We start from the raw sequence: 69,395 nt of genomic DNA, 5'->3' as shown, positions 1-69,395 counted from the left end.
TAAAACTCTCCTCATCTCTTCCTTCCCCTCTCTCTCTCACCCCCACTCTCTCTTTTACTCCCTCTCTCTTTCTCTCTCTCTCTCTCTCTCCCTCTTTCTTTCTTTGCTCCTCTCTCTCTCTCTCCCCCACTCTCTCTTTTTCTCCCTCTCTCTTTCTCTCCCTCTCTCTTTCTTTGCTCCTCTCTCGCTCTCTCTCTCTCTCTCTCTCTCTCTCTCTCTCTTTCCCTCTCTCTTTCTTTGCTCCTCTCTCTCTCTCTCTCTCTCCCTTCCCCTCTCCCCCCCAGACCTACACCTCAAACAAAGGGTGAGCGTTAGAAAGCTGGTCCATCGCCACTGGCTGTGAATTATTTAGCTTGCTGTGTTCTGAGCCGAGGAGTGGTGCCCAATAAGATCTGCTGGTTGACTGGGTGTGTCTGTCTTGAAGAGCTCTCTCTCAGCCTCCCTCTCCATACATCACGAGCGGCGCCAAGCGCTCCTCATGACACTCCCTCACGCCGGGGCTAGAGTAATGGTTATGCTGATGGGAGGGTGGTGCTATTGGGAGAGACATCTGTTGGGTCTCATTGAGGAAAGTTGATTGGACGCTCCTTCTGAAAGTTGATTGGACGCGCTGTGTGTGTGTGTGTTTGTGCGAGCGCTTGCGTGTGTGTGCGTGCATGTATGTGAGTGTGCTGGTGTTAGTCTACAGTAGGGACACACAGCCTGTATGCTTGTTGTTTGAAATATTACTGGTAGGTCAGCTGCCTGAACCCTCATCTAGGGTTGCCAGGTAGAAAATGTAAAGAGCTGACTTACTTCCGGCCTTCTAAAACAAGGAAACGTTAGGCTTACTGTAGGCTATTCACATTCTAAGGTAAAGTCTCATTGTGCTGTGCTGTCTGTGTGTGTGTGTGTGTGTGTGTGTGTGTGTGTGTGTGTGTGTGTGTGTGTGTGTGTGTGTGTGTGTGTGTGTGTGCACATCAGATGTCTTATTGTGCTGTGCTGTCTGTGTGTGTGGGGGGGGGGGGGGGGTGCGTGCGTGCGTGCGTGTGTGTGTGTGTGTCACAGCCAGAGTTGGATCTGTATTCACTCAGACGTCCTCCTCCACAATCATGCAGATACAAATCACCCTCCCGCTCTCCCTGGTTTACCCCAAGAGGGGCGGAGGGGGGCGGCGGCGTGTAGGTGGAGGGAAGGAGGGAGGGAGGAGAGGAAACAGAGGGAGGGCGCACGGGAAAGTGATTGTGTTTGTGTCGCGCTTCGCCGCATCCAATTACCATAATTCATGCGTTCAAGCCGGCGTTGAGAACAGTGCAGATCATCCAGAGGGTCAAGCCTCGTCACACTACTCCATCAGCATCCTCTTAGCACCTCTTGACCGATCGATGGCTCCGACAGCAGAACACAATGATTGATTGTTTTGAAGCATGGCGCATGTGTTGATCGGAGGGGGCAATGTGAGGACTGGAGGTGGGAAGTTTTGATTAACAAAGTTGTGGAACAGGAGTCTTGTGGAATGTCGTGCAGAGTGCTTGGCGATTAAACGGTTAGAAAAGGCTAAATTATTTCCTACACAGGCTCTTGTTTCTTATAGTTATATATATACAGAGCTGTATACATTTCTGCTATAGAGCATTTGGTTTGCTCTCAAATGCCTGCTACCAGAGTGGATTGCAAGGTAACAGCAGAAAACGATTTATTTTGCTTTGGAGGCGGGTAGCCTACTGCGGTCGCCGTGGTACCTATTATATCTCCCTGCTCATCTTCCGTGCGTCCCTGTGGCTGTTTGCATAAATGATGTCATCTCACCACATGCAAACACACCGGTCTCGGTACAAATCGTGTAGTGTGTGCTGCCCCCCGCTGTCTACAAAAGAGAGATTTGACTACTACCTGTATGAGCTAAGCACATGCTTACGTAACGTATGCCTTCTAAGTTGGAAGAGGTGCAGGTGGCTCCAACACTCAACCTCAGACACACAACCCCACCCATAACTTCTTCATACTCATAAATTCACCTATATTGCTCAGACAGATGGATGGCCAGCTGCAGCTCCTCCAATGGAGGATTGTTATATTGAAAAAGACAAAATGATTTTATTCCAGTCATTAACCTCCTGCCTTGCAACAACTAGGCCTACTGGCTCGGCGAAATTCCAGCAGGTCTGATGTTTCGCTCATCAGGAGGAATGCAAGCCGTGTTCTCGGTCTGTGCAGAGACATAAAAACGTCAAACCCAGCAGGGATCTATCATGTAAGAGATCAATGACAGGCCTCACTGGGCCGTATGAAGAGCAGGTCTGCACCCTGCTGGAATACCCATAGCACTGCACTAAAACTGGACCCCTCACTGTTCATTGAATTCAATGGTTAAAGAAGCGCCACAGGTAAATTCTTTGCAAGAATCCTTTTTCTCTCTCGCTCAATTTTTGTCTTCATGTAGATGGCATCTCCAGCCCCTCCCTCCTCCCCTCCCTCTCCGCTTTGCTGCTCCTGGTGCCTCTGGTTGCCGCGGTGGCTGGCGTGTTGCTATGGAGACAGGGCCACATCGCTCGCCGGCGCGGTGAGTCTTCTGGCATTTTCTTTCTGACATCCCTTCATGTTCTCTCCATCTTTGGACCTGTCAACTAGTATGAGCTGTTTGGGGGCGTGACATACTCTGAAGTCAGTGCAATTAATCTGGCCTCTCACTGTGTGCGTGTGTGTGCGTATGCGCGTGTGTGTGTGCGCATGTGTGTGTGTGCGTGTGCGTGTGTGCGTGTGTGTCTGCACAGGTATCGAGCAGTCTCTCTCTCACTACTCTGGGGAAGTGGAGAACATCTATGAGAATCCAGAGGATATTAGACAGGTGATGGATTTATGTGTTTTCAACATCTCAATATTCTCTGATGAATCTCCCCACCCTCCCCCTCCCCCTCCCCCCATCCACACCTTGTCTCATATCCTCCCACCAGAAAATATTTCTCTCTCTCTTTCGCTTAGAATGTGTCTATTAAGCCTGTTTACTCTCCCTCTCTCCCTCTCTCGTTCCCTTTCTCGTTCCCTCTCTATCTCTCTCTCTCTCTCTCTCTCTCTCTCTCACACACATACACTCTTGTGGTCTCCCTGCAGGCGGCTCCCCAGGGTTCAGTCTACATGGTGAGTTATTGTATTGTCCCCATCGCAGACACAGGGGCGTTCCTCTGGGTGTGTGTGTGTGTGGTACTCTATCTTCCCTGTGTGTGTGTGTGTGTGTGTGTGTGTGTGTGTGTGTGTGTGTGTGTGTGTGTGTGGTACTCTATGTTCCCTGTGTGTGTGTGTGTGTGTGTGTGTGTGTGTGTGTGTGTGTGTGTGTGTGTGTGTGTGTGTGTGTGTGTGTGTGTGTGTGTGTGTGTGTGTGTGTGTGTGTGTGTGTGTGGTACTCCCTTGGCTGTCAGCAGATCAGTCTTCCCACACACCCGCCTGCCCGTCCCATCAGTCAGCCCTTCCTCAGATCAACCCGCCGGCTCTCAACTGTCAGCCTTACATTAGTGATATTAACAAATCAATCGCATCATACCCAGGACGGATATAAATCTGGGCTCACCGTCATGGATCTTTGTCCTCCTCCTTCCTCCTCCTTCCTTCCTCTCTCTCTCTCTCTCTCTTCTCCTCTCTCCCCCTCCCATCCTCTCTCTCTCCCCATGCTCCGTCAATGTCGTATAACCCCATCCACCTCCTTTCTCTCTCTCTCTCTCTCTCTCTCTCTCTCTCTCTCTCCCCTCTCCTCCTCCTCCTCTCCTCCCCTTCCCAGGATCTGAAGCCCAGAGGGGAAGATGATGTCTATAAGGAATTGGATTGGTTAGTAAACAGCCCTGTTGCATGTGTGCATGTGTGTGTAGCCTGTGTGTGTGTGTGTGTGTGTGTGTGTGTGTGTGTGTGTGTGTGTGTGTGTGTGTGTGTGTGCGTGCGTGCGTGTGTGCTTGTGTGTAGCCTGTGTGTGCGTTTGTGCGTGTGTGTGTCTGAGAGAGAGAGAAAGAGAGTGCGCTCGTGAATGCATGTGGGTGTGGGTTAGTCTTGTGAGACCATCCTGATCTAGCGAGCTCATATTCTGATGTGGGTGGACTTCCCATCTGCCCTTCACAGGCCTTCTTGTTCCCACCAATCACACGTCTTCAAAACATCTCTCTGACATCGTCGCTAAGGCACCGTCATGCAGTGCTCTGACAGCAATGTTTGAATGATGTTGTGTATGATTAGAATGTTTATATTTTGTGAGGGTGTTTGTGTGCAGAGATAGAAACTAAAAGGGCAAGGTGTTTTATGTGGTTTGACAGAATTCTTCTCATTCTAGATGAACAGTGCCCTTGTCGATGACCTCCCCACATAGCAACCACAATCAGCTGTCAAATTCCCCCAGACCTCTACAGCAACCGTTTGAAGCTAGACTCGCCTCTTCACCTCAGTGGATCAATAGCCACGTTTGTCAGATCATATAAGGATCTTCTTCAGGCTCTTCTGGAGACTTCAGTGTCTCATACTGTTGCAGCTGAAATGACCCATCATAAAATGTTTGGTCTTATGTTAAACTTGTTTCATCATCTGCATGTTCTTTAATAAAATGCATTGAATGCCATGGTGTCAAGGAAAATGTCTTATGTAATTTCATCTATCTTTCTAATTGAAACATATTGTCACAAAATAAAAGCTTTTGAAAAAAAAAAAGTACATTGTCTAACATGAATTCAGACATTATAGTCTGCAGTACAATGAGATGACTGATTATCCTGTGGATGTTGAATGTGTTGTGGTTGATTTGTGCAGCCCGCAGGAGGGGGGCAATATTAGGGTGGTCAATTTCTACAATCCGTGTAAGTCGCTTACAGTGGACATGTTCCAGGACGTAGCTGGGGCGGTGTCTAGGAAGGAATTGTGGGTTGGGGATTGGGGAACAGTTTATGGGACAGTCTTCATACAGACAGTAATGGTCAGGTGGTGGAAGACGTGTTGGATGGAAGGTCGCTGGTCTGCCTTAATGATGGGCAGGGCACGAGGCTTGATGTGAATAGGGGTACAATGTCCTGCCTGGATCTTACGCTGGTGTCAAGTAGTCTGGTGACGGCCTGTGAGTGGCGCGTTAAGACCGAGTCGTCTATTGGGAGTGACCACTTTCCAGTTCTCACCGTTGTTCGTGCGAGTGTGTATGTGCAAGACGGGTGTGCACTTACTGGGTGGTGTTTCGGGAAGGCTGACTGGGAGGTCTTTAGGTTGTCTTGTGAGGGCACGGCTCATTTGGTTGCTCTTGAAGGTAGCATAGAGGACTGCGCAGCTGAGATGGCTGGTCATATTTTGAATGCTGCCACTGTGAGTATACCGAGACGGTTGACCCAGCGTAGGAAGAAGGTGGTGCCGTGGTGGAATGAGGAATGCAGTAGTGCGGTTCGAGCGCGGAACACGGCTCTTAGAGTTTTGAGAAGGGACCTGTCGCCCGAGAATTTGGTTGCCTACAAAAGGAGTAGGGCTGTTGCTCGTAGGGTGGTGAAAGGCACAAAAAAAGAGGACGTGGACGGAATTTTGTTCCTCTATTGGCAGGAATGTGCAGCTGGGTGAAGTCTGGTCCATGTTTAAGAGAATGAGTGGGTCGAGGGCATCAGTCCGTATTCCAGCACTGAATGTTGGGGAGAGGCTGGCAGTGTCTGATAAAGAGAAGGTGGATATGTTGGGTCGTGCTTTTGCTGCAGTGCATAGTGGGGAGCACCTGGATGAAGTGCATAGGCAGCAGAAGATCTGCACTCTTAGTAGACATGGGAATGTGTGGGATCGGAGAGGTGAGTTTGGGTCAACTCTAGATGTGGACTTCACAATGAAAGAGCTCAAATTAGCTTTGCAGGGTACCGGGTATTCAGCCCCAGGGCAGGACCAGTTATGCTATGCCATGTTCCGACAGCTACCCGTGGCATCTTTGCAGCTAGTTCTGAGATTTTTTAATAGAATCTGGAGTGAGGGCCTCTTGCCATGTGGGTGGAAGAGTGCAGTGATTTTGCCTTTCATAAGCCTGGGAAGGACCCTGCTGTGCCTGATGGCTACAGGCCCATCGCATTGACTTCTCATTTGTGCAAATGGATGGAGAAGATGATAGTTCGCAGGCTGTGTCATGTGCTGGAACGGAGAGGGCTACTGAGTCACTGTCAGAGTGGATTTAGGAAAGGGCGTTCCACGCTGGATGCTCTGGTTGGTGTCTGCTCTGATGTTGAAAAGTCAATGAAAATGAAGGAGGGGATGGTGATAGTTTATTTTGACATTGAAAAGGCGTACGACTCTATGTGGAGGGATGGGCTACTTATCAAGTTGAGCTGTTTGGGTATTGTGGGGAGGTTGTACAATTGGGTTTTGGACTTTTTAACGGGTAGGACACTTAGAGTCAAGGTGGGTGCGGACGTCTCAGAGCTGTTCAGCATAGTGAATGGTATCCCTCAAGGGAGTGTGATCAGCCCGGTGTTGTTTAATGTGATGATTAATGATATTTTTGCGAACCTTGAGGGATGCATCAAGTCGGCTCTTTCTGCAGACGATGGGGCCATTTGGATGAGGGGAAGGAATGTGCCGTACGTGTTCGGGAAGCTGAGGCAGGCAATTGAGAAGGTGGAAAGGTGGTCTTATGAGTGGGGGTTCAAACTGTCAGCGAGCAAGTCCTGCTACATGGTGTTCACTAATAAGCGCAAGCTCGAGGCTGGGGGGCTCATGCTATATGGTCGGCCTCTGGAGTTGGTTACAGAGTTTAAATACCTGGGCCTGTGGCTCGACAGCAGGTTTACATGGGCAGTACACATTCGCCACTTGGAAACCAAGTGCAAAAAGGTTATCAATCTGCTGCGTGCTGTGGCTGGGTGTGACTGGGGGGCAGGAACGCAGTCAATGCTGGACATTTATAGGGCACTGATGAGGTCAGCTCTGGACTATGGGGGTGTGGTGTATGCAGCGGCAGCTAAGTCTACATTGCTTAAAGTGGATCGGTTGCAATACAGGGCTCTGCGGATCTGTTTGGGGGCTATTAGATCTACCCCCAATAATGCGGTGCTCATTGAAGGTGGAGAAATGCCACTGGAGCTCAGGCGGGAGAAACTGGCGCTGGCCTACTGGGTTAGGCTGCAAGGGTGTGGGGACGACCACCTTGCTAAGCTCACGTTGCAGGATTGCTGGGAACTCAATAGGTTCCAGGGGACTGGGTTTGGGTGGACTATTGAAGCCACAGTGAGGGTCTATGGGCTGGAGGGGATGGAGTTCACTAGGTCCGCCCCAGTTAGTTGGGTGCCCCCTTGGCTCTTCCCTGAAGTGACCGTGGACAGGCGCGTTCTGGAGAGAAAGCATGGATGGCAGCCGGGTGAAGTGGGTATGAACACGGGCATGTATCTGCGTGCGAGTTACTACGGGTGTGTGGAGATCTACACTGACGGGTCAAAGGATGAACTGGATAGAGTGGGGGTTGGTGTGTATGTCCCGGGGTTCGAAGTGGGTCTTTCCAAGCGGCTGTCTGATATGTTATCTGTGTACACGGCTGAATTGGTGGCGGTCATCCTTGGGTTGCAGTGGGTGGAGGAGGTCAGACCTGATAGAGTGGTGGTGTGCACGGACTCCAAATCAGTGCTGGACAGTATACAGTCCACCCAGTCCATCAGGGAGGATCTACTTATTGAATTGTATCACAGTTTGTTTAGGCTTCACAGGGGGGGGATAGACGTACAGTTTTGTTGGGTTCCGGCACATGAGGGGGTGACAGGGAATGAGACTGCAGACCGACTGGCGAAAGGTGCGCTGACTAAGGTCATCTCGGTGCCTGTTCCGCTCGGGAAGGGAGAGGGGAAAGCGGTGATTAGAAGGAAGGGATTTGAGTTCTGGCAGAAGAGGTGGGATGAAGACCAGAAGGGGAGGGGGTATCACAGGGTGCAGAAGTCAGTTATGGTGAAGAACTACGCTGCACAGAACAGGAGGGAGGAAATCGTCATGGCGAGACTCAGGTTTGATCACACGGGACTGAACGGCACCTTGTTTGTACTGGGGAAAAGGGGGAGTGGTACATGTGGGCACTGTGGAGCTGCAGAAAACACTGAACATGTTCTGTTGCACTGTCCCACCTATGAAGTAGAGAGAGAGAGACTCCGGGATAAGGTCAGAGAAGCAGGACGGGAATGGACTTTGAGGGGTTTACTGGGCACGGAGGGGGAGAGGGTAGGAATCTGCAGGAAGGCTCTATTTACTTTCTTGGGTGACACACGGTTGTGGGGCAGACTGTAGTCTGTGAGCACTAGGATGATGACATGATGATAGGGCTGCTCGATTATGGCAAAAATCATAATCACGATTATTTTGATTGAGATTGAGATCACGATTATTAAACACGATTATTCATAGAATTTTTTTTTTTAATCAAAAGTTAACATTTTCTTAACAAATCAAATTATTGACTTTGATAACAATTAATTTATTAAATGTTGACAGTGGCTTTTCTTTTTAACAATGTTCTTTGGGAGACAAATAGTGAACCTTGACCTTGAAAATAAATTAATAAAAGTGCCAAAACTGATAAATAAAGAAGCTTCAAAGCACCGCCACCACCACAGAAGAAGACTACCTCGGAAAAATAATTTCACTAGGACAGAACGCGTCTAAATAAGTTATTTAATGGTAGCGCCGAGGCTTCAAAACCCAGCATTTGGTAAATAGATCCTTTTGCTTAGCTAAGTGACGTTTCATGTTTATCTGACACTTGTAAATATGAGCGCCTCTCCTAAATAGTCCAACACCGATTTATTTTGACTGCTTAGTGAATGGACCGGCAACTGTTGTCTGGCATGAGCGAGCGGAATGCACTGAGAAGGGCTGCTTTGAGGGTCAGCTACGACTGTGTAGCAAATTTTACACACCGTGTCAACTTGGTCCAAATCTGTCTCCGCGAACCCATAGTGTTTCCACACCACTGACGTTGTTTTAGCTCTCTTGTCCACCTCTCTTTCTGCTGCCATAATCTTCTTCTTGTCGTGTTTTGTTCGAGAGGAGCATGCGTGCGCCTCGATTGACAACTCGTCTCGCTTTGAAGTGTTTGTTTTGGGGCTTTGGGGGGTGGGGGAGGGGCCAAGCACAGTATAGCTCTGCAGTGTAGGGTGCGCTTGATTTGTGCAAAATCGTTTTATGGCGATTATTTAGTTTTAATGATCGTTGACAGCCCAAATCGTAATCTAGATTAAAATCCGATTAATCGAGCAGCCCTACATGATGATGCACACTCTTGTACAGTAGGTGGCGGTATGCACCTTTAAGCTGTTTGCGATCCGCCATAAAACCCAAGGAAGAAGAAGAAGAAGATGACTGATTATGCTGGATAACCAAAACGCTTTTCCTTTCGGATTTACGGCTACTCCGGGGTTCCGTAGTTATCCAATGGTGGAAGAATGGCCGGTTGGATGTGGCTTCGTTGTCTTTTTGGGCCTCATTTGCAGCGAATTCACCGTTCACCGGAGCAATCCCAGACCGAGGGCAGAGCGGGGAGACGGGTACGACCATGTCTGATATCATGCATGTGTTTGTCACCAACAGATAGCAACGTAGAGTCAGATATTGATCATTTTGTTGCGCCGTGTTAGCTAGCGGTCTCACTCAGGGTCCGGAAGTGTCAATGCTTGTTATTGAAATGCTGCTGATTGTCTTGAATGACAGCGGTGACAGTTTGCAAAATTAGTGTGAGTGTTAATTATATTGTTTTAAATGAAGCTAAGTATTGTATTGGCCAGTCCTTATCAACAACAGGCAACGAACCAGCTAGCTGCCAGATAACAGATGAGCTAGCAAGCTAAATATGTAGCTGCAGTTGTCTAATCTAGGAACAGTTGCATGGCTGACCACGTGAAGCTCATTCAGATTTATAGTCCTAACACTCTTTCTCAGAGGTGTGGGTTTCTGATCTGTGTAACTAAGCATGCATGTATTCTGTAATGTTGATACGAAGGTGGTTAGAAACCTGAGATCTAAAATGGCCTATAACCCGCCGTTCCGTCCATTCCCAGGGATGGACCTACCAGCCCAAGAGTCTGGAGAAACACACTGACAGCATACTCGGTTGGGTCAGTAACGGTGCTTCTGGCTCTTCACTATCACTGAGTCAAGCAGTATTCTACTTGCCTTACTCCCACCACTGACCGAGTTGACATATTGGTTGTGTGTACTCTGTCCCTCCAGGCGTCAGCTCTGTGGTCTCTGTCCTACTACAGCTCCCCACTCCTTCTCTGCTATCTCTACAGGAAAGGTAGTGTGTGTGTGTGTGTGTGTGTGTGTGTGTGTGTGTGTGTGTGTGTGTGTGTGTGTGTGTGTGTGTGCGTGTGTGTGTGCGTGTGTGTGTAAACGTGTACGTGTGTACCTGAGAGTATTTGATGAACATGGTTAACCACTCTGTCAGGTGGACATGATTCAGTAATTAGCCCCATGATAATAATATAAAAGATGAACACAGTATTATGCTATTACTGTCTATGGAAAGTATGAGGCTGTAGCGCCTTACTGTAGGTAGTCTGCTGTGTGTTGTGTCATTGATTTGCTTCGATGTAGTTTGGACAGTGTGAGTGTGTGAAGGGATGTTGGCCTACATTGGTACAGCTGTAAGCGTGTGCGTTTAATGGTTTGTTTGTTTGTGTGTGTGTGTGTGTGTGTGTGAGAGAGAGAGAGAGAGAGAGAGAGAGATTGTAACACCTGCTCTGTGTGTTTGTCAGGGTACATCTGCAGCAGTAAGCTGGTGCCAGTCAGCCAGTATGTTGGAACCATGCTGGTGTGTCTACTGGGAGTGGCTTGTCTGAGAGGTGAGACTATTAACTGAGTCTGTGCATAGGAATCTGGGTCGGTATTCACAAGCATTTTATCTTACCACTAGGAGTACTCCTAATTTAAGTCACACTAAAAGTTCCTAGCTAAGAGTTCCCTCTTAAAACCTATTCACAAAGCTGCTAAGGTGCTGTGGATGACGTTGTGTCTCATGAACGAGCTTACTCAGTATGCCCACAGCGATTGGAAGGAGGTAAGCCTATTATATGTATTGGCAATTCCTGCCATATTCAAATAAAGATTCCAAAATAAATAATGTAGGCTGTCACTGATTAAACATTAAACCAAGAATAGGCCTACTGACTAGTCAATTATGTTCAGCTGATTACATGTATGCATCTCATACAATTAGCAGATATGCATATAAACCATCTTTCAGTTATCAGACTAGAATAATAATATTATTCTAGTCTGATAACTGAAAGATGGCTTATATGCATATTGACCATATTATGGTTGATAATAAAACTTATGATGCTACACCGAAACGAAAATCAAGCTGGATGCAAGGACAGCTGTTACTTGCCCAACGTGTGAATGAAAGGATATTAAGGGACATTTGGAGTTGGGGATCAATTCCAAAATCAAACAAGAAGTGTGGGAAAATATGCATGCAAATGTGGCTTTCCCAATTGTGACAAGAACCACCAAGGGCATGATTGCAGAATTCAGGTGGCAAAACAGCTGCCACAGGTACGATATGAGGCCATCTATAGCCTGCCAGACCACAATGTTTTATTCTCTAACATTCAGTGTATTTAGCTTATACACAAATGAACATGAATGTCTTTGTACAGTATATAAATAAGCCTCGCTAAACATGTCATCACAGATTAATAACACGTAATCTATAGTTCAAAATATTTAATGCATTGCCTCTGGAGGGGAGCGTTTATGTGGTGTAATATTCTACTAACAGATGACTGACATATTTGGTCTGCGCTGCATAGCGTTATTTTCCCTGTGGCCAAGTAGCGTTGTCAGAATCTTCACGGTTTGTTTCTGTTTGTTTGACTGCGTCCCGTTATTCAATGTCTCTAACATGTTTGATTACGAAGCGGATTGCCGGGAGCAGGCATGTTCGGTTCGCTTGTTGTGACTAGGTCTTAGCAAGAACGGGATGGTCGCACCAGGCTAGAGTGCCCCTACTTAGGAGCTGATTTTAGCTCTAAACCATTTGTGAAATACTCTTATCCCAAAAATGTAGGAGTCCTAAAATTATGAGTGGCACACCCATTATTTTTGAGAAGTTGCACCTAAATCGGTGAGTAAGGAGCTACGTTTACCCTTAAAATGTTTTGTGAATACCGGCCTTGTACTTCCAACAGATGTCAAAGCTTTGCATACTCCCTCTGTTGGGCTATACAGTCGGACATTTTAGGATAAATACTGTAGAGAAACTGAGCTGTATGTTTTGCTTTTGTACACTGTGTGTCTATCTCATACATCTGTGAGGCCTGTGGGGTTTCTGTCTCACAAGCTGTAGGCTCTCCTAGTACACTAAAAACACTAACGAGTGTTCTCTCTCCCTACTCGTCCTCTCTCTTTCTCTCTCTCTCCCCCATCCCTCCTCACCTCTCTAAGGCTGGGGCCGATGGAGGAGCTCTGAGTATCTCCAGTTCCTGAGTATTGTGGAGGAAACCCGGAAGAACAACACACCTAGCAACAAGGTGACCGCAACAGCTCGGTTTTATGTTAGAAAATCTGTTTCATAGCTATTCCAAAAAGTCTGTCTTAGTGTTAAGAATATGGATCGGATGTCTCTAAATTCAAGATACAATCTCCTACAGTAGCTACCAGGCCTCCACTGATTCCTGGTTGTGATTGTGTCTGTAGAAGAAACTGAGATCGTACGACTTTGACTTCTCTCACTGGCCAGCGGACTTCACCTGGAAAGAAGTCAGCAATCCGTGAGTTGTGTGTGTGTGTGTCCCCGTGTGTGTGCTTGTCATGTTTGAGTGCATATGGCATGCACGTGTCTCTTATTCTAATGTAGTAACTAAGTGTTTGTGTGAACATGGTGTGTGTGTGTGTGTGTGTGTGCGCGCGCGCGTGTGCGTGCGTGTGTGCGTGTGCTTGTGTGAGACAGGAAGCTGTCTAAGGCAGGAGTGTCTCTGCTGAAGCCAGATGCCAGACTGAGAGGAGCTACAGACAACATCCTCAACTCAGTTCGCACTCTGCCATGTCACATCATCAGGTAAGAAGTCACTCTGCCATGTCACATCATCAGGTAAGAAGGCACTCTGCCATGTCACATCATCAGGTAAGAAGTCACTCTGCCATGTCACATCATCAGGTAAGAAGTCACTCTGCCATGTCACATCATCAGGTAAGAAGTCACTCTGCCATGTCACATCACCAGGTAAGAAGTCACTCTGCCATGTCACATCATCAGGTAAGAAGTCACTCTGCCATGTCACATCATCAGGTAAGAAGTCACTCTGCCATGTCACATCACCAGGTAAGAAGGCACTCTGCCATGTCCAATGATCGTAAGGCCGGCGGTCCCGCCTCCTCCTGTCCACACGTCCAAGTGTCCTTGGGCAAGACGCAGATCCCCAAATTGCCTCCAATGAGCAGGCTAGCACCTTGCATGGCAGCTGCTGCCATTGGTGTGTGAATGTGTGTGTGAATGGCCGAATGAGAGGCCATTTGTAAAGCTCTTTGGATAAAAGCGCTATATAAGTGCAGCCCATTTACCATAACATCATCAGGTAAGGATGCTCAACGCCAGTTACCGTTAGAAACAGAGAACAGAGGATCAGAACCTTCTAGAGCAGAAAGACTAAAGTGTTTAATTACGACCAGAGCTTATGTACTAGAATTAAGAACTAAATTATGTAAATGGTCAGTATTGTATACATGAACTGCAAGCCATTTTAACATTTAATCTCTCTCTCTCTCTCTCTCTAGTTTTCTAATCACCCACTCGTTTGGGAGGAGGATGCTGTACCCAGGCTCTGTGGGTCTGCTACAGAAGGCCATGAGGCCCATGCTACAGCAGGGCCAGGCTAGGCTCATAGAGGAGGTGAGGAGCACACACACACACACACACACACACACACACACACACACACACACACACACACACACAGATACCACACTGATACTTCAGGGTGAAACCCTTATTCCAATCAGACATGACTGTACACAGTAACCCTCCTAGATCTTCCTCCCGATGCTCTGCTCTCAGACGCGTGTCTGACTCTGTCCCTGTCCCTCCTGTCTGCGTGTGTCTGACTCTGTCCCTGTGCCTCCTGTCTGCGTGTGTCTGACTCTGTCCCTGTCCCTCCTGTCTGCGTGTGTCTGACTCTGTCCCTGTCCCTCCTGTCTGCGTGTGTCTGACTCTGTCCCTGTCCCTCCTGTCTGCGTGTGTCTGACTCTGTCCCTGTCCCTCCTGTCTGCGTGTGTCTGACTCTGTCCCTGTGCCTCCTGTCTGCGTGTGTCTGACTCTGTCCCTGTGACTCCTGTCTGCGTGTCTGACTCTGTCCCTGTCCCTCCTGTCTGCGCTCAGTTTGACGGTCAGAGGAACAAGCTGGAGGCGTGTGACGGGAATGAGATCGACACCATGTTTGTGGACTGCAGGAGTGACGGGGGGCCGAACGGCCAGACGCTGGTAAGGAGATGGACTGCAGGGCCAGGGAGGGAGAGAGAGAGAGAGAGAGAGAGGGAGGGAGAGGGAGGGAGGGAGGGAGGGAGAGTGGGAGAGGAAGGGAGAGAGAGAGGGAGGGAGGGAGAGAGGGGGAGAGGGAGGGAGGGAGAGAGGGGGAGAGAGAGAGAGGGAGGGAGGGAGGGAGGGAGGGAGGGAGGGAGGGAGATGGACGGACGGACGGACGGGAAAGAGAAATGGTGCTAAAGAACCAGGATGAGGAAACACGCCGTCTCTAGGACCTTCACCCCAAGACCAATGTAATGAGAAGAATGGGCAAAAGGAAAGTGAAATGTCCTCATTGAACACTGGTTTTCTGTCAGCTGAACTACATTACCCACGGGTCTGTGTGCTGCAGGTCATCTGCTGCGAGGGGAATGCAGGCTTCTACGAGGTGGGCTGTATGAACACGCCACTGGAAGGTAACTGCTTTATATTCTGAACCGGAAGTAGCCTTGTCTGAAAATCATACCGAGCCGTGAAAAGGGGCTCGCTTGACTTGACCCACTACTCAGCGCAGTCTGTGTTGCCCGCTGCTGCAGGTGGATACTCCGTACTGGGATGGAACCACCCCGGCTTTGCGGGGAGTACGGTAAGAGCTCCCCCGATGTTTCACACCCTCTCAACATCTCCCACCTCACAACTCATCTCTAATAGCGCTCGGTTGGGAGGAGGAGCAGATGGCGTGTGGAAATTCTGGTTTAGCTATAGATTGCCTCTCACTTTCTTTAACTCTCTCTCTTTCTCTCGCTCGCTCTCCCACTCTGTCTGTCTGTCTGTCTGTCTCTTTTTCAGGGCGTACCCTTCCCCCAGAACGAGGCCAACGCCATGGACGTGGTGATCCAGTTTGCGACGCACAAGCTGGGCTTCCAGCTCAGCGACATAGTGGTGTACGCCTGGTCCATAGGTGGATTCACAGGTATGGACACTGCAGTAACACAGGGGGAGGCTTACTGAACACCGCATGAACACAGGAAGAGACATACTAAACGCTGCACTAAGACAGGGAGAGGCATAAAGCAAGTATGTAAACCATCCCCCTCTGTTCATAACATTCTATTGTCAATTGGATGTTTCCACCCTTCCTCCTTTCTTCTCTCTCTCTCCTCTCACTCTACCTGTTACGTTCTCTCTTCGTTCGTTACCCTACCCTGTCATTTGACCCAATTTTTTATTCTCATTTTTATCTTTTTACTGTTTCTTATTTTATATTTCTATTTTACCATATATGTTCCATTCTGTTCTATTTTCTTATTTTACTTTTCCTAATACCAAGTAATTAACTGTTTTTATTTATTCTGTAAAGCACTGTGTGCTACATTTGCTTGTATGAACATGTGCTATATAAATAAAATTGACTTTGACTTTTGACTCCCTCTCTCCATCCCTCTCTTCATCCCTCTCTCTCCCTCTCTTCATCCCTCTCTCTCCCTCTCTTCATCCCTCTCTCTCCCCGTCTTGTAGCCAGCTGGGCGGCGATGTCGTACCCAGAGATCCAAGCGCTGGTGCTGGACGCCTCCTTCGACGACCTGCTGCCTCTGGCCCTCAAGGTCATGCCCGACAGCTGGAGTGAGTCCTAGGGGTCATCGGTCATACTGTTACTACTGTAGGAGTGTTATTATGAATGTGTATTGTCGGGCATGGTAATGGATTATCACGTATGTATTTTCTGCGTGTTCAGGACCACTGGTGACACACACAGTCAGACAGTACATGAACCTCAACAACGCAGAGCAGGTTTGCAAGTGAGTGTTTCACAATTCTTTCAACATCACCACACTCTACTAACACACACACACACACACACACACACACAGACATTCCGGTCTCCGGTGTAAGGTAACAAGCGCGTTCCCCTCAGGTACCAGGGACCGGTTCTCCTGATTAGGAGGACCAAAGATGAGATCATCACCACCACGTGAGTCACATGACTAGACTGTCTTCCATCTCAAAATACCTCAGCCCGTCAGAATCCTATAGTAGCTGTTCTACCATAGATGATGATGATGTTGTTGTTATTGTTGTGTGTTGCAGCGGTCCGGAGGACATCATGTCTAACAGAGGCAATGACCTCCTACTCAAACTGCTCCAGTTCAGGTCTGTTTTGTCTCACCCACTGTTCTCACAGGACCGGTCGAAAGCCCAGGATGTTCACTGACGACGATGTCATTTCCTGTCCCTCAGGTACCCCAAGGTGATGACAGATGACGGTATCAGGGCTGTCAGACATTGGCTGGGAGCCTCCAACCACTTAGACGAAGGTGTGTACCGCTGTGCACGCACATGTCTGTTGTACTTGGATGGCACCAAGGTGTGTGTGTAACGACGATGATGATCTCTGTCTCTCCCCAGCGTCGGTGTACAGTAGCTATGAGGTGGATGATGACTGGTGTGTGTCCGTGCTGCAGTCCTATCAGACGGACAGAGACGTATTCTTCCCCTGGAGTGTCGGTGAGAATGGTCCCTTGGTGATGACATCGTGCCCGTTGCGTCTGCCGCAGTAAGATAGAACTTGCATTTCTCTCTCTCTCCGATTCGTTAGGTGAAGATATGACGTTGGAAGGAAGACGGCAGCTGGCTCTTTTCCTGGTGAGGAACAGTAGAACACTTACCCTCATGTCTCTCTCTCTCTCTCTACCACTCCCTCACTCCATGGCTTTAAAACTTTAAAATGATTATTTATATCCAAATGCATCTCTTCAAAACATCCTTTCTGTTTTCCTCGCCCCCTCGGATGTTGAATTGCCCTCGTTTAGACTCCATTACTCCCGCAGAGGAAACTGTTGAGGTTGCCACGGCAACCCACTCACCTGTGCTCTTAGGCCGACAGGCGTAATGGGTTTTTTTCCGAGTTGGGCTTATTGAAGCCATTTAGCACCAAGTGAGAGTTGTGCCATCAATTACTGCTAATAGTGCTTCTCACTGCATGTGTAGAGTAATTGCCTGGCAATTCAGATTGGATTCCCCTGAATGTAAATACTAAGAAGTCACTTAGTATTTACAAAGTGAGATAAGTGTTTTTGTCAGAGGCCACACAGCCACAGTCTGAATATCTTTAGCCAAAGATGATCGAATAACGTCATGTTTCTGCAGGCCAGATAAACTCGTTCGTTCTCCTTCCACTCCTCTCCCTCCCCTAGGCGCGGAAGTACATGCGGAACTTTGAGACGACGCACTGCACACCACTCCCCTTCTCAGAGTTCCACACCCCCTGGAGGCTGTAGAGGAGAGGGATGGAGGGAGAGAGAGAGAGAGAGAGAGAGAGCACCAGAGGCTGAGGAGTTCGTTGGCGAGACCAACCGACCATCGTAGAAGTTCAGAGCATGGACTGGGAGCGTCACCGTCATGTTGCTGGAGCTGTGTTCATGGCAGATACAGTATGTTGTTGTTTAGGCTGTCTGCATGTTGGTTTAGTTCAGATTTATTCTCTGCCATTCTCACCAGGCCTCTATCCTTGTCCCTCTATAATGAGTCCTTTCCTCCCCTAGCTGATAATCTGCACCCGACAGGATAAGACAAGGTCAGATCTCCACTGTATCACTGCTACCTATCCAACTACGTGTGATCAGTGATCGATTTACTTTCAAAACAAAGGACAAAAGGATGCATTCTTACAGTAACAGGACTTATTTCTCTCCTGTATGTCTGGCTGTATTTTTAGAATGTAGCGCCCAGTAAGAGGACAATATCGCTATCACACGTAGTTGATCAGTAGTTATTCCAGCAATGTACAATAATTATGGCTCAGGCTGGCATTTTACAGATGCAGCCAATCCTCCTGTTCTAAAGCTCGTCTCCTTTTTCACGATATCTTCTCTTACGTGGACAGTCTTCATCAAAACTGTATCCTGAAATTATGCTCTAAATGTTATATTAAATATGCTGAATAAAGTCTTCTGAATAAGGGATTCCAACTGTGTTCTTTTCTATCAGATTCAAGCATCCTCAGCGCGCCAGATATCAAGCTAATATTCCACAGGCATCCAACGTTCCTCAAGTCAGACAAACAAACTGAGATCAACGGCAACAAGGTCTAATAGAAGGTCTTTAATCCCCTCCAGAGAATCGCATTACGAAACGTGACAAAACCTAAACAGACAAGAAAAAGGGGGCATATTTATCCTTATAAATCCAGCAAATTATATCAGTGGGATGAGGACAAAAGGGGGGTTACATCATCTTCTTAAAGTTGTCCATGGCTTCCTTCACTTTCTGCAGCTCTGTCTGGCTCGTACGCATCTGTTGAGAGAGAAGGGCGAGGGTACGTTAGCAGGGGAGCTGGATGATGACTCAATATCACACATGACACTTCCGAGGGTCTGATGAAATCAATCTGAGAGATGAACAGGAATTTCCTTGTCTACTTTGGGCAGACGGATCACTCAACGTACTGCAGTCTGTACGAGTGAAAGGTTCTCGGTTCTCATATGGAACTGTGTCAACAGTTGGTGTGTTTTATTTCACCACACACTGATACTGTGATGTGATCGTTCACAATTTGGGCACAATCAACCATTAACTTATCTTCCCCTCTTCTCTTCCCCTCCCTCCCTCACCTTCTCAGCATCCAGCTCCTGTACTTTGACTGGCACCTTCTCCTTGTAGTCACTCTTCTCCATTTTCTCTCTTAGCTTCTCCATCTGTTTCTCCAGCTCTCCCTTCTTTGTCGTCAGCTTGGCCACCTCCTTCTCCACATCTATCAGGCCCTGGGTAGAGAGGGATGGCGAGGGGAGTGGACAGCGTGAATAATGACGGTGGAGGACACTCAGAGGGAGAGAGAGAGAGAGGTGGGGTGTGTGGCCCGAGCCACTTACCTTGAGCATGAGGTGGACGGTGCACCGATCGGAGGCGATGGCCACCGCACAGCCCTCTGGGACGCCCCCCTGGGCGGCGGTGCTGGGGTGGACGGCCTGGGAGTAGGACAAGGTCTGGATCTGCAGGCTGTACTTCTGGACCAGAGACACTGTCTCAGGGTCTATACACTGCAGGTAGCCTGGGACAGACAGACAGACAGGGACGGTTAGTCTACATAGGAGCTTCACTGGGAGTAGAGCAGTACTTTACAGAACAATATGAGTGATAAAATGATGTGATGGATACAGCATGGCTGTTGTATGACTAATCCATATTATCACGGAGTGTAATCCAATTCCTGGCGTTTCTTGTTAATCTGTTCGTTTGCAGTCCTTTGTTTTTGTTTGTCTCCCTTTGTACCTGGGCTGCGCCCCGGGCTGATGTAACAGTTGGTTGGGGGGCGCATTATAAATAAAAAATAACATGGTCACACTGCGGCCATGTCATGTGTGTGTGGGTGACAGCTTACAGTCTGCGCGGGTCTTGGTGAGGTTGTAGTCAGCCCTAAGTGAGCGGATGGTCCTGACCACAGTCATCACAAACTCCATCTGGCGGTCTACCTCCTCGCTGTGCCAGCAGAACTACGAGCACAAACGGAACACGGACCAAGGTCAGACGCTGACAGCGTTGCTGTCACACCCCCGTTCACACAATTTACCACCCAGGAAATAACAGAGAGATAAAAGCCATTGCCAAACGCATCAATCAAAGACAATGTTATTTGTCTCAATACACTCCATTTCTCTTGGTCTTTCCCCTCCACTTTTCCTGCCCCCCCCTGACGATTCTGCTCTCTCTCTCTTTCTCATTCTCCCTCCCTCCCTCTCTCTCTCTCTCATTCTCCCTCCCTCCCTCCCCCTCCCTCCCTCTCCCTCCCCCCCTCTCCCTCTCCCCTCCCTCCCACTCCCCCTCCCCCCCCTCTCCCTCTCCCCTCCCTCCCACTCCCCCCTCCCACTCCCCCCCTCCCTCCCTCTCTCCCACTCCCTCTCCCCCCTCCCTCCCTCTCTCTCTCTCCATCCCTCCCAGTCCCCCTCTCTCCCTCCATCCCTCCCTCTCTCTCTCTCTCTCTCTCTCTCTCTCAAAGACAATGTTATTTGTCTCAATACACTCCATTTCTCTTGGTCTTTCCCCTCCACTTTTCCTGCCCCCCCTGACGATTCTGCTCTCTCTCTCTTTCTCATTCTCCCTCCCTCCCTCTCTCTCATTCTCCCTCTCTCCCCCCTCCCTCCCACTCCCTCTCTCCCTCCCACTCCCCTCTCTCCCCCTCCCTCTCTCCCCACCCTCCCTCCCCCCTCCCTCTCTCTCCCCCCACCCTCCCTCCCCCTCTCTCCCCACCCTCCCTCCCCCTCTCTCCCCACCCTCCCTCTCTCTCCCCACCCTCCCTCCCTCTCTCTCTCTCGCTCTCTCATTCTCCCTCCCTCCCACTCCCCCTCTCCCCTCCTCCCTCCCTCTCCCAGCTAGTCTGGGAAAAGGTACCGCACACACATGGTGAGCACAGAGAGACTCAGGTAGAGTTTCTTCCCCCAGGCCATCTGGCAGCTGAATGACTAGCTAGTGTACACAGTGTCACTACATCTAGTGAACATAGTAGAATATCTAGTGTTCTAACATCACCATATAATACATTATGTATAATGCTGATCTCAGCCCTGGGAGTATTTATAGATATAGCATGTATATAATACACCAACCCACTCAGGTTTACTTATATCTACGTATAGTAATAGCATGTAAATAATCCATCCATACCGGTATCTTTATGTTGTATTGATTTGTATGGCTGAATGTAATTTGTAAATTGTGTATTTGTAATCTTCTTTAATATTTAGAGCACATCAAGGAGCCAGTAGCAACATTTTACTGTATATTGTACACTGCTTTTACACGCAACAAATACTGTAAATCTGAATCCTTCTCTCTCTCAATCTCACTCACTCCCTCTCTCCCTCTCATTCTCCCTCCTCACATTTTCCCTCCTTCTCTCCTTCTCCTTCCCCCTCTCCCACGCCCTCCCTCCCTCCCTCTCCCTCCCACTCCCTCCCTCCCTCTCTCCCACTCCCTCCCTCTCTCCCTCACCTCGTCTGTCTCGGGATAGGGCGTGACAGAGATGCTGGGGGGATTGTCCTGAGGTCGTCGCCGTGGCAACCTCTGGAAGAGCTCCTCGCCGACGAAGGGCATGATGGGAGCGAGGAGCCTCAGGCCGGCGTCCAGGCAGGTGTACAGGGTCTGTCTGCACACCAGCGCCTCCCTCTGGCTCCCGCTGTCCTCCTCAGCACGACTCAACACCGGCTTCACGCTCTCCTGGAGGGGGGGGGGGGTTTGGATAATAAGGTTATGAATTTAACTTACTGTAGATTGTACAATGACTAAGGTAGAATGATCCAGTGCAGTGCTAATGTACACATACACACACACACACGCACGCACGCACCCACACACGCAGCCCTCAGGGTCTTACCAGGTAGACATCGCAGAGCTCGTACAGCCAGAAGTTGTAGATGGCGGTGGTGATGGCGGGGAAGTCGTAGGCCCGGAAGCCGGCGCCGCACAGCCCCACGGCGGCGCCGAGGCGGGACAGGATCCAGCGGTCCGTCACGCTCTCCTCGCTGCTCAGCCGGGCCGCGTCCCACGGGACAAAGTTGTCCCCCAGCGCCCTCATGGCGAACTTCACCGCGTTCCACAGCTTGTTGCAGAAGTGACGGTAGCCGAGGATGCGGTTGACGTCCAGGTTGATGTCCCTGCCTGAGGGGAGGAAGACAAGATGGCGGATGAGACGGAGAGCGACGGTGTGATCGATGACACAATGCTAGCCTGTAGGAGAGAGAGAGATAGAGAGATGGAGAGAGAGAGAGAGAGAGAGAGGGATGAGGAGGGATGAGGAGGGAGCGGTTGAGGGGTTACCCTGGCTGGCGTAGGCGCACAGGGCGAAGCGGAGGGCGTCTGTGCCACACTCGGGGATGCCGGCGGGGTAGTCGGACTTCTGGCCCTGCTTGGCCTTCTCTACCTCCACCGGGTCCAGATTACTGTCCGTCAGCTGGCCATGCAGGCCCTGGAGAGAGGGAGGGAGAAGGGGAGGGAGGGAGGGATATTGGGAGGGAGGGAGGGAGGCAGAGAGGGAGAGAGGGAGGGAGGGAGGGAGAGAGAGAGAGAGGGGGAAGGACAGACGATTAGCAAAGATCAGCAGGTGCTCCGTTTCCAGGCGTCAATTCCATTAACGCCCCTTCAAACCCTTTTATCGTGCTTTATAGTTCCTGTTCAAAATAATCCATTATGTTAAGTGTGTTGGGATCACGTTGTAAAACACACTTGAAGCTGAAATGAACGTTAATCTGCATTTCAAGCATCTCCACAGAGTGGCGGAGAATCATGACTCAGCAGGTGCTGCTCTACATACGCTGGTCGAACTGGAGGGAGAGTGCTGCATGTGTGACGGGCTCCTCTCGTCCCTGACCTCTACGTGACCTCTGTGCTCAGCCTGACCGAGCCTGGCGGAGGCTCACAGCCTGCAGCGGTAGCAGCAGATTCATGGCTTCAATAAAAGCGGTCATGAGATTCTCAAAGCTGACACGACCGTTCCCCTGGCAGCACTGTGCACGTGTGAAAGAGAGGGTGGGGTGGGCTGTGTGTGTGTGGAGTGAGTGAGATGGGGTGAGAGAGAGAGGGAAAGCTGTGTGTGTGTGTGTGTGTGTGTGTGTGTGTTACCTCAAGAGAGATCCCTGTGATGACGTCCAGAGGGTCGATGACGTTTCCAGAGACTTGCTCATTTTCCTGCCGTGGGCATCCCTAACCACTGCATGGAGGTACACCTGAAAAACACACACACACAATTACTACAACATTACTACTCCCTAACATGTCCCCACCCCACACACACACACACACACACTGCAGCGTGGCCCCTCCCCTACCCCCTCACTGCAGCGTGGCCCCTCCCCTCCCCCCTCACTCCAGCGTGGCCCCTCCCCTACCCCCTCACTGCAGCGTGGCCCCTCCCCTCCCCCCTCACTGCAGCGTGGCCCCTCCCCTCCCCCCTCACTGCAGCGTGGCCCCTCCCCTCCCCCCTCACTGCAGCGTGGCCCCTCCCCTACCCCCTCACTGCAGCGTGGCCCCTCCCCTCCCCCCTCACTGCAGCGTGGCCCCTCCCCTCCCCCCTCACCTCTCTGAAGGGCAGCTTGCCCGTCAGTTTCAGGCCCATCATCACCATGCGCGCCACCCAGAAGAACAGGATGTCGTGTCCGGTCTCCAGCAGCGTGCCGGGGTAGAACACGTTCAGGTCCTGCGTCTGTGGAGAGGGACGAGAGACGAGGCCGTTTAACGGAGAGAGAGAGGGGGGGGGCGCGGTCCGTCCGAGCGGTAAATTCATAACGGCGTGCGATGAGCTCACAGCGCCCGCCGGGTCACGGAGACCGGCCGGTGTCGTGCGGTACCTCGTTGGGCCAGCCGAAGATGGAGAAGGGGAAGATGCCCGAGGAGAACCAGGTGTCCAGCACGTCCTCGTCTGGACCGGACCGCGGGAAGGGACATCGCAGTGTGTTAAGAGATTAGCATCATCTAGCGCTCCGTCACGCAAATGTTGCCGGCGAATGTCGGCGCCGGTCTCAGACAGGAAATTAGGAGATGCCCTCCGTCTCTCCCTCCGTCTCTCCCTCCGTCTCTCCCTCCGTCTCTCCCTCCGTCTCTCCCTCCGTCTCTCCCTCCGTCTCTCCCTCCGTCTCTCCCTCCGTCTCTCCCTCCGTCTCTCCCTCCGTCTCTCCCTCCGTCTCTCTCCCTCCGTCTCTCTCCCTCCGTCTCTCCCTCCGTCTCTCCCTCTCCCTCCGTCTCTCCCTCCGTCTCCCTCTCCCTCCGTCTCTCCCTCCGTCTCTCCCTCCGTCTCTCAATTACCTTGTCTGAGGCTGATCTTAGCGGCGGACACGTTGAAGCGCCGGGCTGCCTTGTCTCTGGCCTCCTCTTCTGTCCTACCGCTCACCCAGTAATGGCCGTCCATGTCCTGAGAGAGAGCGAGATGGATGGAGAGAGAGAGAGAGGGAGATGGATGGAGAGAGAGAGAGAGGGAGATGGATGGAGAGTGATGTATTGCAGGCGGTGCCCGAATAAAACACGAACAGAGGCGGACGTGGGAGACCTCTACCTCTCCGGGTTTGACCGCGGCGTCGCTGACGGTGACGAAGTAGGCGGGGATCCGGTGACCCCACCACAGCTGGCGGGAGATACACCAGTCCCTGAGACGGAAGGATGGAGGAGAGAGGAGGGCACAGCGTAAAGAGGGATGAAAGAAAAGTAAGAAAGAGGTGTAAAAAAAAAAATATGTAAAGAAATGTGCAGGCCGAACCCCACCTGATGTTGTCCAGCCAGTTGAACCAGGTCTTGAGGTGGTGGTCGGGGATGATCTTCAGCCGGCCGTCCCTGACCGAGTCTGCGGCCTGCTTGCCCATGTCGGAGCAGTCCACGTACCACTGGGGCTTCAGCAGGGGCTCCACGATGTCCTTGGAGCGACTGGAGGGCAGACGGATATTATGGGGCTTCAGCTCATTCGCGGTCGTGAATGATAGGTGGATCTGACACGACTAGGACCGACGCTGGATCCCGCGTGGCGGAACACGCGCCCGGCCGGTCTCACCTGCACACTGGCACCACCATGGGGTTGTCTTTGATCTCCTTGAACTGTCCTCTGTCTCTCAGAGCCTGCAGCACGGCCTGCCTGGCCTCGAAACGCTTCATCCCCTGAGGATGAGAGGGAGAGAGAAGGGGGGGGGGGGGGGGGGGGGGGGAGAGAGAGAGAGAGAGAGAGAGAGAGAGAGGGAGAGGGTTAGCACACTTCACTTTATGCAGAATGGAAACACGAGATGACTATCTGTGAGTGTGCACGTGGAGAGGTAATGCCTATCTGTGAGTGTGCACGTGGAGAGGTAGGCTATCTGTGAGTGTGCACGTGGAGAGGTAATGACTGTCTGTGAGTGTGCACGTGGAGAGGTAATGACTGTCTGTGAGTGTGCACGTGGAGAGGTAATGACTATCTGTGAGTGTGCACGTGGAGAGGTAATGACTATCTGTGAGTGTGCACGTGGAGAGGTAATGACTATCTGTGAGTGTGCACGTGGAGAGGTAGTGACTATCTGTGAGTGTGCACGTGGAGAGGTAATGACTATCTGTGAGTGTGCACGTGGAGAGGTAATGACTATCTGTGAGTGTGCACGTGGAGAGGTAGTGACTATCTGTGAGTGTGCACGTGGAGAGGTAATGACTATCTACGAGTGTGCACGTGGAGAGGTAATGACTATCTACGAGTGTGCACGTGGAGAGGTAATGACTATCTGTGAGTGTGCACGTGGAGAGGTAGTGACTATCTGTGAGTGTGCACGTGGAGAGGTAATGACTATCTGTGAGTGTGCACGTGGAGAGGTAATGACCATATGTGAGTGTGCACGTGGAGAGGTAATGACTATCTGTGAGTGTGCACGTGGAGAGGTAATGACTGGCCGGGTACCAGGAAGGGGGCGGGCACGTTGATGAGCAGCCCGTTCTCGTCCAGGATGTTGATGAAGGCCAGCTTGTGTCTCACTCCCACCTCATAGTCGTTATGGTCGTGGGCGGGGGTGATCTTCACAGCGCCTGGGGAGGGGCGGAGAGGAGGAGGAGGAGAGAAAGGTAGAGCGTGGAGTGATGGTGTGAAAGTGGGGGGAAGGGGGAGAGAGAGAAAGAGTAACGCGTTAGGAGCAGCAGAAACCCGTTAACCTGCGACATGTGTGACCCTCGACCTGCTGATGCCCCCGACGCCCCCGACGCCTGGTCTCGTGGGGGTGTACCTGTTCCGAAGCTCATGTCCACAAAGTCGTCGAACACGACGGGCATCTTGCGCTCGCAGAAGGGGTGGACCACGGTCTTGCCCTTCAGGTGCTGGTACCTGGGGTCAGCGGGGTGGACGGCCACAGCGGAGTCTCCCAGCATGGTCTCGATACGGGTGGTGGCCACGATCACCTCCTCATCTGGGGTTAGGGAGGGAGGGGGAGGGAGGACAGGAGATCCATTTACAAAGTCCCCATGAAATGTCTTCATTCAGCAGGGTGTGCCCTGGGGAGACCCGTTCACCCGCGTCTTTCTGTCTCACCTGATCCCTCGATCTTGTACGAGAAAGAGACCAGCACTCCAAACTCCACCTTCTCCTTGTAGCCGGGTACAGGCAGCAGGGTCCTGCCCGTCAGCTCCCTCTTATCCACCTGGAACACAGGGGGAGCGCCGCTTTATTCAACATCTGGTCCAGCTGCGTACAGCGGCGGAACACCTATCAGTACGGACACACTGAAGTTGAGCTGCGTTCAAGATCAGACAGCTTTATCAGTACAGACACACTGAAGTTGAGCTGCGTTCAAGATCAGACAGCTTTATCAGTATAGACACACTGAAGTTGAGCTGCATTCAAGATCAGACAACTTTATCAGTACGGACACACTGAAGTTGAGCTGCGTTCAAGATCAGACAGCTTTATCAGTATAGACACACTGAAGTTGAGCTGCGTTCAAGATCAGACAGCTTTATCAGTATAGACACACTGAAGTTGAGCTGCGTTCAAGAGCCCACAGCATTCGGACCTCTATGTCAGAGATGGCGGAGTTGAGGGTGCAGGACCAGTTGACCAGCCTCTTGCTCCTGTAGATCACTCCCTCCTCATGCAGACGGATGAAGGCCTCCTGGACAGCATACGACAGTTTCTAGAGAGGGGGAGGGAGAGGGAGAGAGACACACACGGATGTGATGCATACTATAGAGACCCCCTATAGAGACTAGTGAGGATGCGACAGATATGGTAAATGGTAAATGGACTGCACTTATATAGCGCTTTTCCACCTTAGCGGCACTCAAAGCGCTTTACAATGGCCTCTCATTCACCCATTCACAAACCAATGGCGGTAGCTGCCATGCAAGGTGCTAACCTGCTCATTGGGAGCAATTTGGGGTTAGGTGTCTTGCTCAAGGACACTTCGACATGTGGACAGTCGGAGCTGGGATTCGAACCACTGACCCTTCGATCATTGAACGACCCGCTCCACCAACTGAGCTCCAGCCGCCCCGTTCCACAGCGGTCGGTGTGCGTGCGTGGCGGAGGTGTCTGGTGGAGCTACTCACCGGGTCCATGGTGAAGCAGGCTCTGTCCCAGTCCAGAGAGGAGCCCAGCTTCTTCAACTGGTGGTAGATACGGTCTCCCTTCCTATCACACACACACAGAGTGTTAGAAAGTGATGTTCCTGGTCTTTTTATCGCCATCTTCTGCTTCGGCCACCCCCTACCCCTCTGCCTTGTTCCAACCTCTCGTCTCTCTTCCACCCCTCATCATCTCTCTGTCTCTCTCTTTATTTCCCTCCTCCACTCACTCGTTCTTCCACTTCCAGACCTCCTGGATGAAGCTCTCCCTGCCCAGGTCGTGGCGGCTCAGGCCCCTCTCCCTCATCAGCTTCTTCTCCACCACCACCTGGGTGGCGATGCCCGCGTGGTCGCAGCCCGGGTTCCACAGGGTCGTCTCTCCACGCATACGGTGCCTGGAGGAGGAGGGGGGGGCACCATAGACATTAAAACAAAAAAATCACTGGCAGATGACACAAAAAAGTTGGTTGGTCAAGTTGGTTTCTCGTTAAATAAAGAGCTTTTTTGTTGAATCAGTTCCATTTTTTGTCTATCAAATGTAGCCGAATCCTATTCACACTATCCTGCTATTTCATCACCTTGGCGAGACTGCGAGACAGCAAGTGCACCCATCTCTCTACGCAAAATAACAGTGCCAACCATGCATCTATTCCCATCAAAGTGGATGAAATGGCGATCCGGGTCCTGGTCGGGTGGCGTGGTGGTGCGGGTGTGGACCGAATCCGGGTCCTGGTCGGGTCGCGTGGTGGTGCGGGTGTGGACCGAATCTGGATTAAGTCTGGTTCGGTCCGCGCTCAGGGCCATGTGCAGCTGTACTTTCGTGTGGCCGGGTGGGATCTGGTTGTGGTCTCGTTCTGGTCTGATCAGGTGTAAATAGGGTCATAGACTGTAGGGTAGTAGTGGATGAATGAATGAATGAATGAATGAATGAATGAATGAATGAATGAATGAATGAATGAATGAATGAATGAATGACTAAGTGGTAGTGCAGCCCATTACTGTATTGAATGTGTTGCTTTTTATTTTAAATAGTATTTGGAAGTATTTTACACTGAATTCTTTGTTTATAACCTGTTTTTCCTATACAGGTACCTTTTAGGGACGAGCATCGGAAATTAGCTTTAGCTAAAAATGCCATGGTATTGCACGAATAATTTATTAATGTTTAATGCATCTGTCCCTGCCGAATAAACAATACATGAAATGAAATGAAATTGCAACAATGCAATAATGTAACAAGCAGATTCTGGGATATGAATTACCATCTGGTCAGAGAGTCCTGGATGGCATTGGTGAGGGCGTGGCCTAAGTGAAGAGATCCGGTCACATTGGGCGGCGGGATGCACATCATGAAGACTCCGCGGGGGTTTGGCTCAGAGATATTCTTCCGCTGGAGAATGTAGGGCAGAAAGAGACGTGAGGTTCTACTGCAGCACAGAGGGTGGGGAGGTTCTGGGAGGTCAATGGGAGGTTTCCTACCCCGTACTCAGGCTTGAAGAAGCCCTGCTTCTCCCACCAGGGGTACCAGGCGGCCTCCACATACTGGGGACTGTAGGAGTCGGGCAGGGGGCTCAGCACGTCTGCGACAGGGACAGACAAGAGGGGTTACGGAATACGCAAAAAATTCCATGTACGAGAACGCCCTCTAGTGACTAGGAGTGAAGTCCTTTAGTGACTGGGAGTGGCATGTGCAGTCTCAGGAATATTAGTTAAGCCTAGGGAGTTTTTGTTATATATGTTAAGAGTTTAGTTTTTGTTATTATTTAGATTCACTTCATTAGGTACACCTATCAAAACGAATGCAGTCTAATACAACAGTCTTGTAATAATCTCTCTTCATCTCTCTTCTATTTCAATCAAAAGGGTGGCCAAGATAATAGGAACACATACTAGTACAATACAATACAATTCAACAGCATCATTAACCACATTCTCCAAAATGATCATATAGTTGAATCACCACCTCTCATAAACTTTCAATATAAAGTGAACAGGGATAACAATCATGAAGAGAGATGCATTACAGGACTGTTATATTAGACTGCATTAATTTTGCTAGGTGTACCTAATGTGGTTACTACCGGCTTGTCAGAGGTTGTAATGTATGTATGATGTGTGTGACGATGCCTGTGGGTGTGGCTTAAAAGGGCGCAAAGCAAACAAAGGAGAAGAGATGAGAGTCTTGATTGGATTTGGGGAGACAGACGCGTGGGCCCTCGGGAGCCTTGTGATGGAGTCAGGACTAGGGGCTTGTTTGCTGTGTTCCTTTTGCACCCTCCAGAGACACTGCGACTTCTATGCACCTTTGACTTGTCCACTACAAACCTTTTGAAAATTAACTCAACTATTGAACGACGCACGCCAGCACGAGCGCTGGCCGAGTAGTGTGCTGGTCGTACGGAGGACTCCAGCCAGTGAGAGGAGCAGTGTCCGCCGAGGGCTGTTACCGTTGCAATTCGGCTGTTAGGAAGCTATGATTCCGGATGACCTTTTGAGTCATACCCTACACAAACGTAGCCGGTCCTAGTGGACTGTTACAAGGCTTGGTACTCTCAGCTAGCTAGCCCATGACAGTTAATACGCACGTCTCACACGTGAACATGTTTACACACACATGAACACACTGGGTATCCACACACACACACATACTACACACCTTTCATCTCCCCAGCAGGGGTGGGGATGTCGTATGAGATCACCCCCATCTCCTTCTTCTCTGGTTTGGCTTTTTTCTGCGGAGAGAAGACAAATATAAAGACACGTGTTAAAACGTAAGAGTCGTGTATCAAGTGTTCAAGACACGATGGCGAGTGATGACTCAGCAGCCAGAGGGTATGGATCTCTACCTCCTTCCCCTCTGGCTGCTGTTTCTTCTTCTTCTCCTCCATATCCTTCTTTTGCTGGAACTTGTCCATCTTCTCTCTCTTCTTGGCCTCCTTCTTCAGCTGGGCTTCTGTCTTTGGTGGGCCTGATAGACAAACGCACACCATAGAAAAGCCAAAGCTCCCCATTAGACACTTTGACGCTTGTGTCAACTAGCCTAGGGGACACAACAGTGTAGTATTGCCTTAAATTCAATAGATTTGCACATTTGCACACTCGAAGACTACTCACCATTAGTAGCTGTGGCACCAGTTGCGTCAGCAGGAGGGTCAGCGGTAGCAGCATTAGCAGCGGTAGCAGTATTAGCTGCGTTAGCAGCGGTGTTGGTCTTCGGTGTGACAGGCACCATCTTCTCGCACAGGGGGAACGTCCCCAGGACCTTCAGAAACTGGGGCTGGTTGACACAGGTGAGGAACCACCTGGTGACATTGACCAGAGCCTTTCTGTCGGCCGGCTCCAAAGCCTGAGTGTACCGGAAAACAATAAGAGGCCAGAAGAGTTTAGCCGGAGCCACAAACACAGGAACACTGGGCTGACATGGACTAGGGATGTGCACAGTTAACCGACTAGTCAAGTACCCAACGGGAGACCTGCTACTCGGCAAAGAAATACCAACCGGTTTACCTAAAATACAAACATTGGCTGCAGTTAATATGTGCAGAGTGACACCTGCTGACTGTTGACAGCACTGCAGCTCCGGCTGCAAGAGTCAATTGCGTCGTGATCACGTGACATAACCAGTAGTGGAGTTGCTGTGTGAAATATGTTGTGTGATCGGGTTGTATGTCGGCTTTGCAAAAGCAAATTGGTGTAGCCTATAACCAGTCTACCAGTACCATGTCGAACCATCTTAAATATTGCCATGTGGGTGTTGCTCTAACCAGTGAGGCAGAGAGTGTTAGGAAGGGAGAGAAGCAAATGGCTAGGCTATTACTTCATTCACAGCCCCACTCGGTAGATGTGATCAGAGTGCGCGCGACTATTATCATTTTTTGTTTAGCTACGATAAAGCAGTAACGTTAACAGTTTTACAATCCTTCATTCCAAATTTTCAGTTTTGAAATAGCCCAACTGTTGTTTTTCTCTTTGTGTAACCTAACACAGTTTAGTTAATTCAGTTTTTAAAACGCTTACTGACTGATGCATGTTAGGCCTAGTTGAAATAGTCCAAACGCTCGACCTGAGAATTAGTCGAAACATCCATCCCTAACATGGACGGCACAAATACTTTCACTTCTTGACAACTTAGCATGAGGAAGAGAGCGTGGCGCAACAATACGAAGGATACTGTAAACAGACAAACAACAACAAAGGCAGGTGACGTACGTATTTGAAGGGCAGGAGGACAGCTGATGCCACATAGATATCCGCCAAAGTGATGGCCTCTCCAACCAGGAATGTTCGGGGTTCTAAGGTCTTGTCCAACCCCTTTAGAACACGCATCAGTTCTGCTCTAGAACTCTGCTGAATCTGAGAATCAGAATAAGAAGAACCAGATTAATCCCCATCACAGGCCACCTGTTTGGCCTCTGTTATGATGAAAATTGTGTGCAGTATGAGTGCCTGGGAATGCCAGTGCTTATATGTGCTTGCTTGTGTGTATTAAGGAGGTCGTTTGATATGTGTGTGTGTGTATGTATATATATAATGTGTGTATGGGTTTGGAAAAGATCGTCCTCCTCACCTTCTTATCCAGACCCATCACCCCCAGCAGTGGGAAGACCACAGCACAGGACACGGGAGTGAGCTCATTGTCTGCGAAGCTGAGCCACTGCCACACCTGGCTCTGCTGCTTAGTGTCCCCCCCGGTCCTCTTCCCCTGAGAGGCCAGGTACCAGCCTACAGCGCTGGTCCCAGTCAGGACCGAGTGCCCTCCCTCAGCACCCAGGACCAGGGCAGGCTGGGAGCGGGGGGCGAGGGCGGCCGGGGGGTCCTCTGTGAGGGCGCGGGGCCGAGAGGGGCAGAACTCTGCAGCGATGAGAGCCTGGATGCTCCTGAAGTCGTCAGGGTGGGGGGACACGTAGAGGGTGGCCATCCCTGAGGAGAGGTATCAGATGAGTGCCTGTATGGGGACGGGTGTCAAGTATTACATGAGATGGATAACTACAGTACCACTGCACACTAGACCAACACAATTGCTAACGATACGTATGTGACTTCACAAAGAAAGCAAGTTTGCTAGATTCATAAGCAGTCGAGGACATCTACGTGTGTCGTGAAAGACGGTATGCTAGAGCTTGCTAGCTAACTTAAGTGACTTGAAAACACCTGTCAAATAAAGACACGGAAGAACGTCATGCTAACCGGCTAGCTAGCTCGACATAATCACTGTGAACTTTGGGGACTAGCTAGCATGAGGTTTGTCCATGCAGTCACTGGTCTTATAGCCTACTAGCTATTGTTCGGAAACATTTATGGAATGTTTATTTCAAAAACCCATTCTGAAAAGTCGTCCCTACCTTTGAATTAAGAAGTAGACGTCAGCTTATGTTTTCATCAGAGAAGACCCACATGAGTCTTGCCGCTAAACGGTAGAATCTGTCGTAAGGAAGTGGTCTGATGCAACGCGCACATGTGCCTGGTTCAGAGCACAGGACCCGCCTTGATGGGCTTTATTTCCACCACATCATCACAAAGGGTAACGTTACTCAAATAACGCCTTTTCTCAAGCTATCTCTCAGCTCCCATCCTTGTCCAGGGTGCTGGAAATCCTTGAAAATGCTTGAATTTCAATGTGGCGTTTTCAAGGTTTGAAAAGTACTTGAATTTTGTATTAAGTACTGGAAACTCATTGAAACTGTAATAACTAGGCTACTTTTATAATACATTGCTATCTGACAGAATTTGTGTTTTAGAATAAGTCGGAGAGACTTTTTTCGTCCTAAGGGCTTGGGAAAATGTAGTCCCAGACACGACCATCTTGTTTCTACACAGGTGTATCTAGCCTACTGCATAGAATCAGATGCAATCAGAGGAATAGATACACGTAGAAACAAGATGGTCGTGTCTGGGACTACATTTTCCCAAGCCCTATTGCTTTCACACAAAATGAAGACGAGTTGTTTGTCTTTCCTTTTCCTAGGATGGAGACTGAATGATTTGCATTTACCACGCCCCAAACTAATTTAATTGGTCGCTCCAACCGCGCGCCGAGTTCTAGTGTATTTGGGTTTAATAAAAGTCTACACCTGATTGTATTTTGGTGGTGATGATGAAGGTGATATGGTAGTCTGATGAAGAGCATCATGCTCGAAACATCACTAACGGTGCAATAAATAAGAGTGGAAACTGGAGCCTTTTACTTTTTATATGTATATTTGATTCCATCTGGCCATGCGAGACTACAAGGACACTAAACGTAGGCTATTTAATGTATCTTTGTTTCAACTGTAATATCCTAGCAATGCAACATAGCGGATGCTGACACTAAGGTTTATGAAGTGTTATAGAGATTTGTTGCTTTCACAGTCTTTTTGTAAATATATTGTTGTCATAGAAAGACAATATGCCTCCTCAAAGACATAGACAGTTTACAACATGCAACAATATTCACCAGTGTTGTGAAAAGTGCAGTAGCCTACATTCAGCTGAGTGCTCTCGTATCAGTGCGTTTAAAGCACGCTACTGCCTATTATTCTTCTGTATTAATTTCCCAATTTAGAGCTAGCAAAGCAGATTGGTATGCGGTGAGGCAATATTTAATGTAATTCCTGGATTTGCATTTGCACAAAAACTTATCATATGGCACATCCCATCCTCGCAATTCAAATCAATGAATTAATGTTTAAAGCCATTTGAAGCTACGACTGACAGTGATATATAGCTAACTAAAACCATGCATTATTTTAGTTTTGATTGGAATAAACTGGACGTCTGGGCGTCTATGGGCTAGTTTTATTTCTAAACTAAATAATAAATAATGCGGCAAACTAGACTGAATAATACATGCATGCATTGCATACAATATGAGGTCAGTGTATTTGATGCATGTCAAGTATGAAGGCATACAGATACATGTTTTGTTATTTTCCAGTATAGTCAGGTAATTTTTCATTTGAAAATATGTAGGGAGTGAGTCTGGTCGCGCTGACAGCTTGAGCTGTGCCAAAGAGAAGGAGAACAAATCTCACAAAAAATACAAAATCACCTCTGTTTGAAGTTACAATTAGGCGTGAAGTCTCCTCTGTGTTTAATCGTGGGGTTAAGGCAAAGATTAGGTTGCTAAACAACTTTTTTTGCTAGCTAGCTAGCTCATCCATAGAAGATAGCTAGCTTATCCTATGATTGCGCTTAACATCCATGTAGGCTACTGTAGGCTATATCGGATTTCATATTGCGAACAGGGCGAGTAGCTTGCTACCTTATTAGCTAATCTAGCGAACATAGATCTCTACAATATTCTTCTAACATGGTTAGCAGATAGGTTTCGGGAACAGGTGGTCCCATCACCGCACGAGATGAGTTTTGTAACGTTACTTTCCCCATTTGCTACATATCATTTTGCCATAGGTAGGCTATAAACTGTATTGTGTTTTGTACAGTTTGCACTTAGTCTGCTCATGTGGCCCTGCCCTCTTTGCACTGTCCCGTCTTGTCCCTGCACCCTGTCTAATTTTGTCTCCATCTATGCACCATGGGCCGAAAGCAAATTCCTAGTTATGTTGCCTAGTTATAAGTAGGCTACTTCTGGATTCTGATAGCCCAGTAGGCCAGTAAGATTTCTGTCAGTCTGTATTCATTCATATTGTAAGGCGTACAAATTAAGAAAAAAGCCTTCCTCATTATGACCTGTCAACCATTCTGTTAACCATTCCAGTCATCTTTCTTAAATTAATTGTCCTCCATGCCCTTGACCCCCAGTACCTATCTGACCTTCTCTACCAACATGCCCCATCCCGGAGCGTGCAGTCCTCAGACACGGGTCTGCCCCCCCCCCCCCCCCCCCCCCTCGTGTGACCCTACCCTCTGGAAGTCTCTCCCCAGAGATATGTAACGCCCCAACCAATTAATAAATTGTCCAATAGTTGTACAAATTAATGTCTATTTGCCATTATTTTACAATTCTGTTTTCAGGGTTAGTTTTTCGTTAAGTTAATGAAAACCAATAATAATCAAATGCAGAGGCAATAGTAACAAATATATACATTTATATAGGCTTACAGTTACAACCAGCCCTTCTGAGGGCAAACATAATCTCTATGTGGCCCGGGACGAAGACAGACACAGACATATACAGCAAACACATTAAAATACGTACACACACTAGATATGCACAAATGCAGACTCGCGTGATCCAGGTGATGTCTGTTTTGGGATGTCCCTCCACCAGACAGATGACTTGAGAGATACGGCTTCCGGCCCAACCCTCACCCTCTTCACTGTTGCGTTTGTAAAGTGACATAGCGCACTCTGTGATATCCAGTGTTGGCTCGCATAGACACAACATGGTTTTCGTCTGAGGACAAATTAAATCTAAAAATGGCATAAGGCCTGCCGTATTACTCGGTTCACCACGGATCTTTCAAACGTAAAGTTCCTTTCCAGTAATCCAAACTCCATATCTAATTCCTGTTTTGATTTTTGATCATTGACTCACACGAACAGACTAATTCCGATTCCGATTTCAGAACGATTAAACTGTAACATAGCCTAGGCTATTTGCGGGACATCGACGTATTCGTTGGCGTATTCGTAAAAACATTTACACAGCCGAATATATATTCACAAACAACAACTTCTGCGTAAGGAATGTTGACATAAACCCATTCTTACGTCTCGTCATTTTCAAGTCTCGTCATAATATGGGAGCTATAACGTGCGGGAATGGATGAAGGACTTAAAACAAATTGATAATAAGGACTGTATATTGGAACATTTTGACAGAATATTGAATAGAGAATATTATTTAAAAAAGTGGGCCAGAGAGAGAGAGAGAGGAGAAGGAGGTACCTCTGGGCTGGTCAGAGGTGACATCTGGGCTGGGCAGGGGTGGAGGGCTGGTCAGAGGTGGAGGGCTGGGCAGGGGTGGAGGGCTGGGCAGGGGTGGAGGGCTGGGCAGGGGTGGAGGGCTGGGCAAGGGTGGAGGGCTGGTCAGAGGTGGAGGGCTGGGCAGGGGTGGAGGGCTGGGCAGAGGTGGAGGGCTGGGCAGGGGTGGAGGATTGGTCAGAGGTGGAGGGCTGGTCAGAGGTATCTCCTCTCTCAATCTCTCTGGACCACTGAGAGAGAGTCAGGGAGAGAGAGAGAGATGTCCTCTTCTCTCTCTCTTCTCTTCCCTGGCTCCGAAGAGGAGGCGGTGGAGGCGGTGGAGGTGGCAAATTTATAAATAAATAAAAAACGATTTTAATCATAAAAACTGATTCTGATTCTCATTGTAAGCTATAGTGTTGTTATTAAGATATCCATGTTAGCACATAGGAATACTGTTACTATAGTTACTGTTAGCACTTCAGACTTAGGGGCTGGGCAGCCTCAGCTGGAGACCAGACCTCCACCTCTGACCTCCACCTCTGACCAGCCCTCTACCTCTGACCTCCACCTCTGACCAGCCCTCCACCTCTGACCAGACCTCCACCTCTGACCAGCCCTTCACCTCTGACCAGACCTCCACCTCTGACCAGCCCTCCACCTCTGACCAGACCTCCACCTCTGACCAGCCCAACTAGTTAGCCTACTGTATTAAACCTCTACTTGTCCCGATACCTTGTTCCATATGAGTTAACAGATACAGACCAGACGACAGTTACAGAGATAGATACTATAGATAGATAGGCTTTGTTCGTAATAATTAAAATTACAACCAGACAGAGAACAAGGAGTTTGAGTTCACATAGTTGTTAGCTAACTGGTACAGTTGTTTACGTTGCAGTCTAGCTTACAATAGCTTCTCACGCCGTTCACTACCATTCCATATTTTTCTATGGGAGAGCCGGGACGAAAGTAACGGAGGACGAAAGTAACATGCGCATTTTCTCTAAAACTACGGCAACCTCGAAGACGTGGTTACGTTTGTACATGCATATACCAGTGCCTTAGCTTCATACAAAATTTCGGCACCAACCGAGTTTGTTTGGTGGAGTTATAGCAGGATAACGTTTTTAAGCGCCATAAGTAAAAAAGTGGTCCCCTAAGTATTTTTCGATTGTAGAATTGTGTTTACTTGTTTAAGTTTGTAAACATATGTAGTTTTCTTAAGACATCTAGTGACTAAATGATAGCATAGGTTTTAAGTTTCATGCGATGAAGTCTTGGAGACTAGCCAGGGATAAGTGACGGGAGAGCGGAGAGGGGCGAAAGTAACAGTAGCCTGCGGGGCGAAAAGTAACAATAGCTATTTCGCTCCGTGATATTTGACAGTGACTTACAATGCATTTATTTTGTTACATTTACAGAATATGCCGAGAATTAGGGTGAGGTAGACCAGGAGAGGGTTATTCTTCCAAGAAACCTGCAGACAGGCAGCATAGGAGGTCATAGCTGGGCAGCTGTCTGTGCGCTGTATGGATTTCGAATTTATAGCATTTATTTAATCTATACAAACATTATATGGTGTATAATAATATATGTGTTGTGTGTAATAGTATATGTATTGATAGTAAAGAGACTTACAATCCTGAAATACAGAGATACGAGGACCCTTCGTTTGCTGTTACTTCCGCCCCACTGTTGTGTTACTTTCGTCCCGCTCCATAGGGACGAAAGTAACATTCCACTCGGTACGTTCCCAGCCTATTTATGTTAAACTCATATATCCTAGAACGGAAATTACAGTCAATAATAGTGAAGGACGTGTGCAAGTTGTGTGTCATAAAACATGGAATCTCTACCTCTATTAATTTCGAAGTAAATTGGATCAAACGAAAAAGTGTTACTTTCGTCCCGGCTCTCCCCTACCCACGCCCTATCGGCATATCTCAATAAAGACTTTTTAACTTTTGGCAGTTGCTTTTTTTTGAACGGGAGAATATTATTATAATATTAACGCCAAATCCAGGATACTCGATACACCTTAATCACACCTGTCTGAAAGTACCAATCAAGTGATTTACAGTGATTTTAGAAAGTTGGTGGTTTTGTCAAAAGAGCCTTGCAAACCGTGACGTCACAGAGCACCCTTGTGACGTGGGCCAGGAGGTGTATAAAAGCCAGAGAGCGACAGAGTAAGAGCAGCCAGAGAGAGAGAGAGGGAAGGTCTCCATCTCTCCCCCTGACTCTCTCTCAGTGGGCCAGAGAGAGAGACAGAGGAGAAGGAGGTATCATCTTGACATCTGGGCCGGTCAGAGGTGAAATCTGGGCTGGGCAGAGGTGGAGGGCTGGTCAGAGGTGGAGGGCTGGTCAGAGGTGGAGGGCTGGTCAGAGGGGGAGGGCTGGGCAGAGGTGGAGGGCTGGTCAGAGGGGGAGGGCTGGGCAGAGGGGGAGGGCTGGGCAGAGGGGGAGGGCTGGTCAGAGGGGGAGGGCTGGGCAGAGGGGGAGGGCTGGTCAGAGGGGGAGGGCTGGGCAGAGGGGGAGGGCTGGTCAGAGGGGGAGGGCTGGGCAGAGGGGGAGGGCTGGTCAGAGGGGGAGGGCTGGGCAGAGGGGGAGGGCTGGTCAGAGGGGGAGGGCTGGGCAGAGGGGGAGGGCTGGTCAGAGGTGGAGGGTCTTGAAAGCGTCGGTGAGCTTCTCTGCGTTCCGAAGGGCCTGGTTCCTCTGCTGCTCGGCCCTGTGGGAGATGAGGGCGTGAAAGCACACACCTGCTTAAACAGGCTGGGGGGACAGGGTAGCCCATACACGGATTACCACATGATGGGCCCCTGGGCACAGACACGTAAAGGGCCCCCCACCCATTTAATTTATCGCCTTTTTGAATTTGCCCAATGAGACGGCATCCAAATCTAATTTGAAGATAATTAGAGAAATCTCACAATAAAAGCAGCTTTACCCAGCTCGGTTTTGACTTGAGGGACCTAGTGGGGAGGACTTGCTTTTTGGATTTCTCAACTATGGGCCCAAAACAGTTGAAAGGCTCATATTGCATGGAGTACTCAGCCCATCTAAAGTAGGCCTACTGCAGATAAACACTCATTTAAAAAGTAACATGATAGTTTCTTTCTTGTGACTTGTTATTGACATGAATGACTAAGCCCTTTGACTATGCCACAAGAAAGGGCCCCCTGAGCTCTGGGGCCCCTGGACCTGGGCCAGGTAGGCCCGTTCGGTAATATGTCTTTGGGGTAGCCTGCTAACTACCCAAACTCTCTGCCTTTATGTCACATACAGTGATCAGGCTCTCAGTGCGGTTGTTCTAGCGGTGAATGGGCCGGAGGTGTCGGGAAGGCGGGGTTTGACCGTTACCGTTTGCCCTGTCTGGTCCTGTCTGCCAGCTCTGTTCTGAGCATGCTCAGTTCTTCTCTCAGCTCAGCCGACTGTCCGTCACTCTGCGCTGCCGCCTGCTGGCACTGCTCCGCCCTCAACTCTGCAGCCCTGACACAGCAACAACAACAACAGCAGCAGTAGCAACAACAACCGTAAATACTGCATGTACTATCATCAGCCTAGCAGCCCTAAAGCAACCATAACAGAGAATCATACTGCACGTTCTGATTGTGTTTCAATACCCTCAATCAATCTGTTATTCTGGTTGACAGATTGATTGGTGATGCTGTATAATAGGCAGGTTACCGGAGCTCTTTGGCCTGGGCCTCCACCTCGGCCTCCAAGCCCAGAACCTGCTCCCTCATGACGGAGACGCTGGAGGTCTTGGCCCCGACGGTGGAGCCCAGCAGACGGACCTGTGTGGGGGGATACAGACCTGATCAATCCCAGTGTTTGTAGCAAGTCGACCAAAAAAACATCGCACAGATCCCCCCTTTGACCGCACATAAAATGACAGAACCATCATCGTGTTGACAGGAAAAAATGTCAGAAACAACACAGGATACAGAACCAAGACATCTGGAAAAGATAATCTGACTGCTCAGAATGATTAATGCCTACATTTTCCCTTCTGAGTGTCACAGGTCTTTCAACCTGCCAAACGTCCATAATTCCCCGAGATCCAGGAGACATAGGTGCTTCTCACATCACTGACATCATCACGCTAGCGCCGTTCCAAACAACCTGGGGCTGGATGCTGTAACCCTAACCCGGTTGCAGCAGAAAACATAAGCGCCACAAAGTCCAAAGCACTACCTTGGTCCTGGAGCTTGCCAGCTCCAGCTGGGCGGCCTCCAGGTCACTGAGGAGCTGCCTGTTCTCCAGCATGAGGGAGGCGTTCTCCTGGCGCAGGCATCCCAGATTCCTTCTCAGGGGACCGGCCTCCATGTCCGCCAGCCTGCCCGAGGTCCGCTGCTGGGGGACAGAGCCACAGGGATGAGTGTTGGGGCCCCACAGGGATGAGTGTTGGGGCCCCACAGGGATGAGTGTTGGGGAGCTGAGTGCAGCGCTGCGTATTGGACATGCACTCTATGTGACGCATGCAGGGGTAAGGCGTGATTCCATGGACCTACGTCATTATAGAGAATTCAATTCTCTTTCTCTCTCTCTCACTCTCACACACACCATATCCCCCCCCCTCTCTCTCTCTCTCTCTCTCACACCATATTCTCTCCCCCTCTCTCTCTCTCACTCACACAGCATATTCTCTCCCCCTCTCTCTCTCTCTCTCTCTCACACACACCATATTCTCCCCCCCCGTCTCTCTCTCTCTCTCTCTCTCTCTCTCTCTCACACACACACACACACACACACACACACCATATTCTTTCTCTCCCCCTCTCTCTCACACACCATATTGTCCCCCCCCCCCCCCCCCCCCCCTCTCTCTCTCTCTCTCTCTCTCACCCTGGAGCCTGACGTGGGAGGGCTGAGGCTCCCACAGCCCCTGCGCTCTGTCCTGTCTGGGAGGCCTCTGTCCAGACGGGGGTCGCCAGGCGGAGGCTCAGGGGCTTCTGGCCGCTGGAGGTCCTCTAGGGTCAGACGGCCAGGGAACCCCAGGGGAGGACTCTGGTCCGACCGCTCACTATGGCTGTCATGCCCTGGTTGACTGAGGGGTTGAGGAACATGTCAATGGGTGACACTGTAAGGCTCAGGCTAGAGAAGCTAGTGATTAGGACAGTTCTTCTCTGGCTTTTGAGTTACAGTAACTGTATGCTGCCTACTCCTTACTGACTTGCTAAGAAAGCTTTTGGGGGGCTTCAGATCATCAGGGTCGGCTCTCCTGTTCTCTTTAGACGTATAGTGAGAGACAGTACATTGCATGTTAACTAAGTTACTTACCTTAATTGTTCTCCCAAACTTTGCAATTGTATCTCAGTTGAACGTAATCGACTCCTTAGACTAGCAACATCTTCGACGAGATTCTCCTCGTCGTTGAACATTGGTGGCTGTCAAGTTTGAGCACAATGTAAAGCTGGCTAGCTAACGTGTTAGCTAGCTAGCTATCTAGCTAGCCAGTCTGAGGCAGAGTAGAGATTGCCAATCAGAGGCAGTGTAGGGCAGGTCATTCCGTCGCCATCCTAGGAAAAAAAATCTTGCGTCCGGGCATCACTCCCTCCTGGAATGTTGACCTGCATTTCTCTGTTGGCACCACAAGAGGCAGTAGTCCCAGCACACCAAAATAAAGGACACCAAAATTGATTTGCCGACTGCACAAGTAGACTAGCGGTGAAAGCAATGGACTCCCCCGCGGGAGATCGGGGTTCAAGGCCCTGCGGGGATGATTTAATGGGACTATATACCCAAACCTCCACATGTTCATCCTTTCACTCCGACCTTTACCCCTTGCCTTATAGGTCAGATCCTGTCCCAACCCCAACCCCTATTCTAACTCCAACACTTATTCTAACCCCAACCCACACTAGGGACTGGAAGAAGGACACCAAAACCACCCTGCCGATCTCCACTGCAAAAGTAGAGTAGTGGTGAGAGCATAGGACTCTCACCCGGAAAACTGGGGTTCAAGGCCCCGGTGGGGATGACTTCACAGGACTATACTCCACACGTTCATCCTTTCACTCCAATCTTTTTATCCCTTACCTTTGTCCAGAAACAGAAGTTGAACCAATTGCAGCAAAATAGCTAACGTTACAGGAATCATCAGTGTAACCGCTTTAGCCACTGAACGCTACCATTAATGTTATGGAAGCTGCTGCTAGTTGTTGTGAGCTCATGAGCTAACTGGCTATCCCGCTCTTATCGTGCTGGATTAGCATTGGAAGCATTGAAATTGATGTGTCCAGGCGACAAGACCTATCTTAATTTATCAGACATTATTTCATATTATTTCAATTCACAGCTATTTCAGTGGCATGACTAGCTTCCGTTCTACCAGTCCTGAACAAAAACAAGCCAGCCAAGCACATAAGCCAGGCTATACCTGGCCTGGTTTTATGTGTTGCCTGATGACGGCGAGTTGGACAGACAGACTAGGCCTACAACATGCCAGGAGGTTGCTGTTTTAAAGACCGCTGGCTTGATGAAGACAAATACAAGCTGTCTCAGTCACTGTCATAGTTTTAGTGTTTTGAAATACATGGAAAGGAATGGTTGACTAGGCTCGGCTATGCATCACCACAAAGTTAGACCTGGAGAATTCACAGGCTAATGATGGTTGATTTTTGGGGAGGTGATACATTAGTACTAATCTATGTCAATCATGGCATGTTAATTTATGTAATATGCAGCTGCACAATAGAAAGTGTTGGATTTTGTATACATTTTAAGGCTCAATGAGCCCATTGACTGCCTACCTCAAAGACTACTGTTCTCTTATTTTGCCCAATGCCCATTTTCTGTAGTCTTTATTGAAATTGAAGTTTTGTCTGGGTGTTGTTTGAAGTGATTGCTTTAGATGGCTCAGCAGGATGTGAAGTCTTTTGTTTATAGCACTATAGCATCTAATTTAATGTGATGAATAAGTGAAATTATCAAATGCTTGAAAAGTGCTTGAATTTCGCTTAGGAAAAGGTGTAAGAACCCTGCCCGTCAGACCATGGACGGTAGACCCCACAAATAGGATCCATCTTGAATTATGCCTACAGGTATTGAAAATATTCTACCAGTACAGTTTATAGAAATAATAATGCATATAAACTGCACATATATTATTTATATTGAATTGTGTCGTTGTTGATTTCATGACAGACAACCAAATCAAATAAACAAAATCCCATCAAACATTGAGATTTATTTTACAATTATTTTGAACAGTAATTTACCAAATTAATATACAGAGGGGGGAAAAACACTTTAAACTCCCAACCCGGAAGAAAACTGACATACAGTACATAATTGATCAAATGGCCAGCATACACTATTTTAAATGTACAATTAATGTATCATTAGCTGCCTATAGACTGTATTCAGTGCTTTAGTACATTTCTTAAAGGTGACTATTGCAGCATAAAGTAGGTCTGGAGCAGTTGCTTGTGAATACTGACTAAATCTTGCAGCAGAGAGGAGTAGTATTCTTTAGGAAAAGCAAAACTGAAAGAAAATGTGTATCTTTCTATTCTTTTGTGGGGCATTTGGAGCAGGGTTTATATCACATCAGTTAAATCCTCTTTGGTTGGGACATGCTTTAAAGGAAACAGGTTGATGTTTCCATGTTAGCAAAGGTGTGCCACAGTATCCACAACCATTCTCTGTGTTCCCAAATCACCCCGAGTCCTGCCCAAAGGCCTCATTCACTGCACCCACAACCATCTCCACACTCCCTACCACCAACCCCCCCGCCATCCTCACCACGTTCCCCACCCCACACCCAGCGCGCCACACCAGCTTCCCAAACCCCCCGCCCACCGCCTTCACCTGTCCCCCCATCTCTGATGCCACGGCCCCCACGTACCCCTCACTCTGCTCCCATACCCGGCCTCCAAAGAAGCTGGTCACCGACCAGGCGTTGTCCACTATCTGCCCCAGTATGCCCACCCCGTCCCCGGCCAGGGTTCCTATCCCCATGACCCCAGTCTGACAGCTGCGGAGCAGGGTCTCCACCATGGGAGAGGTGCAGGAGTACAGGCCGGAGAAGCTCATCTCCCCCAGGCCCACCAGCAGGTCCTTGGCTGAGCCAAAGCCAGAGGCCAGGTCTGAGGCCATGAGGTGGAAGAGGGAGAGGGTGTCTCCGGGCAGCGCGGTGAGGACCCCCAGATCCTCCTGGAGCACATAGGTCACCTGGGTCAGAAATAAGACGAGGTGAGACTCAAAAACCAGAGATTCCCAAACAGTTGACTAATGATATGACAGAAACACAATTTCTATTTCCATCTATACCCAAACAAAGAATTATAGTGTATCACCTGGCCTGGTATCTCTGTTATGGTGGAGAGTACAGGTCTGAGTGGAGCAGTGAGGAGAGTGACGGAGGAGGAGATGATGTAGACCAGAATGCTGCCTGACTCTGTGTCCGACTCTGCTGAGGCCAGAGTCTCATTGTCATCCGTGGAGCGGGGAGGTTGTGAGGAGATTGGCGCCCCACCCCCCTGCATCATGACCGGTTCCACATCACCCTGCTCTTCCATGTTTGCGTCAACCACTGTCATATCAACAGCAACCTGCTCTTCACCGGTGCTTGGCGCCTCTGTGCTCGAACCGCCGGCCTCCGCTAGATCCTCATCGGTAACGCCTAGTCTTCTATCTGTGCTCTGCTTTTCCGCAGATCTAACCAAAGCCTCTCCCAACAGGGTTGCTACACCTCCCTCTTTCTCCTCACCTGTCCCTCCGCACTCTCCTGAAAACAGCTCTGTCGCCCCGATAGCCTCCTCCAGCTCCTTCACGCTGACCACCCGTTCCCCTCCCTCCGTCTCTCTGACCAGCCCCACGCTGAACCCGCCCTCCCCCTCGGGGCCGGCGCAGCACGCGGCGGACCAGAACACCCCGGCCTCGCAGCCTCCGCCCCCAGCCTCCCCCCCCGGCCTGGCCCCTCCGACCCCGGTCAGGACGTAGAGGTCCCCCCCCGCGGAGGAGCACCGGGGCACGGCGATGTCCCGCAGCAGCTCAGACACCAGGAGGTCCCAGGAGAGGAGAGGGGAGTCTGAAGATTCGCCCCCATCCCCACGGAGTAGAGCTGGGGTTCCCACTGGGGGAACCTCGTCCTGCAGGCCCTCATCCTCCACAGTCTCCCCGATGGACTCATCCTCCTCGTCTTTCTGGGGGAGAGACACGGCATATATTTGGGTTAGTTTGGCTGATAAAGTACAGCACTGGATGTAAAAACATTACACCCTATTAGATCTAATATAGATGTGAGATGTTTGATTAAAGCAGCATATAGACACAGAATGTCGTTCTAGGACTCGTAGGGACATGAGCAATGGGAGTACTGGGTGCTTGGGAGTGTCTGATAGGACTGAGACTGAGAGTACGGTACACTGTCAAATATTGATAATCTACTGCACTCTGTTTACGTCTTCAAACAGGGCTGTAACAGAGAACGTTGATGTGATGAGTCATTCGACTGCTTACGAAAGATACGAGCTGCCTCTAACCAGTCTTAATCGGCCGCTGGTGGAAAGATCCGCCATTCTGCACAGAAGTAATGATATTAATATGTCCTTACCCCCGGCGCGGCCTCTCCCTCCTCCACACCCTCTCTCTCCCCCCATCCAGGGCCCAGATGGAAGGCAGAGCAGACCGCCGTGTCACAGGTCGGGCTGTAGAGCGTGGCAAACGCCTGTCCTCCGGGCAGCCTGTGACAGAGGGGGCTGAGCGCCCCCCCGGGGGGGAGCCCCACGGGCGGCGTCTGCCTGTAGAAGCTGCGGCTGCAGAGGGAGAAGCCTGGATCCTCCTCCTCTGTCGAGAGAGACTGGCTCGGGCCCAGAGTCAGCAGCGCCAGCAGCCACCACCCAGCTCCGGCCGCACGGACGGCAGGACACAGCATGGCTGGGGGGGGGCTCAGCGAAGCCACACGCAGAGAGGCTGATAAATTATCCAGAGGTTTGCGCCACCCACGTCTGGCGCAGATGGAAAACGGCGATAACGGCGGCCCAGGTTGGCAGTCTCCGTCGCTCTCTCCGCGGTATCGTGTTGTCGATCTCTCCCCGCTCGCCCATCCGCCCGGCCTCTCCCCACTTCCGTCTGGTTCAACGTACGCCGTGCTGTGTGTCTGCGTTACAGGCACAATCTTGCTTGCTCTCTCGCTTACCCCTCCCTGACAACCTCTCTCTCTCTCTCTCTCTGTCCCTCCCTCCCTCCCTCCCTCCCTCTCTCTCTCTCTCTCCCGCTGGCTGCACCTCTCCACCTTCTTCCCCTCCCTCCCTCTCTCTCTCTTTGTCTGTAGTTGGTTACACCTTTACCTCTTACTGTTGTTAAGTACACAAACCAAACCAACGCCCAACACTGCATATTACCCGTAATTCTGCATTCCCAAACAAAGTTTAGCCTTTTGATTGACAAGATTAGTGGTCCATTATTCGGTCTCTTAAAAGGTGCCGACTCCTCAGTCAAACCTGCCTCAGTATGCAATACAGTACAGCAGTGGAAATAGAACCGCACGTCAAGTATTTTGCAGCAGTGGCCTTGTGGGAAATAGCACCTCTAGAAATCTGTGCTGACCACTTTAATTGGACATTCCCTGTGATTCCCACTCGGTTCACTGGACTCGATCCATGACCAACCCCAGAGTGTACCGACAATATGCAGTACTGTCTCACTCCCTCAACGAGAAGCCAAGTCATTTCAACACTGCCTGAACATGGTTAATCCAAGTATGCCTGTTGAGACATGAGCATAATACAGGGATGTTCTTTCCCCTCTTCTTCAGAATATTCAATATCACATTAAAAAATACAAATATTAAAAATGACATATTTGTGACAGCCAGTATGGAAACCAGATAGACAGCCTGTGACTGGAGGAGGACCCTAAACGGGTCAGCTGCTATTGGAGGTCAGGTCTGGCGTTAAGAGAACCCTCCTGAGACTTGACTGTGAACTCGGGTCTGATTCCTTTTACAGAGAAAAAGGCAACCTCAAGGACACCTATTCATCCATTACAATATGTTTTCAGACGTGTATGCTCTTTCTTACTGCTTTCTTCCTAAATGGCACTGACTTGTACAGTTTAACATGTAAATGTACTGAATGCATTCCAGTCAGATTGCTGCTGCTCCCCATACAGTATCTTGGGTGGGGCAGTAGAGCTTCTGGGTGTGATGCTTTTGGGAGGTGCAGTGAATGCACCAAGGGTCACAATATAAAGACCAGTGTAACCAGTCAGAAATGCACTGGGACGTTTGAGTGTTACGGTTACAAAAACAAAACCAGACTGTTCACACAAACCCCTCTTCAGGTTACATGCTCATTGTGGCATGTTGTCAAGAGAATTCAGAGAAAGAGGAACCAGACAGCTCATTAGGCTTTAAAAACACCTGTCGGATGAAATGACTATTTTAATGTGATCTGATGCATCATGGGTACAAAAGATAATATCTCTATCACCAAAGGTCATAATATCTCTATCACCGAAGGGAGGTCATTTAGACAGTTTTGACAATTTTGAGTATAAAAAAAACAAAACAATTTGTTTTCTAATTACTGTCCATGCCTTCTGTGGGTTCACAGAACAATAATGGTAATCAAATATAGCGAATGGACAAATGATCAACATCAGCTGTTTGTGTGTAATTGTTTTGAGTGTGATGCTGCAGTTACATCAGAGTCCTCAGGGGGGAGCTTGGCTCAAATCTTTAGATTGTTGAAGGCGTTGCAGATTTACAGACCATCTATCTCTATCTACGCACACACACACACACACACACACACACACACACACACACACACACACACACACACACACACACACACACACACACACAGACAGACACACACACAGGCGCACACACACACGCACAAACAAGCTCACTCATTGGGGATATCAATGACCAGCTCGGCCTCGTCTCCCTCCCCTCTATCCTCATCTCGGTCGCTGTCCGCCTCGCTGTCCCCCTCCTCCTCTGCAGTGTCCCCGCTCAGCATCTGCCTCGGCACCCAGCTGAACGCGGCGCTCGCCACCGGAGGGGCCGCAGGGGCTGCTGGGTAATTGGCCGACAACGGAGCCACCACCTGCGGAGAGACCAGCAGATGAGAGAGAGAGAGAGGGATGAGAAAGGGTGGAATGGAGGGAGAGAAAAGCAGGGGGGAAGGGACGAGGAGATAGATAGATAGATAGATAGATAGATAGATAGATAGATAGATAGATAGATAGATAGATAGATAGATAGGACAGCGGTGGTTTGGTGATTGTGATATGACTGGTGGAGAAAGGAGGGACACACTGTGGGAACATTCTTAGGCAACACTGTGAGAATATGGACCCAGTCCAATTGAAGACTGTGCCAGTGTGGAACTATACTGATGTCCTGGCATGGACGCCCCTGTGCACCTAACAATGACAGTGTATGAACACAGCACATCCTCAGAGCAGCTGTCTGTCCCTCAGCCCTCTCACCTTCCCCGACGTCTCCTTCTTGTGTTTGGACGCCTTTGTTTTTCTCTCTCTCTTCATTCGCTCAGCTGGGGGAGCCAAATACTCAGGTGGGAAAGGCAACTACCCACCACACACACACAGACACACACACACACAGGTCCCATGTATCGATTTAACACACACACGCACACACAGTGTATACAAACACAGCAAAGACAATGAAAACATGATAAACAGAGGATACAAAAAATAAGAGGGTAAAAACAGTATGTGAATAAAATGTTGGAATAAATGAAAACCCTCAAAATAACATGAATGTCGAATCAAAACAGTGATCGTCTTTGCAAATTAAAAATGATCATGGCAACAATTGGTGATGTGCTGACCGTGTTGATATCAGAGGATGCAAACACTCACTGTATTGAGGTAGGGCGCAGAGCCAGCTGACTGAAGGGGGTTCACTCCAGAGCGAGAAAGGAGGGAGAGATGGGGGGATGAGGATGAAGCAAGAGTTACACCAGGGCTGGTTCTCCTCCTGAGTACGACAGAAAGAGAGGGAGAGAGAGAGATTATGGATAAAGAATAGTCTATATACTGCACTGTTGTCAATTTGTGTTTGTATGTGCCATACTCATACTTCTTTCCTCCATCTCTCTCCCTCTCCCTGGGGCCCTCTCCTTCACTGTTCTCTGAAGAGGCTGTGGCATCAGAATCTGCAACACAACACAATGACATACCTCACTCTACAGCACGCAGACACTGCACCGCGCATGGCCAAGTGTTATGGCCAAGTTCTAAAACAGCAAGCAATGGGAAACATGTAATGGGAGCCCAGTGTACCCGATGAGTCTTCATCCACCCTCTCATATTGCAGAAGTCTGTCCAGAAGAAAGCTGCAAGACAAAGTCAAAGAATGGAGCACCTGAGTGAATCATTGAATGTTTACAACTAAAATGCTACAATGTAGCACAGTGTGACTGTACAAAGTCATTATCATACAAACGTTTATATCCACCTTTTGTCCCTGGAGACTTTCAGTAGCTTTCTCTGGGCTCTTCTAAGCTCCTCTTGAAAACACTCTTGTTCCTGAAACAAAGGCATGGATTGTTTGATTCTCTACTAGCTTCATATGAGCTTTACAAATGGAGCACAAAATGTTAAATTGCGTAACTAAAATACTCACATAAACTAGGAATTTCAGTTTGCGTTTCAGGTTTTTGTATTTCCGTTTGTAATCCACCTCCAAATCGGCTTGACCGTTCATATCTGATAAGGAATGAGCACACAATGTTGACATATCCTCACAATCAAGGTTTGTTTTCTCACCGGTATTTCTGACTAGTTTGTGAGATGGTCAGCTAGATAGATATTAGCTCATAACTATAGTAAGCACTAGGGTTAGAGAGAGAGATAATGTTATGAACAAACTACGTTAACTAGCTAGCTATGGAATCACATGCATTAGCGGGCAGTGGGCTAATATTTGGCAATGGTAACTAATCCTTGAAAATGTGATGTGGAGTCGAATACAATACGTGTAAAGCTAAAGTGGTTATACACCTTCTTTGAAAAGATGACTAGATATTTAGCTACCTCTCATTTGGACCCGTCTCTGCGACAGCTTTGTTTACTTCCGTGATGTCATTTTTAAGCGTCGAGGTGGGTGTGTCCAGATTCTAATTCTAATACATCCATGGGCCAGGTCGAAGGAGATGTGCCAGAGGAGGAATTTTATTTTATTCCTTTTTTTTTTTTGTTAAAAAAGAAAAATCATTCTGAACCCATGTTCTGATCCTTGTACAAGTATGGGAATAAACAAGCCAGAGTAAATGTACTATTCTACATTATCAATGAATTTATTCATTTGCCTAATAGTATAAAAGTGAATAATTAAAACCAGAAAATAATCATTTTCTGAAGAAACTGTGTGTGCTTGCTGAAAGCAGGCATAATATGTAGGTTAGATAGCTTTAGTAGTACTAAATATTCAAGCAAAGATCTAAAATAAAATAAAAGATTTAAAACGGTATCTAAATGAGTAAGCATGACAAGTATAATGTAAGTAATGTATAAAGCATCAATAAGCCGTCATTGTGAGTGTTTCAGTATTTGTATGTAGCATCTAGTTTAATAGACAGAGAAAGAATAAGTGGTATCTAAATTACTTTAAAGCATCAATAAACTTCATTGTGAGTGTTTCGATGTTTGAATGTACCTAGCTGAGAAAATGTAATAGTTTAATAGTTGCAGTAGTTGTCCACTAGATGTCACTACACGTCTGTGTCCCATTGAATTGAGTCAAAAGGTTGTCAAGCAAATATACGGACGAGGCTCTTACCGTAGGACCTCTAATATCCGCACGCGGAAATAGGACAGGGTCCTATAAACATGCCCAAGCAGGCGAAGGACAAAAGAGTCCAAGCGACATAGTTGTCAGGATATAAGATAAGATAAACTTTTTTATTTGGGATTTGGGAAATATAGGAGCCTGACCACAGGCCTGGTTTGGTGTGTTAAACTTTAGGCCTATTGATAATCATTATTAGAGAAGACCAGAATACAATAGGATGCTGCCAAGCACACTAACAACATCAGACATTAGGAAGACAGAACTCATTTACAAATTTATTCAACAGATAATTCAAACATACAGGTTATTGAGGTTAATGGAATGCAAGTATGAGTAAATAAACTCAAGTGAGCAGTTGAGCAGCTATTAAGGACTTAAAAGTGTTAATTCATTTCAATACATTACTCCCTGATGCCTCCATTTAAATGTGCTATTGTTTTTAAGGCAACCACACATCTCCTCTCCCAATCGTTGTAGCTAGTGAGCTGACGATGTAGAGAGGTGGTTTTTCCTTTACTGAGGCCCCAGAACACTAGATCCTGCCCTGTTTGAGTTCTGCAAATATGCAACCTTCCTTCTTTGAGATCTCTGATCTAACATGAGTGGATTGGTGAAAACAGTCCTCAGCTGTGTTACCAATCTACTCATGTCAAATCAGTGATTCCTCCAAAGAAGGGAAGGTTACATTGAGAAACTGTATAGGGCCTCTGTCCATAGACCAGAGCCTCACCACACAGATACATAGACACTGAAATGCTCTTCCACCAGGGTTCACAGGTAAACAGTGCATACAAAATGGAAGTGCCACAATAATTCCCTTACTCACAACATGAGGTCATAATTATTGAGATCAACAGCTATAAGGCAATACACATCTTCACAAAAAAAGTATGATCTAGAACAGATCATAGTACAGCAAATCAGTTGATGAAACATTTCATTTTGTTCATGTGGTACACAGTAAGGACACGTTTAGGAATAAGACAACAGTCAACTGTCTTTTTAGGCCAATCATTCACACAGCAAACTACCATTCCCTTTAAATTGCTTAATAAGTCACAGGTTTATCCCCATTAACATTAGCATTTTGTCCGAATGGTCAGCTTTGAAATCGATCTACAAGTCTAACCTAATCAGTTGTGTGACATACATCCTATAATATAGTGCTTTGTACAGTAAAGGCAAATTTTGGTCACAATATAAATTAACTTTCACTAGATATTTGCATTTACGCGGGGCGGCTGTAGCTCAGTTGGTAGAGTGGGTCGTTCAATGATCGAAGGGTCAGTGGTTCGAATCCCAGCTCCGACTGTACACATGTCGAAGTGTCCTTGAGCAAGACACCTAACCCCAAATTGCTCCCAATGAGCAGGTTAGCACCTTGCATGGCAGCTACCGCCATTGGTGTGTGAATGTGTGTGTGAATGGGTGAATGAGAGGCCATTGTAAAGCACTTTGAGAGCCGCTAAGGTGGAAAAGCGCTATATAAGTGCAGTCCTTTTACCATTTACCATTTTACATGGTAATTACAAGAGAAAATACCGTACAATTACATTTTTCTGCGTAAGTCTAATCAAGGCCTTTTACTAAAGCACCAAAGAGAGGCAGTAGAGAAAGGCTTCTGAAACAGTCAAAGGCTTCAGTACTACATCCAGGTCACGACAGAAGCAGACAAAGTTGAGTGCTGAGGTGGTTGAGTCATAACCAACTTTTCTGATGTGCTGCAAGTTCATATAGTCTATTAGCTGCTGACCGTCTGTTGACTGCCAAGCTGGTGCCGCCTCCACACGTTCTCAGGCGAGCGGGCTGGTCAGTACACCAGGTACTTGAGTTCAGAGTAGATGAGCGGGAACATGACAGCACAGGCACGATACAAGATGGCTCCGCTCTTGTATAAGGCTCTGGGTTTGGTGAACCAGGACTCGGACTTGAAGGTGAAGTAGATGGCATACAAGGCTACAGCGAAGAAGTGTCCGATCAGGGTCATGGGTTTGGGCGTCAACCTAGGAAATAAAATGAATTGCAGGTAGTTAGTTGTATAGATTTATTTTTATTTTTATGTTGATTCAGACATTATTTGCACAGGTTAGTACAGTAGATGTAGATGTAGTCCCCACAGATTTTAATTTCAAATGGACATTATTTCAGTTTCAGTAAATATTGAAAGACGTTTTGGAAATGGCATATGGAATGTGTTAGTAGTGAAACTCACACAGAGAGAAGTCCAATGGGCCCGGCAATACACTCCCCACCAAGCTTAAAGTAGTGGAAGCAGGCTTTTCTGAGATCGTGAAGAGAATCTGAAAAACACAAAACAAGACAAAATGGTATTTTAGTACAGTATCACAGAGTTATCTGTGACATATTCCTTTGGGCTAAACTGATTTTAAATCTAAATTGTTGGTGTTTAGAATATCCTTAGTTAGAACAAGGCATACAACACACGTCCCACGTGTTGTGGAGAGAGCTGAGGAGCATACTCACTGTCAGTGGCAGCGAACAGCTCGTACAGGGCTTGAGCCAACACATTAACCACAAAGGAATGTGATGATTTGCGTTCCCAGTGGAATTTTTTCTTTGCCTGTGGGATAGAAGACAGAAAAAAAAGCTTGATGTACATCCCACATCACTCCGTACTACTGTAAGTAAATAATCCCTAAACTAGGACACGAGATTACAGGTTTCACACACAAGATCACTTATAATGTGACTTTCAACTATACTTGTACTTATACTAACAGTTACGCTTGTAGATATCCCTCCAGTAACATACTAAGTAGCAGGTGTGCGCAACAAGGTGTCACATTCCATAGTCTCGCATAGCCATCCTATCTCCACACTTCCTTTAGGCTGTTCCAGCGCTGGAGAAAGGTCTGGCTGGACTCATTATCATTCGAGAATGATATGCGCTGTATTTCTTTAAACCAATCACAATCATCTTCTGCGGAGAGGTTGCTAGGTTGTTGTTGTTTCACGCAGTCTGGATTGAACTGGATTGGGCCGACAACATATTCTGCACTGATTGGATAGCAATTTATGAATGACTAGGCTCATCCCCGAAACCTACATCCGTTGAGTCAGACTAAACATTCCATAACAGCAATGCACATTCCAAAAGAGAGTAGTGATGTCACTCCTCTGTGGGCATGGCCCAGCCTGTACCTGGAGCATGACGCTGTTGTCATAGAGATCCGGAATGTTCTTGAGCAGGCCCCTCCAGATGCGGACGTCATTGAGGGCTACGCTCATCCCTCCTCCAGTCAGGGGGTGTCTCATGTTGTAGGCATCTCCCAGGAGCAGCACACCTGAGAAACACCAACTCCCATGATTCCTTTCACACCTCACTGGAGTACACCATATTCTACATACCAGTGGTCTACAGTTAAATCTGCATTGATATCGGAATTGATAATGGAATCGTCACAGATAGATTTACAGTATTTCTTTTGAATACTCATTGTTTACTTGTATTATAGGATATTTCTTTACATGATAAACTGTATATTCTTCCTGGTTAAATATTAATGCCATTTGGCTGACAGTGAACACTCCAACACAGCACTCAACAGTGATGTCCATGACTTAATAAAGGACTTTTATTTAAAATCAGAAATGCTTCGGACTTCAGACTACCAACCTACACTGTGGACAGATACTGTTGTTTTTTGACTCATCTAACTCACCAGGCCTTCCTGTCTTACCTGGTTTATTGACAGGAGAAGGTGGGAGGAAGCTGGCAGGCATGGACCTGAGGCGATCGTTCTGCAGGGCCACCAAGAAAGGCTCCTGTAAGTGCTCTGAGGAGAGGGAGAACCACAGTCAGACCTTTCAACAGGAGCTACCCAGCTGGGTGGGTGGACAGATACAGATGTGAACCAGTTTGAATGCGTCAACCCCTATCCTTGTATTGAATAGTGCACTGATTCATTCTTCACATGCTCCTGCTATGTTCACACTGATGAGAGGAGTTCCAGACCAACCCCTAGTCCCTGTGTGTGTGTGTGTGTGTGTGTGTGTGTGTGTGTGTGTGTGTGTGTGTGTGTGTGTGTGTGTGTGTGTGTGTGTGTGTGTGTGTGTGTGTGTGTGTGTGTGTGCATGCGTTCATGCTATGAGAGAACTGTGCACGTACAGAACCCAAAGCTAGTGGAAGGTCTGAGTGTCATGCATCTATTGTTGGAAACACTTGAATTCATTGCCCCCAACATTGTATTGTATTAGTGTAGCCAAGCTCATCACACCTGGCAGCTGTGGTTGAATCTTCTCAGCCATGTACTCTGTCAGGTTCCTGGGCATCTCCCCTCTGATGTCCACCAGCACCCTGGTGTCCGTGGAGGAGATCTGGTAGATCAGCACAGGGTTGGGGTTGGCCAGAACCAGCTCTGCGTGGTTGGCCCGGTACTGGGGGGAGTCCTGGGGAAAATCATCAAAATAATACATTATATCCAGATGCTCAAAGCGCTATAGAGGTAATGTTACAGTGGAGAGATGAGTGAAATAAAGAGGAAAGAGGAAGACATCAATGCTTTTTATTAGACTGTGGGAATCAGCAAGCATGAAGGGGAACATACTGTGAGCAGAGAAGGATGATGGTCAGCTCCGATTTTCAGAAAGTTAATTCAGTGGATAATACCAAGCAATTAGAACCGATACCTCTGCTTTGATATCTGTCCATTATTAAGTATAGTCCTACAGCAAAAACTATATATGTTGAGTTAACAATGATAGTAGCACACATTCTATGTGTTTGATGTTTAAGGGAGGCAGGTTGACCGGTACCTTCATTAGGCATCCGATGAAGTGGGATGACACGTGGGCCTTCCCAGAGACCAGGCTCTTTCGGAACTTCGAGAAACACCCGTCCGCCACCACGGTTAGCGCTGCGTGAATCACCTGGGAGGAGACAAGAGGTTCAAACCATCAACATCCCTCAAGAAAGATGGCCCCGGTGTGAGCACCGCGCGGAAAGCTGCTCCTCTACTTTTTTTGGGTAAATAAAATTACTGCTCTACTCGTTTTAGCATTGTTTTATTTTATTGCTTGTGTTTATTGCCTGTGTGAGGAGGTTTTCGATTAAGCATTTAATTGTACACGATACTCATATCTTAAACTTAAACTTGAACTACTTAAACTTGAACTTGAAGATTAACCACTGTAGTCTTATTTTTCGTTTTCACCTTTCCCCCACTTTGTTTGGGCCGAAAGAAATCCGAAAGGAGCAAAGAAAAGGATGGAGAATAGCACAGGTTCCACCAGGACTAAATCCAGTCTAGTTTCAGACACACTATACTATACCACCATCCTAACAGCCTGAGTTACTGCTTTCTTTTTATTTATTATTTAATCTTCATTTACCTGGGCCAGTGCAATGACGACCACCCTGTAAAACCAGTGGTGTGGTAATGTAATGTTACCAGCTTTCCTACCTTGGAAGCGTGATGGTGTAGTGGAAATAAATCTGATCCTAAGTAAAGGATTTGCCAAGGTTCGCTGAAAGAGGTTTAGTCTGATTTATTCTGAAAACATACGAGCGCAAGGACTTCAGGATAACGCATGTGAGTGGTTCATCTGACAGAAGTGAAACAGAAAGGTGTCACGGGGTCTTATATTCAAGCAATACACAGGTATGACGCTTCCAGAGATGTGATTGGCTAACCCATCTGTACACATCATAATAAATGGCAGACATCATCAACAATGGTCAAGAGTTGAGACACGTGATATTAGAAAGGGCAGTAAATCTTGAATAGGTTTCAGGTAGGGACAATGGAACAAAGAAAGATTACTGTAGGCCAGACTGAAAGTCTGGTGTGTCGACCTCCTGGAGATGCCATCCTGTTATAAATGAGGGGTTTTGCATGTGAAAGGTTGAGGGAGGTAGTGTGAAACTACAATTTCTATGACAATGGTCAGTATCAGCATGGAGCTATCTCACACAACGAGGAAATGTACCAAGTGTCCTCATGCTCACCTTGGTGTCTCCCGTCTCCTTGTCCTTGTATTGAACTCCCGTCACACAACCATCCTCCTCCTCCATCAGGCTGGAGACGGTGCCTTCTACCAATGTAACACTGGGGGGAGCAGTGGAGCAAAGGCTTGGTTAGTCTGTGACTGCATGGCTCTTCATGACAGCACATGGAGGCGGAGCAGAGGGCAACAATGATTTTTTCAATGTGAAAACATTTATGAATAATAATGAGAATACAGGAAGGATGTTGACAAGTGCCGGGAACGCCTGAGTGTCTGGGTTATTCCATAACCATAGTAAAGTCACCTGAGAGCGTGTCATTACGAGACACAGGGATCCGAATAATACATTCAACAGATGGAGAGAACGGTAGGCCTAATTTGACTTGTGATGTCCTTGAAAAGTCTGCACAATGTGTTCACGTGTTTCCCCTTGGGTTTTCAATGTACGGTAAGCTTTTCTAAATATAGCCTTTCAATGTAAACCTACTTGGGCTCTGCCTGCGCTGCTCTGCGCAGGCCCATTATGAAGCGGCCATGATGGAAGGCCCGTCCACACTGGATGCTGTCCTCCTCTTGGGGGTAGGGGATCTCTACCTCCGTGTTGCTCTCCCGGTCGTGGATCACATAGCCGTTCACCACGTGAGCGTCCAGACCCTCCACAGAGGCTGAACAGGACACCAGAGAGAAAGACAGCTAGTTACACACTAGACTACAACTATTCAATATTTATTAGCCTAGGTGTTTGTGATAAAGATAGGGGTACAGGTTCACGGAAAAGTTACAGCTCCCTCCTAATCTGACATGAGGGGAAATATTATTCTTGGTGGTCAGGACAAACAATATCTTTATGTATATTATGATTGGAAAATGCCAAGCCATATTTTAAAATCATACCCTACCTGTATAGTCTACTACTGAAATTTGAGTAGAACATTCATCTAAATCAGTCTCATTAATAATGTATTGGATATTATGGAAGCCTTGGTTGTGTTAGAGGTCTGGTTCATGCTCACCCTCCAGGCCCAGTTCTTTAAGGGCTCTGTAGCCACCGGGCTGGAGCAGCTCTCCTACGATCCTGTCCGGCTCCCGCAGGTCTCTTTCGATCACGGTGACCCTGCGGCCATCCCGGGCCAGGACGGCTGCCATGGCCGAACCGAGAACTCCAGCCCCCACGATGACCACGTCGGGCTCCGGGCCCACAGTGGCGACACCTGTGGGGCTCGACTCGGCGGATGAGCAGTCCTTCACAACCACTGTCTTTCGACCGCCATGCCCCTGAGGTAAAAAATAAAATAAGAGTAAAATAATAATAAAAAGTTTTTAGCCACTGACTGGGTGTCCGAAGAAACTGACACTTATTTCTTATTTATGGGCAACATTTTAATCATCAGAAAAAAACGCATATGGGATAGCCTACTTATTTACTAAGAGGCTCATCGACATATAATTGAAATAGAATAGACTGTCTAGTTAGTAGCCTATTGTTTCACCTATTTAGTCTTTATTTCATGAAATTGTAGGCGACGCACCTTTTTCGAAATGCCTGATCCGCTCCTGTGGCTTGCTGGCGAGGATTTCGGTAAAAACGTATTGACAAGAGGAATGGATGATAAAAGTTCCAGCGGTAGACGTAAAACTCGGGGTGCCTTAAATATTTGCCCATGGAAATATCTGGCATAAGACAACAGCATTCCCACTGTCAGGCAAAGAATTGCGACTATTAAAACCTCTTTGTGAGCGAAAGTGAATACAGTATCGCATTTTTTGTAAATGTATGTGAAACTTGCAATTCCAAGAAAGGTCCACATCTTTTCACACTATTTAATGGGCTACTCTCAAAAAGATAAAATTAGGCTGTATGCAGTGTGCGGCAGTAAAAAATAAAATGAAAAAGAAAAAATATTTTAATTGGCTTCCAGGCACAAAAAATACAGCATCAAATTACTGCTTAATAGTAGGCTACACATTTTTCATGTCCCAGAAAAATAAAAATAAAAAAGCCTATCCGTCAACCCAGAAGGGAATTTGCGCTTTGCTATAAACTCATGATAATATTCCTGCCGGTAGACTACGACCGTCTTAGAGGATGCTGTATATATTATGATAATGAGATGTGGTAAATTTGACACTGTGCCAGTTCTCTATCATTTCCCCTTAAGAGTACACTTGTCCATTCTCCTTCATAGATATGAAAGCAAATGATCAGTCTGATCATTCCTTCTCACGCCTATCCTATGTGTTCACGTGTAAGTAGAATAGAGGGCAGGCGCACTCCTCTTGGGGAAGGGTGGAGCTTATGGTCACAGGGCGGGCTTACAGGTTATGTCCCACCCTGTCGGCATGGGAACTTTCCAATCAACAACGGCGCGTCGGTGAGCAGAGCTCACGCTATCCGTCAGTGATTGGTCCACAGACTTGTGACTTTGGTCGTCCGAGAGCGCTGTGATACACGGCATTTGATAGGACCAGCATTGTGATTCACAGTATCTCATGGGACCGCAGCCTGCAGGTATCGTCCTGCACTCCACCGGCTGATGATTGGAGAGACAGACAGCCGTCAAAGCTCTAGCTGATCACAGATTGATGCCATTCAGATTTTGAATTTCTTTGGTCGTTAATTTGCTGCGTGATCCATTTACGTGCGTGAATGAAGTAAGTCCTGAATAGCATGTAAAAGTTGGAACAGTAAAGTTGCATAGCTACTGTGTGTCCATCAATCTTAACCATGTAGGCTATAGGTTATATGTATAACTTAGTTGTGCCCTATAAGCACTGGTCCAAGATGAACCTGTCAAAATGTTTTTAATACAAAACCTGATGACTGAGAAATATTTGACTCGTGGTCAGTGTCTAACAACTTCACTCCCAACACCACAGCAGACTGTTTGCAGAAAGCACATTCATTGTTTTTGTGCGCTATTTGTTTATTTATTTAAATAAAACTCCACTAGGAAATGACAACTGTCAACAAAGGGCCTCACATCATACTTGACAGTACACAATATTAACATCAACATGGTGACGACTACAGTACTGTATGTTCGTTTCATGACACAAATATAATCAAAAATCTAGATTCCCATTTAGGAGGATGAAGGTTTTCCTGGACTATGTGATACATCTCATCCATTAGGCTGCACCTCTTCACAGGTAGTGATTGAAGATTGTCTCATATTTCTCTTGTTTCCCGGAGGTGACTGGAGGTTCTCCGTTCTGCTTGATGAAGTCCTGAGAACACCAGACAAATCCATGTTTTTCCACCCGACTACAATTTAATTAAAGCATTAAACTGTACATATAGAAATAAAACAAATACTATTGATGAAGTGTTTTTCCTTTGTGAGGTCTCACCTCTAATTCCTCCAATGAGGCACTGCCCTCTTCCACCTTCTGACCAATCCCATGGCTGAAGCTCTTGTAGCGATCCTGCACACAAATAAGTAGGCTACTTCTTACCCTGTTTCCTTACCCATGCACTCGATGCATTCCTGCCCAAATATTTAAAAGCATTTAGTGGCTGTTAACACAGACATTGTGCCTTTCACCAGTTCCCTTCTGACCAAAAACACACACACACACACACACACACACACACACACACACACACACACACACACACGCATGGGGATGCAGCTTAATGTATCGTACTACGTTTAGTTTTCTATCTGGTGGCGCCGTTGCCCCACCACACACAGAGGCAGACCTTCTGAAATACATGACAAAGCTGATTGAGAACCTTGACCATGCCGGTGACCACGCCCTCCTCTATGATGCGGACGGCGTTCCTCAGACCGCGGGCGAAGGCGTCCATGGCGCCAATGTGAGCGATGAACAGGTCCTCCAGGTCCGTTGACTCCCGTCGCACCTTGGCGTCAAAGTTCAGCCCCCCGGGCTGCAGCCCACCCTGCTCAATCACTGTCTGAGGAGGAGGGTTGGTGGGTGGTTAGTTAATTAAGAAGCTCGTTAATTACAGTAGTTAGCTAGGTGGGTAATTAGGTAGGTTTGTAGGTAGGAAATTAGGTAGGTGAGTAAAACGGAGTCTGTCCTGCAAGAGACCCGGAATCCCACCCTGGGCACGCCAAAATGTACAGTATGTTTTTACACAGGAAGGTAAGCAGGTTGGCAGGTATGTACGTAGGTCATTCGGTCAGCTTTGGTCTACTTTTCTTAATGTGAATCTGTTTCTGGGAAACCAACCAACCCCATGAACCCATAAACATCCTGTTTCACCTTCATCACCATAGTTGCGTTCCTAATGTCCATGGGAAACTGGTCCGTGTCCCAGCCCAGGTCAGGAGAGCCCGTGTTGGAGTCAACAGACCCCAGCATACCGAACCTGCCCACCACACAAACAACAATTAGCTATGGTAGAACATCATCTGAGAGACTCAACTGGATTTAGCTACACTTGCATCCAGAGTTTCCCCCTTTGAGGACCGGTTCCATTGGCATTATTTTTCTTAAATATAAATCAAGCACACCCATGCTTCCATGATCCCTTGTTTACATGAGATACCCATCTGAATGCTCTAAAGGTAGGTAGATACAGTAGGTACCTGTAGGTAGCATTGAGCATTTAACTGTACATGGTACCTGTAGCAAACTCTAACCTGTATATGACAAATAAACATTCTTGAGTTCCTTGAATAATGCTGCCCCCCCCTGAACAGGTTTAACAAGAGTTAGTAAACATGAGAGTCGGTCTTCATGGCTAAAGCCTCACGCTGAGGCCATGACAACATCGTGCTCATAGGAGTGTCCAGCCAGAGTGGTGTGGTTGGGCTCGATGTTCAGCTTGAAGTGGCTGTCCAGGCCGAAGTGCTTCAGGAAGCCAATGACACTCATGGCATCTGGAAAACAGGTGAAACACAGTGAAGCACCACAGATGTGTAGGCAGGACATTATTTAGATGGGATCATATAGACAATAAAACACTCAAATCAAGAAAGTATCCACTGCAACTCATTAATATTATGGTTGGTTAATTAAACATCTGTCAACCATCTATAGGGACGCTGAAAATTAAATGTTACTCAGTCAAAGGTGACATGATGGGGATACATAATAACTGCCATATGGATTAACCTGGTGTGCAAATGCTCAGTGGCCTTGTGGTTAGAGTGTCCGCCCTGAGACTGGGAGGTTTTGAGTTCGATCCCCGGCCGAGTCATAAAATTGCCAGGCCATCACTGTAAATAAGAATTTGTTCTTAATGTTGGTTATATAAATAAAATAAAAATACCAAGGACTATAAAAATGGTACCCATTGCCTCCCTGCTTGGCACTCAGCGTCAAGGGTTGGAATTGGGGGGATAAATCACCAAATGATTCCCGAGCACGGCACCGCTGCTGCTCACCGCTCCCCCAGGGAATGGGTCAAATGCGGAGAACAATTTTCACTCAGGTGTGTGACAATCATTGGGACTTTAACCTTTTAACTGTAGCCTCGTAAAAACCATACTGATCACGTGACCTCACACTCCGTTTCACCTCACGGATCAGTCTAGCAACGCTGAAGAGAAATCAATACATGGAAGAGGGGGGTGCCAATGAGTGTCGATCAAAATTATGTGAAAATCTGCAGGGAAAAGCCTTAATCAATAAAGTACAGCATCTACCAACCTCCTCAAAGGCAGCGCCATATTGAGGATTCATATTCAACTAAACTGGACGTTGATTGGACGCGCAAATTTCTCTTCAACATTGCCACTGATCCGTGGAAAGAAGCAGAATGTGAGCGTAATCAGGATGGTCTTATGAGGCTCGTGCAACTGCTGTGCATGATGCAAGGAGTTCAGTCAGAAACCAACCATAGTCATACTGATGCTTGCACGGCTCCTTGGGCTTGGGTTCTGAGGAACTGGCACTTCAAGCCAATCTTCTCCTTGTACTCTGAATATACAAATAAAAAGTTTTCACCCTATGTAACTGCAACAAATCAGACAGTTAAATACCGTCATAGAGGAAATATATTAAAACAACACTGCAACTTACTAACGGCCATTTTGAAGAAGTTGGCCATGTGCTTCAGTTCAGCGGCCACGTCAGTGTTGTGTAAGGATAGGAAGCCCTCCCTGCCGCCCCAGAAGACTGGCCAGATGAAAACACACACAGGGGTGGTGGAACTTGAGAGGGACAGATTAACACCGGTTTAAATCAAGGACGGAATCATTTTGTTCTTGGTTTTTTCTTTTTTTCTTTGTTACTGTACCAAAGTTCTCAGCCCCCAGTTTCTTGGCTACATCCAGTCCTTTCTTCACCTGAGCCCCAGCAAAGGCGAGCACATGGCTGTCAGGGTTGGTGGACGCGCCATTCATGTACCTACAAGTCACAAACATCCACTTCAAAACACCATATAAGAATAGTGAAAAGTCATAGAGAGTTGTCTTCATCTAACAGATCAGCCTTGCGGTGAGAGCTGGAGATGGGTCAGAGTCTGACCGCGGATGGGCGAACAGGTTGCAGGTGACCCAGAGGACTTTGACCCCGGTCCTGTTCTGCAGCTGTAGGGCCAGGTCGGTCATCTCATCCAGGTTCCTGTTGGACTCCTCCAAGCTGGAGCCCTCTGGGGCCATGTCCCTGCAGACAGGCGCGTTTGATTTAACTCAGTTTGCATTTCATAACTGTTCAATTTAGCTTCATTTCAATGGACAAGTGTAATATTTAAGTTCTGTGGGAATAATAACTGAGTCAATCCTAACCAAGAGAGTGGACAGGAAACACTACAACAACAATGAATTGATAAATGTAAAGTAGTTGTATAGTACCTGTCATGAAAGGTGTAATACTTGACCTGGGGGAAAACATGAGCATTAAGAGGATCATACATTACATGACCAGTTGACCATGATCCACAGTATGATGAAGGTACTGTACTGTACTGTATGTGTACTGTATGACACGCTGGAGGTTCACCCACGCCAAGTTTAGTGAAGAACTCAAAAGCAGCTTGGAGTCTCTTCTTGGCTGCTTCCATGGGGGTTCCTTCGTTCCAGGGCCGGAGGAGGGTGGGGAACCCGAAAGGGTCAGCACCTGGAGGGACACGTGAAGCAGTCAACAACACGATAGACATTTAACATGATAGACATTTATCATGATAAACACGTCTGTGTCAGAGAGAGAGAGAGAAGACAGGAGAACACAGACAGATGGAAGAAAGAGAGTATTTCATTACCAGTTCCACAGAAGGTGTGCCAGTAACAGACTGAAAACCTCAGCCAGTCCTCCATCTTTCTGCCCAGCAACACCTGCACAGGTGAACAAGGAGAGGAAAAGGTGGGGAACCTCAAGAATACTGAAACATCATGACTATTGTGTAATTGGAGGATCAGGTACGTATCACGTATGATAGCGTAATCGACACAGTAATCATAGCTATTATGGACCTGTTATTAAAACTGGGCAACTTGGTTTTCGCTTGCGTTAGACCTACTTCTTCTGCATCGTATTGCTTGAAACACAAGACGTCTCGTGGTCCAGCGTTGGGAACATATTGAATCCTCGGAATCCCTGTGCCAATGCGAAACCGTTATAGGCCTACTCAAGATATTGCGCTATTTTCACTCCGTTGTTCACATTGCAAACCACCACACTCAACAAACGTCTGATCATTTACGTTGTTTTCTTTTGACTTAACTTTGTACTCGTACTTTGACAGTATCGCAATTTGCCAATCTGGTGGGCGGTTTTTCAAGAACACTGGAACATTACCAGAACTTTGATCAATTATATTCAGTCATTACCTGCAAAAAAATCTGTCTCCGTTGCCATTTCAAACTTCAAATGTGTAGATTGTCCTGCTCAAATTCAAACACGTCTTACTTGATCCAAAACGCACTATTTGCACTGAAATGCAATGCTTTGACCGCAAGATGTCACTATACACCTAAACAAAACGGCGAAACGTCACCTCATTTTCTGCTTCCTTGTTTTGAACATCGTGGTCTTGTCTTATCTGATGTGCATAAGACTATAATCCCTGTACTTCTTATGTAGGCTAGGTTTCTTCAAACAGGTAGACTTTGGTCGATGGCACATGATATTATTGCAGTCATTCACCTTCAGTTTATTCCATCACGTTCCCTGATTTAACCCTAAAGTTGCCGGATCTACCAAGACAACAAAATAAATCTAGATACTGCACATTTGGGGGGGGCATGTTTGTACAATAGACATTTTAGACATATCCTGGTGCTGCAGATGCATTTTCAATATCTTATGTTTATTTTAATAACAATGGAGCATTTACAAAATATTTGATGCAGAAACATCAACGAACCTAGAAACAAAACAGGACACCATACACACATCCATAAATACATATTTACATACATTCGAGTAGTACACATGATACATCCCAACCTTTGGTCTGGAAACACCGGTGAAGACAACAATCATTCACAACCAAAAATACACTGATGTGCACAGCTGAAGCCCTATATTCTCCTCAGTGCCCTCCACAGCACAGCGCACACAATGACGCTGTTCCCCTTGCATATTATGACACAATGTTTTGCATTCATTAAAAGGATCTTCCAATGAGATATAGCTGTTTATTTCATAAACAACACTAAGTTTGCATAATATAATGGAAGGCAAAACAAATACCACCAAATACCAGGCACTGTAGGATGAGGCACTTGTGCACCTAACAAGACTGGTTTGGCATCATGACGCTTGGCACATGAGGGGCTGTACCATATTGTACAGTACTGCACTGTAGTGTATGAGTGACAGGTGGGGATATGAGAGGGGGACTGTACCGTGTGTGTGTGTGTGTGTGTGTGTGTGTGTGTGTGTGTGTGTAGGCACACACGAGTGAAAAACAGTGAGTGCATGAGTATGTGGGTGTGTTTGTGTGTCTGTCTCGTTGCCTCGTGTGTGTGTGTGTGTGTGTGTGTGTGTGTGTGTGTGTGTGTGTGTGTGTGTGTGAGAGAGAGAGAGAGAGAGAGAGAGGTTGGGAGTTAGAGGAAGAGCCCTATAGTCCATCTGGGTCTATCTGACTGAGCTCTTCACTTTTCTTCTTCTTCCTCTTCCTCTTCTTCTTGGGGCCTATGCAGGGTTTGCACATGCAGCACAGGATGCAAGGGGACGCCAGCAGGAGGAGGGGGGAGGTGATCAGCACAACGACGCTGACCCCCACCAGGATACCCACCACCTGAACACACACACACACACACACACACACACACACACACACACGTTAAAACATGTCACACACGGTACAGTTACAAACAGTGACCAGTCACTGTAGACTATACCTCACAGGCCAAACTCTAACTAACCAACTCTAAATGAGTGGTCATCCCTTAGCCAACCAACAACAGAGATTGATTCTGTGTTTAAAGGTGCAATAGTAAAGATTTCGATGTAGGCTAATCTTTTTTTTTTTTAATTAAAAAACATCCACAGAGCTTTTATGCATAATAAAAGTATTGTTTTCCCCCAAAAAAATTATCCAATATGATTTTTTTTTTTTTTTATGTATGGGAAATTTACATTTTGTTCACCTCTGTCTAAGATGTCTGAGGTTTGCATTCCACCAAATACTGTAGTATTACGACGTTGGTACCACATGTTAAGTTGGGAGGCAGGAGCGATGAGGAGTCCTAATACTTTTGGCTCACAAGCCTCTTTAGAGTTTGTATTTTATTTTTATGATAAATCTACATTGAAACTAGTGAACTAGTTATCTGCACGTAGAGCGGCCAGCTCGCAAGAGCTGGGATCACCAGGTCACTGGTTTCGATCCCCACTCCCCGCATGTGCCGAACTGTCCTTGAGCGAGACACTGAACCCCAAAATCGCTCACATGCGGCACGATGGCGCAGTACCTAGTACTGCTGCCGCACAGCAAGAAGCTCTCTGGGCCTTTCTGGGCAGAGTTTGCACGTTCTCCCCCGTGTTTGCAAGGGTTCCCTCCCAAATATCCCATTAGGAAAAACATGCAGAGCAGACGCTCTTCAGTCTGGCCCCTGACCCATGGATGTATGCCCTGACCACTTGGACTTGGACCCCAGACGTCATGAATGATGGCCGCCCACTGCTCCTGGCTGCCCCTATAGGAGGAGCTAGGGTAGGATAAATGCAGGGAACACCCCCGAAAGTTGCATGTGTGTACCATGCCCCCCCCGAGTCCAGTAATTTAATTTAATTTAACCAACTCTTACTAAAATGGTAATAAGAGGAAGTGCAAACTGACGGCGTTACAGTAAATGATGTAGTAGTAAAATCACTGTCACCTGTGTTCGGTTCCACATGACGGATGCTCTGGAGTGTCCCAGCTTGTTCCTGCATGGCCCTTTATCATAGTGTCTGAGGAATATGTCCCCCTTCAGAGAGAGACAGCAACGCTTACACTCAGAACTGCTTCAGAACCTCCTCAGAAACACAGCAACTACAACTGAAAACAACCAAAAGCTGGTAAAGAGCATTTGTTAACACAATGAAAAAATTGATTGTTGTAGTATGAGATGTGTATTATGTAACGTTAAGAGTAGAGTGAAAAGTGTAGTATCGATACTGGAGTATGTTGTTTAAAATACATTGTGTAGTGAAGATATAGTGTCAAGAGTTTAGAGTGGGAGTGCTGAGTATGGAGTAGGGGATATTTGGAGTATGGACCGTGTGCAGTTCAGAGAAAGGGGAGAGGCTTACGTCCAGGTTCTGCAGACAGTACCAGCAGAATGTGTGCTTGCAGCTTTTACACAGCATCTGAGCACAGCCCTGGTTCCTCTCTATGTACACCCCACACATGGGGCACTGCTTGATGGGCAGCTCTGCATCACTGCAGGCCCGGACCCTGGAGGGAGAGGAGGGGGGGAGAAGGGAGGCGGATGGGGATAGGGGTGGGGGAGTGGAGAGAGCGGAGGGGGAGAAGGACAGGGGAGAACAGAGGGGAGGAGTTGGGGGGGGGGGGGGGGAGAGGATAGAGGGGAGAAGAGGGGTTCAGGGTTAAATCACGGAGGGGCATGTTATAATCTTTATTTAGCACCGTCACAGGCTGCACTAAATTAGGCAATTTATTTTCGGTTGGAGAAGCCATAACAAGCAGCTGACTGTGTGTATCTATAGGTCTCTGTGTACTGGGTTATGGCGCTGGACAGCAAATTACAATTTTTTTGCACATTTCTTTTGCTAAACCGACACAGCAAAAAACAGACCAGACTAGGGCTCGCGTGACGGATGTGTCCAGAGCAGCTCTGTGACCCACATAGTGTGAGGAGGCGGGGCCCCAACGAGGGTCGGAGGTACTGACTGACCTGGTGCCGTCGGAGGAGGAGGAGGAGGGCGAGGTCGCAGGCCGGTGCTCTGGGCAGTAATGCCCGTCCAGCCAGGGCCCTCTGCAGCCGGAGCAGAAGATGGCGCGGCAGGCGGGGCAGGGCACCGACGTGGGCTCGCCCTCCGCGCCGGGCAGCATGGTACACACCGCCTGGCACTCCAGCACCGGGCACCAGGCCTTACTGGGGTCCAGCTGCACCCCTGCAGGGACCGGAGCAGCAGGAGCAGGAGGAGGAGGAGGAGGAGGAGGAGGAGGAGGAGAGGGAGAATGAGAGATTAGAGTAGATAATAAAAGGATATCCTCACCACGCATCAAAGATTAGAGTAGATGTTAGTCATAACGCTTTCACAGGGCATTACAGTACGATTTCCGTATTTGGGACCATAGTAGCATAGATAGATAAAATCCAGATACAGTAGATATGAACTTTAATAATCCCCGTAGGATGAAATTTGGGCGTTTCAGCAGTGGGGAATTACAGCAAAGGTTGGAAATGCGGAATATACATAAGGTATGACTGAGGTGTCTCATCACCAAAACAAACCTTTCAGGTCTCTGCATTTGATGAGAATGAAAGAGTACATATTACAGTATAGCTGATGCTTTCACAGTGACAGTATATGTTTGTATATGGGGTACATACTACATACTACGACTGTTATCCTTCACACAAACAAATGTTTGACAGCAGAGTTGGTCAAGACTCAGTATAACTATTCAACTGCTACTCTTGCAGTTCCAAACACTACTCCCCAGTAAAACTGAAGGCCTTGAAGCTGGAGTTACAATAGCCTCTTGGCTGGACTGGGAACAGGAGGGGAACAACGGCCCCACGATATCCCAGGCATGTAGAGCTTAGCGCCCTCCCAGTGGGGCTGCTTATCACAATCCCTCAGATGGTGCGGGACCTGAAATAGCTCTCCGCTGCTACGCTAATACAACAGAACAGTACCTCGCTCGAACCTCAGCCGATGGTACAGCTCCACCTGATCCGCTGGAGCAAAACAAGCGATCTGTAAATCACAGAAGAACCTGGGATTTTCATTTGAACCTTCATTTCATCTTAACTACTGTAA

General features: G+C 47.9%; 7 protein-coding genes across 7 annotated transcripts in view; 2 read left to right on the top strand and 5 right to left on the bottom strand.

Moving 5' to 3' along the window:
• The window catches only part of g6fl (g6f-like), a gene marked incomplete at both ends in the record, with an annotated part of 14,752 nt that extends 10,716 nt beyond the window's left edge, over positions 1-4,036 (top strand). Inside the window, 5 exons of the mRNA XM_084444630.1 lie at positions 2,423-2,542; positions 2,754-2,827; positions 3,091-3,117; positions 3,752-3,802; positions 4,013-4,036. Coding sequence (XP_084300756.1) covers positions 2,423-2,542; positions 2,754-2,827; positions 3,091-3,117; positions 3,752-3,802; positions 4,013-4,036 — 296 coding nt within the window. The remainder of the gene's footprint in view (positions 1-2,422; positions 2,543-2,753; positions 2,828-3,090; positions 3,118-3,751; positions 3,803-4,012) is intronic.
• A 5,343-nt stretch (positions 4,037-9,379) lies between these two features.
• abhd16a (abhydrolase domain containing 16A, phospholipase) lies at positions 9,380-18,329 on the top strand. The gene is made up of 20 exons (XM_084444168.1): positions 9,380-9,485; positions 9,996-10,052; positions 10,168-10,234; positions 10,695-10,781; positions 12,388-12,473; positions 12,640-12,713; positions 12,893-13,000; positions 13,717-13,831; positions 14,318-14,419; positions 14,811-14,874; positions 14,995-15,044; positions 15,248-15,371; positions 15,917-16,021; positions 16,134-16,197; positions 16,314-16,370; positions 16,487-16,549; positions 16,637-16,713; positions 16,805-16,903; positions 16,995-17,041; positions 17,593-18,329. The coding sequence occupies exons 1-20, from the start codon at positions 9,384-9,386 to the stop codon at positions 17,674-17,676; spliced, it is 1,632 nt and encodes a 543-aa protein (XP_084300294.1). The 5' UTR covers positions 9,380-9,383; the 3' UTR covers positions 17,677-18,329.
• Positions 18,330-18,550: 221 nt separating this feature from the next.
• vars1 (valyl-tRNA synthetase 1) lies at positions 18,551-32,839 on the bottom strand. The gene is given in 29 exon segments (XM_084445025.1): positions 18,551-18,691; positions 19,009-19,158; positions 19,267-19,445; positions 19,776-19,887; positions 21,383-21,607; positions 21,765-22,048; positions 22,208-22,355; positions 23,009-23,058; positions 23,061-23,112; positions 23,463-23,588; positions 23,734-23,804; positions 24,188-24,293; positions 24,435-24,525; positions 24,641-24,799; positions 24,924-25,027; positions 25,791-25,915; positions 26,110-26,289; positions 26,412-26,520; positions 26,893-27,012; positions 27,428-27,509; positions 27,673-27,837; positions 28,705-28,832; positions 28,922-29,022; positions 30,099-30,174; positions 30,289-30,410; positions 30,557-30,788; positions 31,652-31,795; positions 32,010-32,387; positions 32,785-32,839. Coding segments are annotated over 28 exon segments (3,861 nt in total). The 5' UTR covers positions 32,361-32,387; positions 32,785-32,839; the 3' UTR covers positions 18,551-18,622.
• Positions 32,840-47,762: 14,923 nt separating this feature from the next.
• ino80e (INO80 complex subunit E) lies at positions 47,763-50,330 on the bottom strand. The gene is made up of 8 exons (XM_084445007.1): positions 50,315-50,330; positions 49,905-49,987; positions 49,737-49,807; positions 49,562-49,614; positions 49,359-49,434; positions 49,139-49,256; positions 48,743-48,841; positions 47,763-48,357 (listed from the first exon to the last, which is right to left on the bottom strand). The coding sequence occupies exons 1-8, from the start codon at positions 50,319-50,321 to the stop codon at positions 48,154-48,156; spliced, it is 711 nt and encodes a 236-aa protein (XP_084301133.1). The 5' UTR covers positions 50,322-50,330; the 3' UTR covers positions 47,763-48,153.
• Positions 50,331-51,426: 1,096 nt separating this feature from the next.
• sqlea (squalene epoxidase a) lies at positions 51,427-58,846 on the bottom strand (the record flags this gene model as incomplete). Its single annotated transcript, XM_084444233.1, has 11 exons — positions 51,427-53,074; positions 53,284-53,371; positions 53,556-53,652; positions 54,234-54,376; positions 54,773-54,868; positions 55,310-55,481; positions 55,848-55,961; positions 57,040-57,139; positions 57,526-57,703; positions 58,052-58,313; positions 58,568-58,846. The coding sequence occupies 11 exons, from the start codon at positions 58,844-58,846 to the stop codon at positions 52,882-52,884; spliced, it is 1,722 nt and encodes a 573-aa protein (XP_084300359.1). The 3' UTR covers positions 51,427-52,881.
• A 1,110-nt stretch (positions 58,847-59,956) lies between these two features.
• LOC311314064 (uncharacterized protein) lies at positions 59,957-64,849 on the bottom strand. The gene is given in 15 exon segments (XM_084444366.1): positions 59,957-60,266; positions 60,390-60,464; positions 60,775-60,957; positions 61,269-61,374; positions 61,762-61,888; positions 62,849-62,892; positions 62,894-62,930; positions 63,033-63,128; positions 63,250-63,359; positions 63,480-63,617; positions 63,806-63,831; positions 63,958-64,070; positions 64,213-64,285; positions 64,471-64,547; positions 64,781-64,849. Coding segments are annotated over 15 exon segments (1,317 nt in total). The 5' UTR covers positions 64,809-64,849; the 3' UTR covers positions 59,957-60,182.
• Positions 64,850-66,015: 1,166 nt separating this feature from the next.
• The window catches only part of rnf144b (ring finger protein 144B), a gene marked incomplete at its 3' end in the record, with an annotated part of 10,731 nt that continues 7,351 nt past the window's right edge, over positions 66,016-69,395 (bottom strand). Inside the window, exons 4-8 of the mRNA XM_084444629.1 lie at positions 69,272-69,332; positions 68,300-68,519; positions 67,695-67,839; positions 67,280-67,369; positions 66,016-66,195 (exon numbers count right to left, since the gene is read on the bottom strand). Of these exons, the coding sequence (XP_084300755.1) occupies positions 66,016-66,195; positions 67,280-67,369; positions 67,695-67,839; positions 68,300-68,519; positions 69,272-69,332 (696 nt within the window). The remainder of the gene's footprint in view (positions 66,196-67,279; positions 67,370-67,694; positions 67,840-68,299; positions 68,520-69,271; positions 69,333-69,395) is intronic.

This window comes from Borostomias antarcticus (genome assembly GCF_949987555.1).
Source record: "Borostomias antarcticus genome assembly, chromosome: 10".
Classification (NCBI taxonomy): Eukaryota; Metazoa; Chordata; class Actinopteri; order Stomiiformes; family Stomiidae; genus Borostomias; species Borostomias antarcticus.
The sequence above is the reverse complement of the archived record's forward strand: the minus strand, read 5'-3'. Positions and strand labels throughout refer to the sequence as shown.

Excerpts from the sequence above, each read along its gene's own strand:
- abhd16a (XM_084444168.1), top strand. The coding sequence starts at position 9,384 with ATGGCCGGTTGGATGTGGCTTCGTTGTCTTTTTGGGCCTCATTTGCAG. Across the intron at positions 10,235-10,694 it reads CTGCTATCTCTACAGGAAAG|GGTACATCTGCAGCAGTAAG; the intron begins GTAGTGTGTGTG and ends TGTGTTTGTCAG. Across the intron at positions 14,875-14,994 it reads TATGAACACGCCACTGGAAG|GTGGATACTCCGTACTGGGA; the intron begins GTAACTGCTTTA and ends CCGCTGCTGCAG.
- ino80e (XM_084445007.1), bottom strand. Across the intron at positions 49,615-49,736 it reads AAAGTCTCCAGGGACAAAAG|CTTTCTTCTGGACAGACTTC; the intron begins GTGGATATAAAC and ends TTTGTCTTGCAG. Across the intron at positions 48,842-49,138 it reads CTGCGCCCTACCTCAATACA|TTGCCTTTCCCACCTGAGTA; the intron begins GTGAGTGTTTGC and ends TGTGGTGGGTAG.